Source organism: Rosa chinensis, chromosome 1 (genome assembly GCF_002994745.2).
Source record: "Rosa chinensis cultivar Old Blush chromosome 1, RchiOBHm-V2, whole genome shotgun sequence".
Taxonomy (NCBI): domain Eukaryota; kingdom Viridiplantae; phylum Streptophyta; class Magnoliopsida; order Rosales; family Rosaceae; genus Rosa; species Rosa chinensis.
Genome location: NC_037088.1, coordinates 5,858,377 through 5,928,633, shown reverse-complemented (window position 1 = coordinate 5,928,633; position 70,257 = coordinate 5,858,377). Strand labels below are relative to the sequence as shown.

The following is a 70,257-nucleotide window of genomic DNA, read 5'->3' as shown; positions in this document are numbered from 1 at the left end:
CATCAGGCAGAGTATCTGCTACATTCTGGAGCTCGATTATTCTTCAGACTATGTGGTATGGGGATCGAGATGAGACATAGTGGGGACAGACCATGACAATTCCTGTTGTTTCTGTTGAACATCTGTGTTCTTATCTCCCCCTAATGATGGGAAGACTGTCTCATCAAAGTGACAATCCTCAAATCTAGCGGTAAAGAGATCACCTGTCAAGAGTTCAATATAGCGGATAATAGTTGGAGATTGATAGCCAACATAGATGCCCATTCGTCATTGTGGACCCATCTTAGTACGCTGTGACGGCGTAATAGGCACATAAATGGCATACCCAAAAATGCGTAAGTGCGAGATATCAAGCTCGTACCCAGTCACTAGCAGTAACTCAGAGTAAGATTGGGTTGCAGCGGGTCGTAGATGAATTAGCGTTGCTACATGCAATATTGCATAACCCTAAGCATAAACAGGGAGATTGGTGCGCATAACCAATGTCCGTGTTATCATTTGTAGTCGTTTGATAGCGGCTTCTGCGAGACCATTTTGGGTATGAATATGGGGAACTGGATGCTCTACATCAACCCCCAATGACATGCAATAATCATCGAAAGTTTTCGATATAAACTCCCTAGCATTATCAAGTCGAATCGACTTAATAGGATGATCAGGGCAGTGAGCCCTTAGACGGATAATCTGGGCGAGGAGTTTAGCATAAGCAGCATTTCGAGTGAGCAACAACGCGACATGTGACCAGGGTGTCGACGCATCAACCAATACCATAAAGTATTTAAAAGGTCCGCATTATGGTTGAATTGGTCCATAGATATCCCCTTGGATTCTCTGTAAGAATGGAATGAGTATTTTGGGATTCTTTGCGTAGGACGGTCTAGGTCCTAATTTCCAGAAGGAACAGGCTTTGCAAAATGAGCTAGGGGCCTTAGAGGCAACCTGACAGGGTCCGCCTCGGATTCCACCCTGGAATCCGAAGTGGCCCTGCGGGACCCACTTTTAAAGAAGGTTTACTAAAAATTTCGGCATAACCTCCCTTAAAAATGGACAACCCAAAAACCTGTGGAAAACAAGTTTCACTTCTAATAATCCAACCACATACTCCTGGAGCCACCCTGCTCCCATAATTCCACCAACTCAAACTTAGAAATAATAATAGTGTATCAAATAATTCAAGTCTAAGAAACTCCAAGATTAAAGATACTACAATTCACCAAAGTTAGGTCGTGGACCTCAAATATAATTCCTTACAAGTCTGGGTCACAAATCCCATAGTATTCATCTAGGAACGTAAATTAACATAGAGTACAGTAGGCTAAACAGGTAACCTACAAAATGTGATGACGGAAGCGGATGCGGTCACTATGGCTCACTCCTAAACGCCGAGCAGCAACACTGTAAACTGGGCATTTGAAACTGAAGGGCCCAGGAGAAAAGTATTGAAAAACACGTTAGCGTGAGTGGACCAAAAATAAACAATTTTAAACAAAAGGAATTTTATACTTTCCCCATTTATTTCTCTATAAACTCCCGATGCATGCAATGTTTTAAGGAAAACAAAACAAGAGGAGTTCTGTACAAGAAGAACCGACTAGCCCTGCTAGTCACAAACTAAATGAAAAGATTGGAACTCCGGTACTTAAGAAAATAAGACCAGCCCCGCTGGTTAAACGGAAATCGAACTAGCCCCGCTAGTCAAAATAGTAAAGTGAGTAGGGGAAGACGATAGCCATACGAGTGAGCCTCCCAGGCTCGGGTGATAGCCTCCCAGGCTAAAGTACTCCCATTACTCCCGTAATATACCCTTACGCCACTAAGTGTAGCGATAGGATACTGGGCTTCAAAATTACTGTCACAGAGACAGTAACCAGCGCCACAAAGGCGGAGGGCTTCGGTGATCCCATCACCTCGCCACAAAGGCGGAAGATCAAAGCTAGCAATGATAAGTCACCCAAAGTATGGCAAAAGAAAATCCGAAAACCACAGTAAAATCATAAATACATAAGGCTTCCCCATCTCTTGCAAAAGAATTCCCATGACGTGTCCCACACGCCAAGATAAACTCAAATTCAAAAATAAATAAGAGAAAATAATCATAATCCAATGACGTGACCCCACACGCCATAAAATCTTCAAATAATCAAATATCCAAAACCATTTCCGAAAATAACCATATGCTCGAGAAAGTAATACGATAAACAAATTATCATCTCGGAAACAAATAAATAAATGCATGCATCATTCTTTAAAAATAAAAGTCCACTCACAGTATATGGTCAATCCTGACGTCGCTCGGTATTTTCCTCGTACGAAGACTCCTCTCGTCCTGTACGAATAGCACTCGTAAAAGTATATTTACAGGACGGAAATTAACTTTACGATAATTAAAAATTGAAATTCAAAACGTCCCCCTTCAAAATCCAACTTCTCAATTCACATCGAATCCATCCGTAATTCTCCAATAATATTCATTCATCGATATATAAATTCTAAAGTGAATTCGAAAGAAATTCGGCGATCGAATTCACGTAAATCGATAATTAACCATTTATACTCAATTCGTAATTCCTCCAATTGCCACCAAACTTCATGTATAACATTCTACCATCAATAAAGGATTTATGGAGCCAAAATAGTAAATAAAACGCAACTCTACGCGCCACCACGCGCCCCCCATAGTGGCCCCGCGTGGGGCCCACGCGCCACTGGCAACCACCACCAATGGCCACCAAATTTTGGCAGCACCACCTACTCAACAGACCCAACCTCTTTCTCAACTACAACAAGTTCCAATTTTACCTGGAAGAGCTCCAATTTAGCCGGTGAAAAATTTCCAGAAAAAATTCAAGAACCCTAGGATCGGGTTTTGATCGATTCGACCTCCACACTGCAAATCGTGGCTCAAGGATAGGGGCGAAACGATCCTTGGCAAAAACCGTGCCTTCGACAGTGGTTTGGCGGCCGGAAACGGCCGGAAATCGACGTAACCTCCGTTTGGCTAAAATGAATTTCACAGCTAAATTTCGAGCTCCTCCGGTCGAGCCACCGCAAAACACCACCCCAGGCGTGACAAGGGAGAGAAGGCGAGCCTGCTGGTGTCTGGGTTCAGTCGTGGGTCGGCCGGAAACAGAAGAATTCGAAGGAGAACGAAATCGGGCCGAAGAGGAAGGAGTCGGGGGAGAGGAGAGAGAGAGAGAGTTACCGTGGGTTTCCAAAAATGGAAACCTATAGTAGTAACTTTCCATATATATATATATATATATTTTTTTATTACCATGAACAGTAACTTCCACATTTTAAGCTATAACTTTCACATACGAACTCCGATTTAAGTGTACCACATGTCCACGGACTCGGTTTAACGTCCCCTACAACTTACGTGAAGGAAATTTTCTCAAATTGTTAACCCATAAAAAGTCAACTTCTCGCCCCTCCCCCCCCTAAAAGGTAAAACTATAACCGTAAATGGTAAAACATACAGTAATTCTTGTAACACAGTAAAAGGGGTAAATCGGATGTGGGGTGTAACACAACCAATGAGGATTTTGGTTGGGGCTGAGCGTCTGTAGCGCTATTAGAAGCAAAATGTGTGACTACATCACCCATCATGGTGTTGGAACCATGGAAAGTGGCATCCATGGTGTCATGACATGGGGAGAATCATCCATGGCGTCATGACCATGGGGAGGAGCATCCATGGCATCACGACCATGGTTGGCGCCATTTATGGTGTTGTTACAAGGGACTTGGGCAGCCTTACGGTGTCCCAAGACAGTTGCAGCGCTAGAGGCAGCGGTTGTTGCAGTCTTACTAATTAGTCCGGGAATCAATTTTCGATTCTTGCTTCTTCTCACTCTGAAGAATAGATGTCCGTGTGAAGTCTTTAGTATACGGAGCATCATATCACAACTAGGATGTCCTAGTCCGTCATGCCAAAGCCAGTATGTGTCGGAATCCAAGAGATCTTTTCTTATTACATTATTGGATTTAATTGGTCGAATTGTAGTGACATAAAGTCCACAAGATTGACACATAAGCTTCTCTAAGATGCACTTTTAGAGGTAATGCAAATGAACTCTTTTCCGTTCTCAGTATGGTTTCCGCATGGAATCCGTTGGCTCTAATATATTTGAAGCTCAATAAGGTTCGATTTGTCTTAGGAGCGTAGAGAGATTCTGGGACTTTAATCAAGGTGCCATTTAGCAATAGAAATTGGGCCATTCCATGTCCTTGAACTAAACCTGATGGCCCAGCCATCATAGTCACAGAGGAATATGTAGGCAACATCTCTAAGAATAATTGCCTATGGCGTAGAATGGTGTGCGTAGTCACACTATCCGCAAGACATTATAACTCTCCAGAATTCATTCCTAAAAGAAAAGCTCGTAATTAAAAAAATGAGTCATAAAGAAAAGAACTCAACTTTTATTAATAAGCCAACATGATTACATCATTGTCTCTTTCACTAGAGAAAATCTAATCCAAAAACTAGTTAATGCAAAAACAATGGTAGTCGTCTAACTTCTTTCGGTAATTCCAAAGCAAATGTGACTAGGTGAGTAGAGAGATATCGGTGGAGCAAGGCTCTCTTAAGTATGACTAATCTCAAAACCTTCTTAGACATCACATTTTTATTGAGTACGCCTACTTTGAAGAAAGATTAAACCATTGGCATCTACTACAAAAATAATATGGCAATTGCCTACAACTCTTGGAAAATAAAAAGACTTAATCATAATCGCCAGTTTATGGGTCTTGATCCTTGAAGTCTTCCACCCTTAGATCGAGATCGCCATCTTGATCTTCTTGTTCCATGTAATTTGCCTCCCTTGCTTCACGATACATCTTGTATCCGTTTGCAACATTCTGGGATGCTGTACACGCCCTTGCCCAATGTCCTGGTAGTCCACACCTAAGGCAAGCATCTTTATGGTCAGGTTCCCTTGATCGAGGCTCTTTTGAAGCGCTTTGGGGACGATTCCTTTCTTTGGTGGTGTCACCACCATAACCGGAGGCTTGGCCTCTCTCTCTCTTCACATGTTTACCACCACGGTTCCGTGTACGCCTATTTTGGCGGTTTCCTTCCTCTGTAGGGAGAGAATATGGACCAGAACGTCCAGAATTATCCCTATCCTTAGGGTTTCGCTCATTGCGCCCTCCCTTAGGGGCGCAACTATAATTAGACTCCGGAATTGACTTGGCTCCCACGGGTCTAGAGTATAGTTGTTCACAAGTATGTTATCATGTTTTTCAGCCACGTTCATGGCACCAATAAGCTCATGAAATCTTGTGATGTGTCTAGCATTGACATCAATCGATAGTTCTTGGCTACCATCAATGCAGAGACGGGGAAGATAGAGAGAGTGTTCTCGATCAACATCGTATCAATTGATTTCTGCCCACAAAATTCCATCAAAGACTTGATACGAAGTGCTTCCAAATTGTAGTCAAGTACAGACTTGAAATCACAGAAGTGGAGGCTATGCCATCTCACTTCTAAGTCTGGAAGCAGGGAGTCACGAGCGTTGCCAAAACTCTGCTCGAGTTCTACCCATAGTTTTCTTGGGTCTTCCTCATTGAGGTACTCATTCTGGAGCGCGTCATTCATGTGCCTTGTCATGAGAATGATGGTTTTAACTTCATTCGCCTATCTTGTAGCTCTATTTACTTCAAAAGAATTAGCTTGTTGAGGAGTAAGCACGTCCTGACTTAGCTCTTGGATCGCACTCAGGATCCCATCAGCCTTAAGATGCTGGCGCACATCACGGACCCACTTGTTGTATCCTGCGCCTGTTGTCTCTAGTGGAGTGAATCTTGACTTGGCTCTTGGATCGTACTTAGGATCCCATCAGCCTTAAGATGTGGGCGCACATCATGGACCCACTTGTGATATCCTGCACCTGTTGTCTCTAGTGGAGCGAAGCTAAACTTGTTCACGTTGCTCATCCTGAAAAACAACAAGAAAATAGGGTTAGTTTCAGAGCGAAAAAGGCTACCACTAAAACATTAAAAATTTCTGAGGGTAGTCGCTTCCAAGAAATTAGGAATTTCCGAGCGTAATCACTTCTAAGAAATTTGATTCCAAGAGGGGTTGGATTAGATAGAAACAGTGATGTATGTGGTCGATCGTTTTTCTTCTTAACAAACTCTAAGTTTAGAGAACTCTACAAGCTCCAAACTTGGAGTCAGCACGAACCCCCACAGTTTGGCTTTTGGTCTACCCTATGAAGAAGAAATGGAGGTAGAAGAAAGGGAGGTTGCAAGTCCTTGAGAAAAAGAAGAGAAAAGAATAAAAACGGGAACTTTTAGAAAAGTTTACCTTGAAAAGTTGCTGGAAATCTTGACCGAAAAAGTTGTCGAAGATGGCCGGAAAAAGGTCTCCTGGATCAGGTGGCCGGAGCTAGGCTGGGTTGTGCGGGGCTGCTGCAGGGGTGTGCGGAGGCTGTGCGAGGCTGGCAGGAAATCTGTGGGAAGGTGCTGCGCAGGGGTAGGCAGATGCTCGGCAGGTGTCGGCAGGAGCTATGCAGGGCTCTCGGCAGATGTCGACAGGTGCAGGCACAAGGGTGCGCATGTCTCTGCAGATGCGTGCAGGGCTGTCGGTAGGGGCTCAACAGCTCTCGGCAGGTGCTTGCAGGGCTGTCGGCAGGGGCTTGGCAGCTCTTAGCAGGTACTTGTAGGGCTGTCGACAGGGGCTCGGCAGCTCTCAACATGTGCTTGTAGGGGGCAGGCATAAGGCAAGGGCAGGTCTGAATTTTCTGACGGCCAGTTCAGGTGGATTCCTGGCGGTTCCGTCGCCGGTTTTGGGTTCCTTGAGGCTAAGGCTTCAATATGTGAGGTGGTGGATGTTGAGATTTGAAGGCTATGCAATTAGGGTTTTCAGGGTTAGGGCTTTGTGCTGATAACGTGTTTTAGAGAAACCGGAATTGAGAGAAAATCGCTGCATATATTCATGGATAATAGAGGCCTCTTTATATAGAGAATTACAATACATAGAATCTGAATTATACAAGGAAAGGTATCATACATTGGATAGGAATACCTAGATTATTCTAATTAAACCCTATTACCACTAGGTCAAGTAACCTAGGGTTTGGGCCAGACACAAAATAGGGATTTACTTGAACAGCCTTCAGATTTGGTTTTGAGGAGTAAAATCCACGCTCCTTAATTTGTAATTTATACTCTCTATTTCCTTCTTCAGTTATAATTCTCATAAAAACTAAAATTTAAGTTAGTAAAGACAAAATTTAAGTTATTAAAAAAAAACATGAAGTGTGGATTGTAAAATGAAGAGTGGATTTCACTCCCCTTAATTTGGTGTTGTTTTGGTCCTATCATCCTGACATATATAGGCCAAGTCTTGCTTGTTATTTAGGCATCTATTCGTGGTTTTTTCCAAGCTTCTTGGTTAGGATTTTTATACTTTGGGTCTTTAAATACAAGCGGTGCAGTGGTTATAAATTTAAGGGAAAATGATCATTTACCTCATTTCTGTGACATTTGACCCCATTTACCCAAACACTCTAAGAGATTGCCCACTTAATCATCAGTTTTCTTTTTTAAACCCCAATTACCCAACTTTTTCAACATGTGGCTGTTTTATTCATTTTTGTGGACGCTTTTGCCCCTCTATAACTGAATAAGTTTCGTTTTGAAATCGTAACAGAAACGTGATTTATGGAGCGAAGCTCTCCGATTTTAGTGAGAGAGGTTCGTCTGTATATGTAGAGAGAGAAGCTCTCCGGGTTTGAGTGTGGAGCTCTATCATTTTAGAGAGAGAGAGAGAGAGGAACTGTGCGATTTATATAGGCAGGGGAGAGAAGCGTTCTGGTCCTGGTTGTCGAAGATTTACGGCGATTTTGGTATGTGAACCTCCTGCGATTTATATTTAGAGCTGGTGGTAGTAGTTTTGCGATTCATATAGAGAAGAACTTTGCTGTGATTTTCACATGGATCGTGATCCAGATGCTCTTTGTGTTCCTCCACTGAGGTTTGCTTTTGTTTCTTTACCTCTATCTAATCCGGTTGGCTTTTAGCTCTGTTTAATATGTTTGATTTTAGGATTTTTTTTGTACGAATTGTTGTCTTATTTTCGAACTGAATTTTCAGTATCAGTGCTTCCAGGTGTTTGTTTTGGATATGAATTATTTTTGTAATTTTGGTTTTGAACTTCCAGGTGTTTTTGAGTGCATTGTGTTAGTTTTGAGTTTCTGTATTATTTTGGTGTTTCTTTCGGTGAATTCATGTTTGGATTTTGTGGTTGAGCTAGTACCCGGAGTGTTGCGGTAGTTCTGAGTGCATTCTAGTGGGAGGCAGTAATATTTCTAGTGGGGGCCAATAATGTTGTTCAACGATATTTTAGTATCTATAATTGTTGCTTACTGATAATCTTGGGAGGCAGTAATATTTCTAGTGGGTGCCAATAATTTTGTTCAACGATACATTGCAATTTATTACGTCTTACAAATTTTGTATGGCTGTTTTGACTATATTACTGGGGACCAGTAATCGGTATATTGGGGGCCAGTATTCAGTTTACTGGGGGGCAGTAATATGTGTTTTAGGTTTTAATAATAGATTCGGCTACTGTGTTTTCTTCGCAGGTCTATGGCTGATCCTCTGGTTGCTAGGTGCCTTTACTCTGGCAAAGGTTATATGATTCCTTTGAATCAATGCATGGACTACTCTGAGTTGTATGAAGACATTTTCCGTACATTCCAGTTTTTCCCAACTGATAATGTTGAGCTTCAGTATTCAGTCCCAGGTTGTGAAGTCTGTTTTCTGCGTAATGATCGTGATTTCCAGATGCTGTTTTGCTCTGCCAGGATACATAGGCTAGAGTGTGTCGATATTTCAGTTTTAAAGGTTGGGGGAGGTTTTAGGAGAAACGGTTCGGTGGATAGTGGTTCGGAAGTTATTGATGAAGATGATTATTTGGGTGATGCATTCAGGACTGAAGTTCACAAGACGTATTTGTCTGATGAGTGGAGTTCTTATATCCATAATGTCGGGGATAAGTTTCATGGCGCTGTTGAGCTTCGTGAAAAGCTCAGGAAGTATGCAATTGCAGTTGGTTTCGAGTTTGTATTCCTGAGAAATGATCTGGACTGTATTCATGCAGTCTGTGCAAATGTTGGAACGGAAGGTTGTGATTGGCATCTTCGTTCTTTTTCATCATCTGCCAATGGTTGCATGTATATCACAGAGTTGAATAATACTCACACTTGCAAGGGTGTAGTTAGGACTCAAAAACACAAGCTTTTGGGGTCCAAGCTTGTCAAGACTTGCATTGCTTCTGATGTTAGTTTTAATCTTTCATTGAAGCCAAGGGAGATTATGAGCAAGTTTAAATCAACATATGGGTTTGATATTTCATACAAGGTTGCCTTGAAAGCAAAGCATCGGGCCAAGGAAGCGATTTATGGTTCTGATGCAGACACGTTCAGCAAGTTATCTTGGTATAAGGAATCTGTTTTGCAGAGTAACCCCGGCTCTTCTTTTGTGTTGGAGGTTGAACCATCTTCAAATCGTTTTCAGAGGCTTTTCGTAGCTTACGGAGGTTGTGTAGAAGGCTTCCAATTCTGTTTGCCAGTGTTGTATGTTGATGGAACGTTTGGTAAAAGCATTTACAAGGGGCAGATTCTGTCTGCAACTGGAAGGAATGGGAATCAAGGTAACTGAATTGTTTATTCCACCCCCCATAAATTTATTCTTGTCCCCCAGTAATATTGGCCTTTGTTATAGTTTCATCTGTGAACTTAATATTTCTTGTTTTAGTTTCTTTCATTGTGATATATATCATTTTTACATTGCTGTGCGACGTTGTGACATTGTACTACCGTGCAATAACAACATTATTGACCCCCAGTAGACTGATTTTACTGTGATCTGTTTTATGCAGGTTTCTATCCTCTAGCTATATGTTTTTGTGATTCAGAGACAGATGCAAACTAGACATTCTTTTTCAAACATTTGAAGAGTCTGCTTGAACCTCAAGGGAGAGTTATCACATTTATTAGTGATCGGGGTGTTGGATTGTTGAGCGCTTTCGATAAGGTTTTTGCTGGTAATCCTCATCTGTTTTGTTACAAGCACTTGGTGGCAAACCTTGCCAGTAAATATAGGGGTAAAGGTAATTCAAAACTGATAGAAGATGTAAAGCAGAAGTTTTTCAAGGTCGCATATTCGTTTACACAGAAGGAATACCGTTTCAATTTGCGGTTGCTTAGAGCAGCTGGAGGTGCCGATATTATTGACCCTTTTCTTTCTGAATTGCCTGTGGAAAATTGGTGTCGTGCATTTTATACTAGCTGCCGATATGGAATTATGGCTAATGGGATTGCTGAATCATTTAACTCTTGGATTGCAATTGAGCGTTTGATGCCAGTCTACTGTATGCTTGACCAGACAAGAATTAAACAAATGGAGATGGCGGGTAAAAGGAGGGAAGAAGCAGAACGTTGGACCACAGAACTAACTCCCAAAATGGAGGAAAGGTTGAAGGTGCAGATGGAGAAATCTCGTCGTTTCAGTGTCCATTATTCAAGTCCTGGAGTTTATGAGGTTCGATCTGACTTTTCATATGTTGTCAACATTTCCGATCATGCGTGTTCATATGTTAAATGGCAGATCAATTGTTTTCCCTGTCCTCACGGCCTTGCTGCATTACAAGCTGCCTCTGAAAATGTATATGATTATATTGATAAGTACTTTCATGTTGGTATGTTCAAGAAGAGCTACAGTTTTCCTATCCATCCGATAACCAATGTTGATATGTCTTCTTCGGATTCTGCCTCTGAATGTATATTACCTCCCCTTGCGAAGAGGCCCCCCGGGAGGCCTAGGGTGAAGCGGTTCAAGTTGGCTGGAGAGGTTGAAAAGAAGCTGATTCGTTGTGGTCGTTGTGGAAAAATGGGCACTCATAACAAGTTGAGCTGCACTGAACCTCTCGTTCAGCAGTAGTAAATGTTTCTGTAGAGAGTTTTTAGGGTTTGACATGTCTAGTGGGGGGCAGTAATTGGTTTATTGGGGGACAGTAATTGTTTATATTCATACGCAGATTAACATTTTTATCTCACATGTCAGATTCTTACTGTTGTGATGATAAAAATTGCATCTACATAGCACAAGTTCAATTTTCCAACAGGATTAGTGATTATTGTGTGGCAATACTGGGGGGCAGTAATTGGATTATTGGGTGCCAGTGATTGTTTTTATTCAGGCTGAAATAACCTTTGTCATATTCACATGTCATATTCTTATTGTTGGGATGATTGAAGTATAAAATTTCATCTACATATCACAAGTTTAATTCTCCAACAGGTTTAATGCTTATTGGGTGTCAATACTGGGGGGCAGTAATTGGTTTACAGGGGGCCAGTAATTGATAGTATTCAGGCTCAAATAAACATTTTTCCCCTTCGCATGTCAGATTCTTATGTTTTGGGATGATTAAAATTGCATCGACGTAACACAAGTTCAATTTTCCATCAGGGTTATTGCTTATTGGGTGACAATACTGGGGGCCAGTAATTGGGTTATTGGGGGGCAGTAATGTGATTACTTGGACATATATGGTAGTAGCATGTCTAATTTGGAGCATTTTTTGTAAAGCGCCTGTTTCTAATTGAAGTCAGCATCAGTATACTATATCATCTAATAATGCAGTTCATTTCAACATAGTTTGAAGATTAGACTAGTACGATAACTGTACAACCCCTACTCTTCGGATATGAAAACTACATGTATAAATATGTAATATCTAATCTCATGCCTCACTTTCTTCCCAATACTAGGTGCATGAACCTCTCAAGCAGTCTTTTTCTCATGTTGTCCCCACCTTCCTTGGTTGGTTCTACGTCGTTTACAATGCTCTCCATGTAATGAAGCATAAAGGGACCGCAATCACCACTGTAAAGAAGAAAAAATTAGACATGTTTAGTAATGTACGCAGCAACGACAAATGTTATACAAGTATTATGACAAATAATCAGCTTCAATGTACTTACGATGATGGGTTCTGTTGCGGGCAGTCAAAGTCTTCATAGAGTTCATAGTCTGTCTCCGCAACGTTATTCTGTAAGATCCAGTTCCTGGTTTGTTTTTCTTCCTCGGTCATTGCTTCTTCAACAATAATCAGGTTTTCGTTATCATCTTCGCCTTTGCATTTTTCTCGTGTGACATTGGGATCTTGGCTTTCTCCCGGCATTCTCATCTTAGTCAAGTTCACAGTATGTATGAACTTCTTTATGTGCTTTACCTGTTTTTAGCAGATATAGAATTTTAATTCCACAAAAGCATGCCAACAGTATTTAAAAGATAAAACTGAATTTGAGAGATTACTACATACCACTCTAGCTGCATTCAGGTGGTACTTCTCCTCATTGTTTAATTCATCTACTGGTGGCCTCAATGAATTCATATGGCTGATTCTCCTTTTTTCATTGTTGATTACCAGTAATGTGTAGTGCATGCTTGTGATGTGGTGAATTGGTAATAGCACCTTTTTGAAACGGAAGACGGACCATAGGGGTTCATAAATCATAGTCTCGACTCCACACTCAAAAGGCCGAGTGTCCTCTTCCTGTTCTTTCGTCTGTTCATACTTTATGGCATAATACTGTAAACAGAACGTAACCAAGTTAATTCAATTTAACAATAAAACTTATCATTGAATCTAGTTCAAATTTTGCTTATTCAGTGGGGGTAGTAGACATATTACTGGGGTGCAATAATATGACGAAGAGCCACCAATAGGCCGACAAAGAACAGTTTATTTTTCATTCATTATGAAATTCATATACAGAACATCTTCAAAACACAAAATTATATAATACTTATTGCCACGAAGTGGACCATAAACGATCTACTGCCCCCCAGTAGATAGATTACTGCCCCCCAGTAACCACAAAGGGTACTCCATAATTCAGCATGTTACTCAATGTGGCTTCCCAATAAACACATAACTCAATAGATTTGGTTTATGCTACTTACGGAGGCGTCTACTGTGAGGAATCCCACTTGCGAATTTTGCTTTTCTGCATCAGACTTCAGCAAGTCAATGTAAACGGCGATCACCTGCAAAATTCAGTAGGTGGACTATGCATCAAAACTTTATAAGTAACAAGACAAATGAAAATTGCAATAATTGATGAGATTACTGGAGGGCAGTAATCAGTAAACTGGGTTGCAGTAGATTATTGAATGGAGCCACTGGGCAGTAATCTATCTACTGGGGGGCAGTAGATAGTTGAATCAATCCACTCATTGAAAGACTTACGTCAGTTTCAATGTCCCCCTCCTGGATTATTACTCTTAGGTCGTGCTTCGTTATCCGGCGTAGAAGATCACTGCTCATCCAGTACTCGGTCCTATTGAAACAGAAACATTAGATTCCAACACATATTTTATGAGTATGTAAACCGGAAATTAAATTGTTACACCAATTTTAAACCACAATGTGTACTTACGTGTCTTTCTGAGCAACGTTGAAGAAGTCTCGATAATACCTTGCCACTGCAGGATCCAATGTCTTCCATGTTTGCTTATCGCATTTGACTCCCTTAAGCTTTATCTTGTTGTGAAATTTTCCATGGGCTTGCGGCATGATTCCTGCCTTCTTAGGTGCAGCTCGCTTTGTCATTTTTGCCTCTTCCGGAGTGTCGTACTCCCACTCCTCCTCTCTAGCTTTCTTGGCCCCCCTCCGGTATGTCTTAACGTTTTTCACTATCGAATGTATCTCCGGAGTTTTCTTCGTTTGTTCCTCATCGGCATGTGTCCCTTCCTTCTTTTTTTCCTTTCCAACTAATTGCATCACTTCTGTCTCAGCAATGTTCCTTATAATGTGGTCAAGCTGGGCATCTTCATCTTCATTACCATGTTGTTGCTGCCCCATAGGAAAACGGCTTTCATTATCTTCAACAGGTACATCCTGTGCGATAGGAAACGCTGACGTCACCGTGTCCGTCGACTTTCCCGCACTGGCTGCATGATGGGTTTCCTCTCCGACGCTGGGTCCAAAGTTTGGATTTTCATCCTCAACTTCATCATGGTGGACCACACCTTGCTTGAAAGGAACTATCTCAAGTTGGGTTTGAGGTCGGGGGACCTCTACTTTCTCCCTTTCCAGCCGTATGTACAACGCCCTGATGAGGTTATTTTTGGCCCGCTTTTCAATTTCCAACTCCCGAATTCTCTCATCGGCAACCCTCAGTTTTCCCCATAAATCCTTGTTCTGTGCAGTCAGGTCCTCATTTGCTTTGGCTAGCCTTGCTAACTTTACCTCCATTTCTTTTGTGGGCTTTGTATCACTAATGGCTTCCTCCATCTCCCTAATCAGTTCCTTGATATTCCCCGTCAGCCTTTCATTTTGTTGCTCTTCTGCTTGGCTTGCCAGTGGTACCTGCCAACAGAATATAACCATAACCATCAAATTATGGGTCCCAAATAATGTGTTTACTGGGGGCCAGTAACAATATTATTGCCCCCCAGTAGACTGCCATAAAAGCACATATCTACATGTAAACAATTCAATGATTTAAAATTTGACCAACAAACATCAGTAATTCGCTTCATGGACTATGCTTAACGTATCTATTACCGGCCTATTACTGGATTCACATATTACTGGGTCCCAGTAATGTATTTATTACCCCACAATTAGTACTGCCCTCCACTAGACAAGGTCAATATACTATCTACTGCCCCCCACTAGCCCGGAACAACCATCACAATTTGCCCCCCACATTCCACCGCATCACAAGTTTCACGGTTTATAGCAGTTATTCACAGTCAAAATAACAATTAATGTACAAAATCACACAAAAAGAATGTCAATAAACTGTCTACTGCCCCCCACTAGACACAGTAAGAAGCTCAGTTGTGCCACTCACCCAGTTGTCAAAGCTTGGTGTGTCCTGCACCTCATCACCCAGCTCGATGTCTTCCAGTCTAATTTTTGCAGACCATGGTCCCGCTTTTATCAGATTCTGATACATTTAACAAGTAAGTAATGTGTAGTCAACATTGAAAATAAGGTATAAATATATAATGTTTTTGTAATTTTCTTACCACGGCTAAGTTCTCGTTCATGTACAACTGCTCCAGGCTAAAAATTTCCTTTATTGACCATCAGATGAATCGTGGAGTCTCATTCTGCCTTCCAGGAATCCAGGTCTTTGCCTTGGTTTTCTCAAGGAACCAGTAATAGATGAGAAGAAGGCATCCATTCAAAACAGATGGACTGTTCCTCCTATATTTTGTAACCCTTCCATCAAGAAGTTCAGGATTAATCTTGGCCAATTGTACATGTTAATGGTCTCAATCCGTTCACATATCGCGACCATATCCCATGTGATCTGAGCACCGGTTCGGGTGAAGAAGAATGTGCCGAATAGATATGTCATCATTAGCACGGCTATCTTCCTGGCATCTTTCTCTTCTGCCGGCTTTGTCAACTCATCTATCAATGTCGACTCCACCCTTGTTCTGAGGACAGCCTGCGTCTTTAAAGGGCTGCCAAATATTGGAGAGTCTTCCATCTCTTCCCTTACCACCCTCCTGTTCACATTGAACACTTCTCCTTCAGCCGGGAGGTGAAACAAAGCCATGACATCCTCCTCCGTTATTTCCATAACAATATCACCAAACTTCCACTTGTTGTCGGTACGGTCGAAGTGCCTTAGGAGTATCTCCAGGTCCGCTTCATGTTTGTGCAGCTGGATCTCTGTTATCTTGTCCTGCCAGAAAGGCTCCATCATTTCACCAAAGTTGGTGCCCATCAAAATCTCTTTCGTTCGGTCTGGTATTCTGTCTTTGTGTCCGTTGACCATCCTCCAGAACTCACTAAGCGTGCACTTCTGTTGCTTCCACTCAATCTTTGCTTTCTTTGTCTCTGTTTTCTCCTCCTTTTTAGCCTCCTTTTTCATTTGCTTCTTCGCTTTCTTCTTTGGTTTTCCTTTTTGGTTGTTTTCTTGTTTTAATTACAAACCTTTTCGTTGTCTGTTCACCCTCTGATTCTGATTCTTCTTCAGACGATCGTCCTGAATCTTCTTTAACTTCTTCTTCAGCGGATCCTTCGTCAGAAATATGTGCTGCCTGTTGTCGCTTCCTCTTTCTTATTTCGACAAACTTTTTTTGCAGTGTTTGGTTAAACGTGGTCTCAGTACAGTTATCGGAACTCTGTGAATTCCGGTCATCTTCCTCTGAGTCACTGATCAATTTGAATTTGGGTCTACCCATCCTGCACCGAAAATGAAACCACAATGATCAATCCAAAATAGCTAATAGAAGGGTTCTGACTACAGAAACCCTATTATTGAGGGGCAGTAATGTGTCTACTGCCATCCACTAAGCCATCAAAACTAGGACAAGTTTTTTGGATTCACAGTGTAATGCACTATAGAACAAAGAAAACCAAAAATGATCATTATATAATCAACAAAAGATGATGACTGTGTCCTAAGAGAAACATTATTGGTTGGCACTAACTAGTCTACTGCCCACCAGTAGACCATAAAACATTACACCGCATCCCATGTTTCACGGTTTTTAGCAGTTATTCACACTCAAAACAACAATTAATTTACAAAACCCCACATCAGGATGGTCAATAAACTGTCTACTGTCCCCCACTAGACTGCCAAACACCTCACATTTTGCATCAAAAATTCCACCGCATTCTATGTTTCGCGTTTTATAGAAGTTATTCACACTCAAAACAACACTTAATGTCCAAAAATCACGCATCAGGATGGTCAATATACTGTCTACTGCCCCCCACTAGACTGCCAAACACCTCACATTTTGCATCAAAAATTCCACCGCATTCTATGTTTCGCGTTTTATAGAAGTTATTCACACTCAAAACAGCACTTAATGTCCAAAAACCAACACATCAGGATGGTCAATATACTGTCTACTGCCCCCCACTAGACTGCTAAACACCTCACATTTTGCATCAAAAATTCCACCGCATCCTATGTTTCGCGGTCTATAGAAGTTATTCACACTCAAAACAAAAACTAATGTCCCAAAATCACGCACTAGGATGGTAAATATACTGTCTACTGCCCCCCACTAAACTGCAACATACACCATAACTTGAATCAATAATCGACTACTGCAGTTTGACACAAAATTCAACTTGGAATAGCATATTTCTTTCCGCCAATGAATCAATCAGTGATAATTGGCCCCCAGTACGTACTCTACTGGGGGGCACTAATGTTTCTAATTTTAGGGGGCCTCCCCAATACGATTCAGATCCTACCTCATTTCATCTAAAATAAATGTTTTGAAGTACTGATTAAGATTCGAATCATATTTTCACAGTTATGAACTAGAAACCCTATATTTCACCGTTTTCACAAATATATGCAAACTCGTTCGAGAAATTTCACAGAAATGTCACCAAAATGTAACTTCAATCTACTTTAAACGAAAGATTTTGTAATAGGTCCCCCAGAAATCAATCTAAAACTGGATAACGGAGTCGTAATAGGTTTTTACTTGTTTCGATATCTTCCAAGCCGGAAAACACTAGAAACACAACTGCCGGACCTTGAAACGTCGTCGCCGTATAACGGTGAGAATACAGGTCAGAGACACAGAGAGAGAGAGAGAGAGAGTTAGAGAGGGAGTGAGGCAGAGAGAGAGAGAATCGGGTATGGAAGGAGGAAGAGATTTGAAACGGTTTGACGTTTGATTGGGATTGGTAACTGACGAGTCGTGCGGTGTTAGAATTGGTAACTGACGAGTGGCACTACCGTAATAATGTTTGTTTCCAGAACCTATATGAGTCTTGAACCTATAGAATTGGGTAAGTGGGCACAATTAGATGAAGGTGGAGTGGTTGGGCATATATTGGTCTAAAAATGTGTAACTGGTCACAACCCCTAAATTTAATTTGCAGCCCAAATTTATTGAAACAAGTTTTTGGGTTCGTGCTTGATGTTTTGCTTTAGTGCTATAACTGGTAGTAGGTGCGACATAAGTAGTGATTCGTTTTGTTTTGTGTCACAATGTGGTGGACCATTAAGTTTAACTACGTTTTATAAGTAAATGATCGCCTTATGTTTCCACACAAAAATTAGAAACAGGAGAAGCATCTACTGCACTCAAAGAAAGATTTTCCATGCCTAATATTCATGCGAATATATTGACAAAAAAAAAAAAAACATGCAAATCATATAAATCTCAACACTACGAATAGAGTTTACAAGCATATGATGAGATATGGTCTATAATTTGTGCACGTAACAACCAAGGTTGTTTGTTTGTTTGTTTGTAGGGTAGGTGTAATCTACCTTTCAATTCCACTAAAAAAAAAACAAAAAATTCTAATGACAAAGTTGAAACATAAGCCTTTCATTCACGTGTGACGTAGTATGAAAAATTAATAATGCAAAGTATTTCGTAATTAAGCATGTATATAATATATGCAATTATCACTTATTTTAGAGTAAAATTGAGTCATTTTTTAACTAATAGCTTTGTGAGCTTTTAGTTATAATAAACATCAAATTCATGCCAAAGCAAAGCATGCCTGTTATTTAATTTGCTTCAATTCTTAATTGTTAATCGTAACTAAACCAACCACTTTCCCATAATCCCATTGGTATATATATGCAGCCTTTCACGGCCAAAAATGTCTAGGAGAAGTTGCCTGAAGTCCTAAACATGACAGCCACCAAAAAGTTTTCAAAGACACACACACACATATACAGATCCTATCTAGAGCGGAGTTCCGCTTTGAAATTACGGAGTGAACTTCGAGTTTTTGGTAACTTTTATGTCACATATCCACATCTCGACCGTTCAGTTTTTAGGTACTAGTGTATAGATCGTCTCTGCAAATTTTCAGCTCAATTGATGATCATTAAGGCATTGATACCTGCCTTAAAGCTAGTACGGTTTAGGTTGGACAGATTCAGTACGTCGATTGGTTTAAGCGAGTTAGATACCTTAACGATAATCAATTTGGCTAAAAATTTGCACAGATGATCTATACACTAGTACCTAAAAACTGAACGGTCGAGATGTAGATATACAACCTAAAAGTGACCAAAAACTCGAAGTTCACTATGTAATTTCAAAGCGGATCTCCGCTCTGGATAAAATGATATAGATCCTATCCAAAGGGAACTTCCGCTTTGAAATTACAGAGTGAACTTCGAGTTTTTGGTAACTTTTAGGTCGCATATCCACATATCGACCGTTCAGTTTTTAAGTACTAGTGTATAGATCGTCTCTGCAAATTTTCAGCCAAATTGATTACCGTTAAGGCATTGATACCTGCCTTAAAGCTAGTATGGTTCAGGTTGGACAGATTCAGTGCGTCGATTGGTTTGAGCGAGTTAGATATCTTAACGATCATCAATTTGGATGAAAATTTGCAGAGATGATCTATACACTAGTACCTAAAAACTGAATGGTCGAGATGTAGATATGCGACCTAAAAGTGACCAAAAACTCGAAGTTCACTATGTAATTTCAAAGCGGATCTCCGCTCTAGATAAAAAAAAAAAAAAAAAAATATATATATATATATATATATATATATATATATATATAGATATATCATGACAATTAGATACGATATAATGTTAGTATCGATATGGAATATTTGGATTTGGTGTAGTGTACGTAACATGGGATGTACCATGAATATTACAAGAATACTTGTTTTAAGCCTGGCCTTGGTCCTTAGGTTTAGGACTACAAGCTCCAACAGTATTTTTCTTAGTTTGGTTTTAGGGATATAAGATATGTGGAGTTTATTCAATTGTCACGGTTTTATATATATATATATATATATATATATATATATATATATATATATAAAGAGAAATGTGAAGAATTTCCAAAAATAATACACTGCAGCCTTATTTGTACAGCTGGATCTTTCTAGGGAATTCTATATTTTGTTAAAATCTGCTGCAGGTCTCTTGGTTAGGTGCGTGGTAATGACCTCTAACATAGTTTCTTGGTCTTTCCTAACATTGCTGGGAGACTTGCTCTAGTATCCCCCTCGATCAAGTGAATGGAGGAATATGAACAAGAATCATGTTGCATAAAACTTAGAACGATCTTTGGTGATAAGCTTAGTGAATATGTCATCAGCTGGTTTGAAGCTAGAACCACTAGTTCTCTGATATAGTGGTAGTCTCTGATATAGTGGTAGTCTAGAACAAGAATCTTGTCGAATGATGAACATGGTCTGAAGCAATGGCATGCAACAGCTAGCGCTGACGTTGTTACACCAAATGCTAGAAAGATTGAAGTGAAAGTCTCTTAGCAATTTGCATATATATATCCAAAATAGACTTTAATTTAGGCTAATTAATTTCATTTTACCTACTTGACCTTTATATCTTAAATCAGTTATGCTCCTACACTTTTAGTTTTATTACATATATCCTTGTGCTTTTCCATGCAGTCAATATTTTCCTAGCTTTTCCATCAATTAGAAAAAGTGGTTCTAATGGGCTTTCTAATAGAAAGATGATTTACTAGTGTATGATGCAAAAATATATTGTAAATGACGAAAATTTTAAAATATATTACACAGTAGTTGACAAAAAAGCTAAGGGTTAGACAAAATTGACTGAAATTGGTAAGCATAGGAACATGCATGATGAAATTTGAAGTGCAGTGAGACAAGTGGTTTAGGATTTAAAGATTAAGAAGGTAACATGAAATTTGCTTTTTAAGATTTAACAACCACATAGCAAAGCTTTGTACTCGGATTTTTTTTTTTATCACATTAGAGAGGTATCAAACTCCCAACCTAGCCAATTTCCAACCTCCCTTACCACTTAGGTTAACCCTAATAGCAAGGTTGTTAATGAAACTTAAAACCAAGAAATATGTGATAACCTCATGTAGACTGTCTATCAATAAGACAGCATGCCCAACCAATATCAGAGTAGCCTTGAAGCACAAAGTAGGCGATGAGTGACTGTCGCCTTGTGATATTGGAGTACTTTTTTACAAATAATTAGTTTGGACCCTTAACATAATATAAATAGTAACCTTTTAATATGTGCGCTCCGCATATGTCAATTGACTTTTGTTTGTATAAAATAAGGAAAATAAAATAAAAAAATTGAAACCACGTTTAAATAGTGTGTTTCCCACTTGTTTTTTTAATAGTCTAACAAGAATTAAGCGATATCAGTTCCACTGTAGCAGTCTGAGAGGGGTGACAAAACAACCACATAGCCTTGAAAGGGACCACTACAACCCGGAACCCACCGCCTTTCCCATATAACCTATATTTAAGGGAACTTCTCCATATCTCGTAAATGTGTTGTAATTTTTTATTATTTTTAATTAATTTATTATTGTATCATGATTTTTTTTTATTAAATAGCCCATGATTATATGAGGGTATTATTGACATTTCAAAAATTTAACTATAAAGAAGGAAATTGACTTAATATATAAGATACTAAGAACCTGCCCGTATTTCTAGCGGGTGATATTGTGATATTAATGAAAAATAGGTCAGCTAAAAAGATTGTATGTGGTTTGTTTTTTCAGACATAGAATAGTGGTGTTTGGTTACTTTTTTGATTTTATGCTTTTGTGTATTTATATTTTATTGACTTAATTTGATAACTATGTTATGTAAGCATATTATTGGCACTTCAAAATTTGATGAAGCCATTTGACACCAAAAGAGCACCTCCATTTAGTGATAGAGATACTAGAAACAGCTCACACTTTATGGATGTGGATGTGGATGTGGATGTGGCAAAATGGTAGTTACCCACCTGAAAGTAGGTGGTTAGTTTTTGAAATTAATAAACTTCGTTTGTTAATTATTTATTTAAGTTTGACTATTCTATTTCTATTAGTTTAGTATATATTATATTATTATTGACCCATTTTGTTAGCCTAACTGGATGTAAAATAAAACAAATAGTTTTAGACTATAGGTTAATTTAAAATAATATTTAATATATGAAGAATATTATGGAAAATAATAAAATAATAAATGAAAATAAAAATTCAGAAAAATAAGAAAATTGTCAAGAATATCTTCTCATCCCACATTCTGTAGATATAACTTCTCAATTCCATTATCTCCGTAATACTTCTCGATCACACTATCTCTAGATAATAGATATAACTCCCTCTATCATATGTATCACTTCCTACTTTTTTCTTTCAAAAAGTAAAAATAAAAATAAAATTGTTTCACACATGCGGTCATAAGACGTGTGTGTGTGAAGTAATTTAATTTTTTAGGGTATAAAAGTACCAAAGAAAAAAAAAAGTAATTCAACAGTGTAAACGGTAAATTAGTTATGGAGAGGTTGGGACCTAAAAATAATTCAACATGGCTGGGAGTGGAAGTGAAAAAGTGATTACAACTACCCTGAAAACAAAAAAATGGTTAGTTAGTTTTGGAAGTTTAATTAGTTGGTTACGTTGAACAAGACTTGAACTAACACGCTCATATTTAATTGACCAAAGTTTACCACAAAATCAAAGGGCGAGTTGAGCAAGAAGACCCTGAATGCTTGTTACAAACCCAGTTAGTTAAGATTTCTGTTCTTTGAAGCATTTTTAATCCCTTTTTTTTTTCCTTTCTTTGTGAATGTGTTGAAAGAGAAACATAAAGAAAGGAGAAAACTCATCAAATTTGGGGTAATAAGGGATCAAATAAAGCTCTCCAGCTTACGATGGCCAAAACGACATTCAATATCATGTATGGAAACAAAACCTCTTTCAATGTGTGTTATAACAAAACAGAGACCCGAAACACCGGGCTATGGAGTGCAGAAAACCCCTTTGTATCATCTCTCCCAATGCTCATCATCCAACTGCTCGCTGTCTTGTTGCTCGGTCACATTCTTGCCTACATCCTCAAACCCTTGCGCCAACCACGCATTGTTTCTAATATTCTTGTGAGTCCCAGTAATATTCTTATTTTTCTCCATCCTTGTTACTCTATATAGTAAAATGCATCATACTCTAGCTAGCTCATGAAATACGTTCCACTATTCCATCGAACAAAATACGTTCCACTATCTTTTGCACCATTAGATGTGCGTTCTCATCTGATTTAATGGTGGAAAAAGTAAGGGCATGTATGCTAGAAGATTTGTTTTAAGATGATGCTATTTGCCTTTTCATTTGTCTACATGCGATTGATTGCTAGAGCATGGATGCATTATTTGGATGCAGGCTGGCGTTCTATTAGGTCCATCTTTCTTTGCTATCACGAGAATCGTGGGAGTTTCCATACTTCCTTTCGATAGCATAATGACCTTGGAGACTCTGGCAAACTTGGGGCTCGTGTTCCACATTTTCCTCATTGGGTTAGAGTTTGAATTCAGACCAGTAGTACGTGCAGGGACAAAGGCTCTCAGCATTGCCCTCGCCGGCGTGGTCTTTGCCATCCCCGCCGGGTGGGCATTGCATACCTATGTACTCTTCCGCGACTTTGAAACCGTGAAAGCCAAAAGCAATATGAAAAATGTAGCGTACGGCCCTATCTTCTGGGGCATTGTCCTCTCCAGCACCAACTTCGCTGATATCACCCAAATTCTTGCCGACTTCAAGCTTCTCCACTCGGAGGTGGGACGACTAGCCTTATCTGGTGCCATTATCTCCGATGTGGCGTCATGGTTTCTTTTTCTTGTGGTAATGGCCATACTCGGTTATGGTAAATTGTACACGGTGTTGTTAACGTTAGGCTTCATTGCATACAGTATTTTTTTACTTCGGCCAGCTCTCGCCTGGGTAATGCGCCACACCACCAAGGAAGACGGCTATAGTGATGTCCAAATATGCTTCATTCTGTTTGGGATTGTATTAAGTGGATTAATAACCGATGCCTGCGGTGGACACTCCATCGTCGGACCTTTCATGTTGGGAGCAATTATGCCCAGGGGGGTACACTTCAAACAAATGTTTGCAGATCGTGTTGGAAAATTTGTGGAAAGCCTGATGATGCCCCTCTTTTACTTGGTCATTGGGGCGAGATTCCATTCTTTTTGGCTACTCGGTGATCTAAATAACAATCTGCAAGCTGAATCTACCGTGCCTCAGCTTGTTGGGGTGATCATCCTGGCTTTCACAGCTAAGATTGTCGGCACTTTCATCGCTGCTGTACTCAACAAAATGACACCTCGCGATAGTTTAGTTCTGGGAATCCTTATGAACACTAAAGGCTTATTGGCACTCCTTATACTCACCTCTGCTCGTGACCTAAAGGTGTGACTACTTTTAATTAATTAACAGTTGCTTATGGAGTCACATGTACAATTACTTACAAAATCTGAAATGCTGAAATGCAAGGCTATAAAATATATATATACACATTTTTTCTTTGTGAAACTAAAAGTTGATGAGTTATCTTCATTGAACAGGCTTTGGACACCCAAACATATGGAGTAATGTTGGTTGCAATTTGGGCAATGACGGTTCCCGTTGGACCCTTCCTAGCCCTCATTTGCAAGTCCACCAAGAGTTCTACACAATATAAACAGAGAAGCATACAAAGTGTAGGAGTTGAAACAGAGCTTCGAATCCTTGCATGCACCCATACTGCGAGCAACGCATCAGGCATCATAAGCCTCATTGACGCTTCCAATCCATCCAGTAAATCCCCAATTCATGTCTTTGCTGTCAAACTGGTGGAACTTACCGACCATAATGCTGCTATGCTCATCGTGCATGATTCTTGCAACAAAACTGGAGCAGATGGCAACGACGACTTGAGCTCCAATGCATTTCAGAACTATGCAAGGCAAAGAGAAAATGTCTCCGTTCAATCACTCACCGCAGTGTCTGCCTACGCCACTATGCACGAGGATATATGCAACATGGCTGACGAGAAGCACGTCAACTTCATAATCCTCCCGTTCCGTATGCCAACTACTATTGATGGAGTCCCAGATGATCGTTATGATCCTCTTCTCACGGAAATTAGTAAGAAGGTCATGGAAAATGCAAAGTGCTCTGTAGGTCTTTTGGTGGATTGTGGGCTTGTCACATTCCACAACGCTTCTTTGGAGTCCCAAAACTTCGTCATGTTTTTCATTGGAGGGCCAGATGATCGAGAGGCATTAGCGTACGCATGGAGGATGGCTAGGCATCCTAGGGTGAACTTAAAAGTTATACGGTTCACCCTCAGTAAAGAGGCATGGGAGGTGAGTTATCATCACGATGGTGATGAGGAATACAAGACAAATGAAAACATTAGGCAGCAGAAACAACTAGACGACGCATGCATAGATGAGTTCAAACTTGAGTCCATGAATGAACCCTCCTTAGTTCTATGTGAGAAGCTGGTGAATAATTTGGAAGACATTATCAATATAGTAAGCACCATGGAAGGTCAATATCAGCTGTACATAGTGGGAAGAGGTCATGATGGTTGCTCCCCAATAACAGCACCGTTGTTCGAATGCAACAAGACCAATAAGCTCGGAACTTGGGGGGAAACATTGGCATCTTCAAGCGTCATGGGAAGTACATCCCTTCTTATAATACAGCAGGGTGCCTCTGTGGATGAATTAGATGAGATAATGGGATCTGACGGGAAACATTTTGGGGATACAACTCGGCAACCTCCCGTAAAAGACGCCGAAGATTCCTTGCTTAGAACTTCATCAGTAAACTAGTCGGAAGTAGCAAACTAAATCAGAAGCATATATGTGTATATACAATTATAAGCACATAATACAGGTTAGATGTCTTTTTGGAATTTGGAGTTTGGAGGATATATTTCGGTTTGGAAAACACTGAAAGGGTTTAGCAGATTAGAAATTCAGGGTTTGGAGAAGAATTGGGGGGTTGGACGTTGGATGAATAGATATTAATTGCTTACTTGTTGTATATGACGTTAGTAATTAGTTCTTGTATCACCAACACCATTTCAATCCAAAAATCTCACTGCTCAAATCCAATCTATATCCAATGAGACGACTGCATTTCAAATTTACTACCCAACTGTGAGGAAGAAAAATAGTGTGGCCGTCACTTTTTTGATTTTATTTTTTAAACTCGAAACGAGAACTTATTGATAATGTGATAGCGATAAAGGAACCTAGCGCAGCTGTAAGGCTTCTTGAACATACTCAGAATCAATTGGCAACAGGTTTGCTACGTAGGGGCCCGTCAACATAAGCATTCTGCATATAACACACTTATACACCAGACCACTCATAAACACAGAAAATTAACCATATACAGAGCAAGATAAAATAAATGAATTCTCATACTCAAATCTAGTTGGTACTGAAAAATGAATGAGCAAACAAACCCAAAAAGCTTTGGAACTAGCGATGGCAAGAATACCAAGCTGGGAGGGTGCTCTCCAGCCACCCTCAACCAGAGAGGGGGGGGGGGGGGGGGGTTGGGTTGGGGGCTGTGGGTAACCCAATGAGTATTTTTGCCATGCCAAAAGTGGGCAAGGGTGGTGGAATGCATCCAAACCGGCAATGGATAGCTGCATACCTTAATCACACACATCTGTCTCAATATGGTGAAAAATAATATTTAGATGGGAAACCAATGAAATAAATAGTAGACGCACAAAGCCAGGGCACTATTCAACAGACTCGGTCTGCAACCCACAAGCTGTAGACCTTTACTTGATACTGAAAAGGTGGACCAAAATTTTCATAATCATAACTTACTAACATAATAACAGAGTGGAAAGAAAAAGCTTGTAATGCTGGTGAAAACAGAAAGATCACCATTTATCTATACTAAAGACAGGAAGAATTACACAGTGGACAATTTGTCTACTAAAGAAAAAACCTAGAACCTAACAGCATAAACACCAACTTCCTATAATGATTTTCAAGTGCAACAAAATTTTACATATATTTTTACCTCTCCGAAGAAGCGAACTTGATACTTAGCATGATGACTAATCTCAAATGGTTTAAGAAACTGACTAAGATCTATACAAGCCATTCACCAATGGTTTGTGCTCGAACCCCCTTTCAGTACCTACCTCACAATTGACAGTAGGATCCAGTTTCTAGTCTGGGTCCGGAAAGTGGGTGAGGGTATCAAAAATAAAAAATTAACATAAGACGTTCAAGCCATACATATCATGTATACCCTCTATAGCATCTAAGTCCAACAAAATTTATAAACATCTTGTGTTACTTCTTTGCTCACTTCCTCACGTAGAAAAGATCTATTCCATACATTAACAAGAGTTTTCATGTTCTTTCCTACTGAATTACTATCATTATCCTTATCAAAAAACAAAAATATTACCATCAGTACTATTTTTTTATTTTAGGTCATTTCTCCAACCCATACATTTTTCTGGACCCTTAGTCTTGTTAAAATGATTCTAAAAAGTCAGACAGCACTATGTACGGCAACATCTTTGAAAAGGATTACTACCCAGTGAGCTATGTATTTGACAAATTAACTACTCAAACAAAAGACAGATCTGAATTTTCAATTGTTCTAGAGCAACTCACTTGGCAAAAGAAAAAAACAAGAAAAAATTAGAAAGAAACTAGTAAGACTTTCAAAACAGAAAAGCTTTTCACTCCCCATACTGAAGATAAGCATTGGCCATGAGTCCACGAGAAAGCAGATAACTTAATACTATCACATTATTTAACTTCAGAGCAGATCACCTTTTATAACACATCCCTTTATAGTTACTACAGTTGGTCGTTCTCTGTATATAACTGCATGTAAGAAATAAACTCTCTCTCGTATGACAAGAAATGCATTTGTCTTAAATGATCCTAATTGAAATATATGCACAGAAGATATGAATAGTCTGAATCAAGCTAGCAATCACGTTTGTCCACAACGGTATCTCCTGCCCCTTGACAACATAGCTGGGCGGGAGATCCTGATTTTAATCAGCTAGCAGAGTAATCTACTCATATTTCCTACTATATTTCAGTATTACTTTGTATTTCTGATGCTTAAACAGTTGAGAGAACAGAACTAAGTCCTTACGTCTTACGAGCATGTGGTAAATGCCACACCTTGTCAATCAGAACAAACACGAAATACAAAAGATAAACATATGATCAATGCAATTTGATTCAAAAACCAATTCATAATGCAATACTATCAGACAACAAAAAACAAGGAGTGATAATTAGCCGTAAACTAAACAGAAAAATTACGACACAGCACACAATTCAGAGCAAGTATTTAAACATCAAGCTAAGTAGAAGTTACCATAAAATTAAATTTCCAATCCTCGAACCGGGCATAATTTTCACCAGATACAAAAAAAAAAACAGTAGCCATTCCAATATCGAAACCATAAACAAAGTACAACAATAAGAAACATTCTTCTGACAACCACTCGATTTTACCTCTATCACTCATACAGCCTTGGAATTCGCCTTGGCCCCGCCTTTCGTCTCCGCCGGCGCGGAGCAACAGCCGCCCTCATGGTGGTGGTGATGGTGATGATGGCCATGATGCGCATGACCATGCCCCGCATGCGCCTTCTTCCCCTTCAACTCCTTCCTCATATCATAAGCATCTTCACCATCAGCATAATACTTAGCCTCCACATCATGAATCTTATACCCCAGAGTCTCCGTGTACAAGTTGAACGCCGCGCGGTTGCTCTTCCTGACGTGAAGCGAGACGTACTCGGCGGCGAAGACCTGCTCCATGGCGTTTTGGGCGGCGCTCATGAGCTTGGTGGCGAGGCCGAGTTTGCGGTGGGTGCGGAGGACGGCGAGGGAGGTGATGTGGCCGTGGCACTCGTTGCTCTCCTCCTCCATCTTGGCCAAGACGTAGCCGACGATGCGGCCGTTGTAGTCTTCGGCGACGTAGAGCAACTGCGGCCACGAGAGGATGTGGTAGAGGTAGTACTTCATCTGGTAGTTTTCCGGGAGGCAGAAGAGGTTGCAGGCTTGCATGGCCAGCAGGTCGTCCATTGTGGCCTTGCGTATGCACACCATTTCTGCAAAGCTAGCTTTCTTGAGTTAGGGTTAGGGTTTTGGGAGATTGATTTGATTTGGATTTGGATTTGGGGACGAAGAAGCGCTTTGCGAGTTTGTGGGTGAGGTCAGGAAGGGGCGTCGGGGTTTATTTTGCTACTCTATCTGTTTTGCTTGGGCTGAATAATGGGCCTCCTTATTTACGGGTTTCTTTTTTACAAAAGCCCAGAAAAATTAAGTACAAAAAAGAGGTTCTAGTTTTAGGGAATTGGAAATTGGAAGAAAATGATCTGTACTTTCATTGATAATAGAAATCTTTATATATAGAGGATCACAAACATAAAATCGTAGCCTTACAAGGAAATATAATCCTACAATGATCCTAGATATCTGTAAGACTAACTCTATTAAGAATTGGACATGTCCTTATGATTTGAACCATACACATAAATTAAATGTCCTTAAATAGTTCTTTTAATTTTACCCTAGCCTAATGATGAAACAAAAACAAAATATTAACATGTGTGCTACAATATATTATAGCCCTTGCTAGCCTTACTCAAGTATCCTCATTCCGACAGAGAAGCAAACTTCTTGGCCGATGCCATAGCCAAGACTGGACATTGTTCCCAAGCCCAGACAATTCCTCTCTCTGCTAGCCAGGCCTTCCTTTTAGATAGTTTAGGTGTTGGGTGTTGTAGAAGTTTCGCTTTGTAATTCCTTTTGCTTATCGAAAAACTTACAATTAGTCTTAACAAGGTTGTACAGATCAATGATCGGAACGTCATGCCTGCTCTCATCCTTGAAGAACATTTCCAGCTTCCTCAACTCATTGAACGCTCGCATATCTATCAAAATCGAGTCATGGTGAGGATACAACTAATACAGCCAGACCAGGGGGAAAATGCATTAATCATGATCAAAAGAGTTGGCTCAAGATAAGAGAATATAGTCAACCAAGGCTCTTCAGAATCATTGTAGAGAACTCAGAACATACATTTAGGAAAATTGCTTACCAAGTCTAGAATGCAACCACAAGGATTATCAAGGGGTCTTCCAACCACCAATATATAATTCAAACTAGTCCATATTATAACAATGTCTCATTAATATATACAATTGCAACAGAAGAATGAAAAAAAAAAATTCAAATAGAGAGACATTTGAATTCAAATAGAAAAAATCCAGTCACAATTCTTCAAAGACACAAGACCAAGTTCACAAACGGTATAAAGATATAACAGCATATTAAACAAAAAGATAAATCCCTAGAAATCCTTTTATGATGAAATCTCAATTCAGAAAATTTCCTCAACTTACAACAAAGTGTACACTTATCACTCCTTATTACGATACCAAAACAAAAGAAAAGAGTATTCATACTTCTGTCAAACAGACACATGAATCAAAATAAATAAAGAAATAAAGCTTCAGACTCATGTGTTGGTGCATACCTCAGCTTCGCAACAAATGATTTCTCAGCTTCCTCTATGTGGTCCTGCAACAAAAATCAATGAATCACCAAAAAATTCAAAATCTCAAAAAATCCTCAATTCTCAAATCCAACCACAAAATTAAATCTCCAAGCTTGCTTACCAAAAACAAACCTATAATCCAGGATATCGAAACCGAATTGTAATTTGCTAAGCTCGAAGCCCATAACATAGCTGCTAACTCTAGGATCTCTGTCCAGCAAATTGAGGTCACTGGCTCGTATGGGCTGTCCAAGGTGGTCGGAATTCAGGGCTCGACCCACCATTCGCGAACAGAACAGAGGAGTGAGGGAGAGAGCCTCGAGATTCGGAGCTTGAAGAGCATCTGAGTCGAGTATTTGAGAGCGTGTCTGAGATTGTTCGCGTCCTGAGAAAAATTGAAATAAAAAAATTAGGTTTTCAGAGATTGAAGAATCTTATGAGTCTAATAGAAATAGGATTAGAAAATGGGAGTGAAACCTTGCGAGAGGAAGGCTCAGCTAAGAGAATAACCAGTGAAAGAGAGAAGGAAACGATGGACTGATAGAGCTGAAGGACTTGAAATTGAAGAGACTGATGACAAATTAAAGCGAGATGGTCTTTATTTTGCCGAACCCAAACCAACGCCAATCTCTTCAGCACAATTTGGGGATGTAGCAAAAAACATAATCCCAATTTTTCAGAAAGAGATGGAGGAGAGAAAAAGTGAATTAGGGGCACCGCAGACAATTTTAGGCGGAGGAGGATGGTGAAGAACAGCAATCTAAATCTAATTGAGAGAGAGAGAGGGTTCAAAAACTAAGAGAGGTCGAGATGCCTTCTGTTGAGAGAGGCTAGCTAGGTTTTGTTTTCTTTCTTTTCCCTTTTGGACACGATGTGGCATGGCAGTTAGATCAATTAAGCTTCAATTTGTCTCAAGTTTCTCCAACAACAGATAAATAAAGGATCGTTGTGTGAGTGTATGATGACAAGGCAGGTTGGGAGGGAAAATTTGCCTACATAGGTTTCATCAAATTCAAACTTTGTCGCACTATGCAACGTCTTGCTGATTGCTTCCATGCTCAGACAACAGAACTATGACAATCTGTTGTACAAATTTGTGCATCTTGCACTAGGTGTACCTAGAGGATTTCTCAAATTTCATACAACATTTCTTATACAACATATATCAAAAAAACTGTTGTGTGGATGGTTCAAATTGAGCTCAATCTGGGAGGGAATTATGTGCTCATTTCCCTTCATCTAGACCTTACATTCATACAACGGAAACCTCTTAACTCAGTTGTGCAATATCTTCCTAAAAAAAGAGTTTTCAATTTGCTTACAGTCACACAACAGAAACATATTTGTATCATTGTATGATAGAGTTCGTGTTAACACGCAACAACAAATTTTAGTTCTATTGTGTGATGAGTGTTGTATGTTTCGATTTTTGTAGTAGTGCATTTTAACGTCGCGGAGACGAACCATTTTAACGTCACGGGGACGAACCATTTTAACGTCTCGGAGACTCACTTGTTTAATGTCGCAGGGACACTCGGTATGCCGCCTCCGAAGATGGCACAAAACTGAAAATCATGTTAGCAATCAAATGCAATAACAAGATATTTATGATAAACTTTACATAATGCGATAAATCTTATCTCGAGCAATTTTCCTTTTCCTCATTGTATAAACAAGCTTTTCCTTTTCTCATTCAACCCCATTAAATGCCTTACTTTGAGTTTGGCTACAACTCCGTCGAAACGATGTTGCCCCCAATCTAGGCTTTTGTAGCGCCTTGATCTCTAACTTGACTAATATGAATGGCTGAAAAATTGAACCCAAGCTATAAACTAACATCAAATTCTGCCACTGCTGCAATATTATAGAGTCAATGCACGTTAATCTCAGGCTTCTTAATTATCAATCCAAAACAGTATGATATAATTCAACGTACGTACACACATGGGTTAGAAAAAACTGGAAGACTAAATAAGACTCATTTTCTAATGCTACCATTGATCATAGGTCATTCAAATATTTAATTTACCATCCCATAAAGCAGTACGTGGCTAATCACTACGTGAATCACCAGTATATAGATATACACTAGGCAAAAGGCCCGCGCGTTGCTGCGGGTATACTATTGATATCGGTGAATTTACATCGAACCTACGTTATAGATATATAACATACAGTAAAACTATATTATACAATGTTGTACTTGGCCAGATTTCAAAATTATACTCATCCCCTGACCAACTGAACAGCAGTTTTGAGTCGGTTTTGGTCTAAAACTTGCTTTGTCAGGTCGTCCATTTATTGCCTATCCCATTGCTTTTCATGCACCAACTCTTGAATTATAGCCTTAGAATGATCCGTTTTGGTGCTTTTACCAATGATATGTTAGATGCATGCTGTTCTTCAAGATTCCAGATACGATTGAGTACTTGTAATTCTCTAGATGTGTAAAGACCCCAATTTGACTCGCCCTTCCTTCCCTTATATGGTGCGACCTACAAAGATCAAAGGGTATCTGAGATTTCAATCTACCAAAAGGAGATATTGGGTAAATTAGCTTGTGAGTCTATGCAAGTCAATTCTGCACCGCCTTCTCAATCGTCAACTCTTGGTATGAACACGATTAAAAAGTCACATTCAATAGACTACAAAAAGAAAGGGAAAAAAAAAAAAAAAAGAATACCTGCAGCTCAATCAATGTTTCACGCTTACGATCTTGCTTAGCTGGATCGATAGAATCAATGATCTCGCAACAAACGTTCAACCTACTGATAAACAGATTCTGCTTCTGTGGATTTGAAACCTCTTTGAGAGACAGATATTACCTCTGCTCCAGCTGAAATGCTTGCTGGGAAAACAACTGAAGACACCCGTTTGACAACATTTAATTTGCTTGCAAGAGAACTGTTTGAAAACCATGTAGCTTGAGTGTTTTTAGGATGATGCTGATGATACTTGATGCTTCTTCAGCTTTTGGCAACAGCCGCATTGAGTGACGGTCTGAATTTGGGCAGATGAATTATTGGAAACAAATCAGAAAACAAAGCAATTGTAAACATTGGTTAGAATGTAAAAACAAAAGACTACATCAAGTTTTTTCCATGTAGTTTATTTCTCAAGTTCGGGATTTTCATAAGTTGTGGTAATGGAAGGAAAGAGAATGAAACTAAATAGTTGGGCACACAATACTCTGATTATGTGCACGAATTTGCCAAGATGACATTGGTGCACAGATATGTCAAGCTTTTGTCTTTTGTGAGACAAAAGCTAAAGTAGAAAAACATTAAGCGACGCAATAAAAGATGAGGGCAACTGAAGTCTTCATTGAATGTGTGGAGTTTCCTATTTTTATTTGTTACAACAGTGTTTCCAAATTTTTTCAGTCACAAATCAATTTTGTGTAACTATAAAGAACTAAACTATGACAAATGTTCAAGTTGAAGTAAGCCAAACATCAGACCAGAAGAAAACTCACCTCCATTCTCCTTGCGCTGCGATCCTTCCTTGCAAATTTTAGGCTAGCTTCTTCAAGAGGCCCATTGGATTGCCATCCGAGTCACACCACATGGGTTTCTTTTTGTGAATCTCATTATACTTTTCATTAACTACAAAAAATCCAAGTAATAACCTCTTCGACATTCCCAGATTGGACACGTCTTTAGAATCAATAGTCCAATGAGCTATTCTTCTTTCTAAAATATTTTACTTTTATATCTGCAGGTTTCGCATACTTTTTTTGGCATTTTCCAGTTGCACCTATGTGAAACATAAATGATTAAGGTAAGCAGTCAAACAAAACAGATTGAGAACCTACTAAGGCTTGTAAGCAAGCTACCATATTAAATGAATATCTAAGAGCATCAAAGGAGAGTTCTACCTGCAACCCCTTTTTGTAAAATCCTTCAGTGTAGACCCTCTTTGAGTCTTTTCAGCTGGAGACCCAAATGCAACACACAGAACCATCAGTATTGCAGTTTTACCACCTACACAGAACAAACCCATGTAAGGCAATAATCTTACACCATCTAAAGAGTAATTTATAGTTATGAATGAAATTATGTTTTTATTGGTATTATATTGTATAAGTTGAATTCAAGCATGTTGCTGAGATAGTTATTGGTTTGAAGAGTTATTAGAAGCTAGAAGTTATCTTCATGATAATACAAATTGAAACAAAAAAGAGTTCGGAAATAAATTTACGAATTTCCTTACAAACCACATCAATTCTTGCAGATTATTTTGTAGCCGCATGAAAGTCTAGCCGTTTAATCATTTGTAGCCGTTTAATCATTTGTAGCCGTATGAAAGTCTGTCCGTGTGTGTGTTTGTTGTAGGAAATTGAAAGTGAAATCAAATGATATAGGAACGATTAAACCTTACCAAGATTTTTCTGATATTCAAACAACACACGCACACACGGATATACTTTTACAATAGCCAATGATCAAGTTCCTATTCCTGAAATTCATACATAACTATACCATGTATTTTGATATAACCTATGATTGATTTGTTTGTTGTAGGGAATTGAAAGTGAAATCAAACGATATAGGAACGATTAAACCTTACCAAGACTTTTCTGATATTCATTCCGATGCGTAAGGCTGAGGTCGGTTATGAGCAATCTTTGACAGCCATGGAGCGTTCTGGAATTGATTAGATGCCGACCTTTTTGCTTATATAGGTCGGACTGCAGGGCAAAACGGTAATCTCATACTGGATCCCTCTTTATTACTGTTTGGCTGACTGCAAAATCTAGAATTATCGGGAATCCTCATCTTCTTTTCATTGGCTTTCCAGATGGTTGTTTTGCTGATATCACCTTGATTGATTTTGAGAGAACATTAACATTAATGGTGAGTGCATTTGTGATTGCAGCATTAAACAGAGCACATTTATTCTTGTTCTTATCAGTAAATTGAGACATAGTGAATAACGTAGTGTAACAAAAGCATTGCAAACTGTATTAATGTAGTGTAATATGTTATGAAATTTTTTACAATAATAATAAAACAATTAAAAAAATTTGTTAGTATTTCTAAGTTTGATAATATTTTAGTCTATAGATTTCGTAGCACATCTTTATAAACTATATTTTTAGTATAATGATTTGGTATATCATTATTATTATTTATTAAAATTTTTAATCCACTTCTTGATGTTACTCTTGAAAGTGCTACATATAATTGTCCATGACTAAAAACTGGTTCCGGCAGATATACACCAACTTGATTCAATGATTGACCCTGACTTTTATTAATAGTCATAGCATAACATGGTCTTATTGGAAATTTCCGTCTCTTAAAAATAAATGGCCATCTGTTTTCAGATGCAGTAAGATCAATTCTCGGTATAAAAAATTTTTGACCAGCATTGTTTCCTGTTAAAATTTTTGTTTCTATCAATCTATCAAATAATTTTGTTATTATCAATCTTGTACCATTACACAAACCAGATGTTTGATTTAAATTTCTTAACAACATAATAGGCATTCCAATTTTCAAAATTAATTCATGTGATGGTAATCCATTGAATTCAAGTTTATTCAAAAATTCTATTGGATATAAAGGATTAATGTTCTCATTATTTCCAGAATTTAATATAATACTATCAGCGCTTAAATAAGTTTTTTTATTACCTGGTAATAAATTTATAACATAATTATTTATCTCTTGAACTGTGGTATTTCGTGGTGTAATAATTGCTCGTTCTCGTAAATAATTAAAATTATCATAATTAGTATAAAAATTTGGATAAGTAGCAAGAAAAACTGCTTGTATTGGATTTGTATATGTATGAATAAGCAAATCATTTGGAATTTCAATCCAAGATGCATCTATATCATTTTCATCGATAATTGAACATATATTACCTTCTCCAATTTGCAATAACCAATTTGAAAATGTTAAAATATTTAACTTTTCTTCGTCAGTCATATTTTTTTTTGACAATCTCATATTCTCTGTTAAATGAAATATTTTAAATGAAGACCATATGTATGAACTATTCAATGAAACTTCAACTACTTGTTCTTTACTGCCTCCTGTAACAACTGGTAAAATTTGTCTAAAATCCCCACCTAATAATATTGGTTTGCCGCCAAATGGTTTCTCTGATTTCATATTAGCATTATCTGATAAAATATCACGTAAAGATTTATCTAATGCTTCGAAGCAATATTTATTACACATTGGAGCTTCATCCCAAATGATTAATTCTGTTTTATCAATTAATTTTGCGAGTTGAGTTCCCTTTTTTATTGGACATATTGATAAATTATTAATTGTCAAAGGTATCTTGAATCGGGAATGAGCGGTTCTACCATTCGGAAGTAATAACGAAGCAATTCCAGATGAAGCGACTGCTAAAACAATTTTGCCTTCAGATCTTAATTTAGCAATTATCGTATGCCATAAAAATGTTTTACCAGTTCCTCCATAACCATGAACAAAAAATGTATTACATGTTTTTTGTTCTATTCCTTTGATAACTTCATCATAAACAATTTTTTGACATGTGTTTAATTGAGCTATTAAATTAGTATGTTCACGTTTTAATTCAAAACAATCATAATTGAGTTCTTCTTTTAACAATCTGTTATTTAACTCTAGTATTTTTTCTGTATCAGGCATTGGTAATCGATGATCTTTTAGTGAACTTGATGATTTGTTAAATATTTGTTCTAATTCAAATAGTAATTGATTTTTCAATTCTGATTCTGATAAAGTAAGATTTAAATTTCCAACTTCAAGTCGAGCTTTGTGTAAAATATCATCACACATATATGACCAATATTTATCTAATAATATTTCAGGGTTTACAACATCGCAGAACAATATTATTGTACTAAAAAGCTGACGAAATTCAAAAGCTGTAGCTGTATGTGAAGAGTCCGTTAATGCTTCAATCCATTCTTTGTCATCACCTAATAAACCTAAAACTTGGCAAGCTTCTTGATAAGAAGTATATGTAATACCATTAATTGTTTTTATTGAATCATAACTACGACAACCTTTTTGTATATTTAATAACATTCTCATAAAATATAATTCACCGCATGTAGGATGTACATATGCTATTCGACCAATAGTTTGACATTGTTTCCTTGGTGTCCAACATTTTTTATGGTCATCCCAAACAAATTTACTTGGAAATTCTGCATAAGTTAATTTAGATGCATCTGGATAAATTGAATTTGCTTTGAACCACGCAGTAAGCATAGTATCTTCTGTACTTTTTTGTTTGATAATTGATTGAACAGATTGATATTCATTAAAAACGATCTTTTGCTCTAAAGGTAGATGAATATGCAAGTGTTGAACAGCTGGATGTCGAGAATGAATTGGATATTCAAATAATCTCCATACAGATTCATGAGGAGTTAGATAACGACAATTAAGATAAGTTGCAATTTCATCATTTCCATTTTCAGATAATAGAAGTCGTGCTCGGTCTGGACCTTTATTGATATATTTAAACAAATATTTAATTAGCATAGATTGAGAGCATAATTCAACATTAATATGAGCATTATATCTCAATAATAAATTTGAATTATAAGGTACAACAAAATTATTTCCAACACGTACATTATTTTTTACTGTAAATTTAGTACAATCATCACGACGTCTATATATTGGGGATCCATTTGTTTCAAATATAGTATTTGTATTATATGGCTTCGGAAAAAATTTTGAACATTTTCCATTTCTCATGCAAGGAGATTTTGAATTTATTTCTCCGCAAGGTCCGTGAATCATAAATTCGCTAACCATATCAAAAAGCCTTGGATTAACCTTTTTATCTGGTAATTCTGCTGAAATAATAAAGTCTATATCAACTGCTGTATAACATTTATAATCTTTTTGTAACCAAAATAGCATATGAGCATGAGGGAGTCCTCTCTTTTGAAATTCTATAGTATGAACATCTGCTTCAATCTGTCCAAAAGGTTCTCCAGATTTGATGTAATTGATCATATTTTGTAATTTTATTCTAAATATTCTTGAAATTATATCAGGTCTATCTTCAGCTTTATACTTTGGTATCTTTTTAAGGTATCTTTCTATTTCAGGCCATTTGACATTGCAAGTAAATGTTATAAATAAATCAGGATTACCATATTGTCTACAAATTGCCATAGCATCTTGATAATTATTAATTATATGTCTAGGACTTCCAGTATGAGAGCTTGGTAAAATTATTCTTTGTCCTAAATCATAACCTCTCTTAACTCCTTTTGAAGCTGCGGTATAAATATCTTTAAATATTTCAGTTCGAAATTTTTCTTGGTTTTTTCTAATCCAATTTAAACGATCTTCTTCGACAGTTGCATATGCGTCAACTAAATATTGTTGAAATAACCGTCCACCTTTTAATAAAGTACTATTTTCATTAGAAATTTCTATCTTGAATTTGATAAGTAATAAAAGCTCGCATTGACATTCTTTCTCTCTTTTTTTCAGAATCACTTGCATTTTGTTGCAATAATAAATTTATTTTATAACCATCTTCACCATAAGGAAAAAGTATTGGATACTGTAATGACATATATTTTGGATGTATTCTTGAAACACGTTGCATTTGTCCACTATTGGATTCGATAATTACATCTTTATTTGAATTGAATTCTCCAATATCACCAACAACTAACCCACTAATTTCATCACTTATTGGCTGTTCATATTGTTTACTATCAGTAGGTTGACGATTAAGTATGCTCATACTTAATGAGGGTAAACAATCGTTTTCATATTTATCTCTCATTGTTCGAAATTCTTTTACTAACTCATTATTTTCATCAAACATCTTAATAAGACCTTCAACAATATCTGCCTTAATATGTGAATTAGCATGGGTAGGATCAATAGCCTTTATACGATTTGATACCTCATTTTTTGTGTCATATACATATAATTGAGCATATTTAGGACATTCTCCGTTAGAAGGTAATATAGAACCCATTAAATGATGTATTTGACCGCTTATTTTAAAAACATAAGGACCTGATCCAGTATTGATTTTTTTATCAATTGTTGCTCCCATAGATGTAAAGGAGAACATTGAATTGTAAACTCTAATATTCTCTCTAAAATGTTTACTTTCTGAACCATTATTAGGATCTAATAATTTTTCCAAAAAATATGGCGTTGGTTTCGATTGTTCAAGCTTGATTTGTCCCTTTTTACAACAGCTTGTATAGATAAGCGGTGCATTGGACGATGATTGTTTAATGGCTTCTCCAAACCAAAAACATGCATTGCAATGATTACATGCATGAATATTATCGCCTGAATCTTCATACTGGACAATCAATCCTGCAACAATAATTCCATTTTTTATTAACAATTATTATAACTATTGTTTTCTGAAAACAACAACTGAAGTTTAACACAAAATACCTTCTCTATTCTTTTGATATGATGCCTGACCATATGCATGTGAGCATCGACCTGAACGTAAAATTGCACAAAAATCAGTTACATTATCCATAAAAATTAGTTACATTATTCTTAGTTGATGGTTAATTGCAAAAGATAAACCTGTGACTATATCAGTTTGTACAAATTTACATGAATTGGTTTCCTTGAAATGCTCCGACTCTCCTGCAATACAAACCAAAACAGTTTAATGATAGTCAAAAATCATAAACAATGGCCTACAGGTTCTTACTCCACTGAATCAACTGAAAATTAGAAAACAGAAATGATACACTATAAAATTTAAAAGATTGGAAAGCCAATGTCAGCTATGCTACTAACTAAACCACAAAAATACAAAAGCCAATTAATGACTCACATGTACTCTTTTTGAGTCCCAAGAACAACAGAAATACAAAGAAGAAATAAAAAATAATAATAAAAAAAAAAAAAAAAAAAAAGCATTAACACCTAGCCATTGTCAACAGCTTTATCAAACAATCTCTGTAGCTCACACATTGTCATTTAACAACCATGAAACATTCCATGTCTAGGTTGCAGTTTAATACTAAGAAATAGAAACATTTAATAAGGGCACCAAATTACATACCTGTCATAGATAAACACAATCAACTCGTTCATATTTCAGCACTCACACATTTTATAACTCTCAAGTAACTTCCTCCACTAATTTCTAAACCAAACATCACAGAAACAAATACAAACCAACACATATGCTCTAAATTAAAGAACCACAATACATAGTGGTTTTAGAACCCTTGTTCCACCAAGCAAACAGCCCCTAATAATCAAGCAAAGCCTTCAAACTCTAATAGATGAAGAGAAAACGAAGACCAACCACATAGAAATTTCAAATCGCCATTGCTAATCTTCAAAACTTTATTATGTGGCAGCCATTAAGCTCAATCCAATTTCAACAAATAACTTCACCAATACTAACTCAAAAAATTCACAGCAACAAATACCCACCCCACATACAAAGTTGCCCGAAAAGTTTCCATCTTCACTTAAATTTCAATATGGCAATCAAAACCCAATTTCCACAATAAATAAACCAAATATCCAGCCATAAACAGAAATTGATTTATACCTTGAGCAGCATTTTCATCATTATCTCTCAATTGCATCTCATTCTGACATTCATTAGATCCTCCAGCATTGTCTGGATCAAGCACTGTAACCAACAACGAAACAATATTTACACTTGCAGACACAATTCAAACAATATGACTTAATATATTTACACTTGCAGACACAATTCTTTTTCTTCACACTACGTATAAACGTCAATGCTTAAGAAAGCATAAAACCTCTACTCACTTGCTTTCAATCTCTTTGATCTGACATGACTACATTCAGATTTTCCTTGATCAACTCGATCACCTGTAGATTGTTCTAAGAACCTCTTTATCCCTCTCTTGGCATTCTTAGCTGCCATCTCTGTATTTACACATATAATCCAATTAAAATGTGGAAGAAACAACTATTAACACTTAATTAACAGATCCAGCTAGTTATACATACATCTACTCTGTACCTTTTTAGATTCAAAGAGGCGTGTCTTCTTTTATATTCTTCTTTGGCTCAACTTTGATAGAGACTGCAAATACAAACAGATCAATTTCAGTGTATGATTAATAGTTTAATATAAATACTCATAGAGGTTTACCCAATTCTTACTGTTCTAGATTTCGATTCCCTCGCCGAGGTCGGTTGATTATGGAGCTCGATTTCGATAGAGGCTTCCTGAGAAGGATGGATCACTTTCCTTCTTTATATATAGCAGAAGGAATTATAAATCGAAAATTGCAAAGAAAATATCTTGCACCACTGTTTTTGATTTTTATCTCTGAGGTCGGTTGGTTATAAGACTGGATTTTGATAGAGACTTCCAGAAAAACATGAGGTCGGTTTCAACTGTGGTTATCTATGTTGCTTCAATAGAGATTTCTGGAAAAGAAAGAAGTCGGTTCCAACCCGTAATTAAAAACAAAAAGGAGGGTAAAAGCGTCATTCAATTGGGGCTCGAATGAACAGTGAACCGAGCTTTAGGGCTCGAATGAACAGTGAACCGAGCTTTAGATATATGTATAATTGCCAAAAGAGAGAATGAGAATTGGCCTAGACTGCAACAAGTCGGTTAAAACTGTTCGGCCCAAGTCTAAACTGTATCCCATCCGAGCAAGTCATGATTACATTATCTGTTGGAATGCATAATTTAAAAATTCCAATCACGCACCATAAATGCTTTGCAGTCTTTGATTACAAGTCATCATGCCACTATACAACCAGGGAAGAATGAAATTCCACAATAATGAGTAACATTAAACCTGGAAGCCAGCATTAAACAAAAGTGAAAGTCCAAAGTTAAGCCGCCAAAATTTCTCCTAACCGAAGTTTGCAGAAAATCCAGAAATCCAATCCACATCACTATTTTGAAGCAACCCTCCAGCTGCTATACTTGTAGAAGTAGTCAGTCTAGAACCATCAACATTCAAATTAGCAGATACATTCAAATACTTTAAGGTAAAGCAATTTACCAAGCAACAATACTCAGCTCTATATGCCCTTCTTTTGCAATGTCATCTTAAGTTCTGGAAACTTCGTTCTTCTAGTTATGTTTATGATTCTAGATGAGGAACTAGATAATAATTTTGCTGTAACATGAGTTTCAAGTTACATCCATCCACCTATATCCAAGTTATCAAATATTTTTAATCAAAAAAAGTCTACAGATATTGTTATCTTGAATGACTAAAAGGATTGCATACGCTGGACAGGAGGTAATTCATCAAAAATATTGAATTATTTAGTCTTTTAAAACCAAACATTTCATAAAGATATGGAACAAAATAACAAACGAATAGTATTTGCATAATACATCATAATTTTTTCAATGCCTATTGTACAATGTATAGTTGCAAGAAATGTTTACATCGTTGAATCTCTAAAACAGATTGCATATTGGGCATCTAATCAAGAATGCCTGGTGTTGGAAAGCAACAAAATGAACATCCTGCTTAACCCCAGGTGTTGTAAAGTACCAAACTGGTAAACCATCTTTCTCTGAGACTGGAGTTTTGCTCCAGGTGCTTGATTTCAAGCTGCAGATATTGACGATATTGAGATGCTAACAAAAAGAGTAGCCTCTCTTGGTTAGTTGAACTTCCACGTTCTGATGTACTTATTATTGTGTGTGGTGATAACCTTCTTCATCCCGACCGCTAAGCAAGTGATGGGAGGTCGACTGCTTCTAGGAATGCTATCAATTGAAGCATTTTGCGAAAGCCTTCGTCCTGTCATTCTTTGGATGGTGCCACTTCCAACTACGTTTTGATGAGAACTTGAACTTGAACTTGACAATAAGTTGCCTTCCAAAACAAACCTTGAAACTACTTCACCTGTGTTCTGATTCAGTATACGTAGCACACCATCTATTCCACCAACCACCAAGCTTGATGCATCATTTCTCAGGTGTTGCATTGAATATACCACATTTGGACTCACTCGTGTCTCCCATAAACATCTTCTTGTCCTACATTACATAAAAAAAATGGTAAAAAAAAGTTCAACCAATGACAATATAATTATATCATCTGCTACTGTCGAAAGAAAAACTCAAGGGTGGAGAAGGAGACAACCAAATGCAAGTTCACATCATTACGATAGCAACTGAAGTCAAATAATTAACATACCTGAGGTCCCAACAAAATACATATCCAGCAGTGGATCCAGCGAACAGCAGGTGAGATGAGGGGTTGAAACACATAGTCGTTATGCCTGTCATGAAAAATTGAAACTCAATTTAAGCTCTCTCAGGATTATAATTTCCTACCACTCCCAGAAAGAGGATTCCAAAAACAAACTAGTATGTTATAGAGTATATCATGAGTGCCAACATTTTAAAACAACTGCAATGAACATTTCTCTTTCCCATGCATTCAATAAGGATAAAAGAGGCAAAAGATAAAATAAAATAAAATAAATGACAAGAATACATTACAGAGTAAGAAACCAATTATGATACACTACAATCATGGGTGTTAGTTTGACCCCATTTCAACGATTTGGTTTCCAAAGAGTTCTGGGGAATCCCACAACCCAAAAGCCGGGAATGTAAATTGGAACATTAAACATAGTATAATTAGGGGATAGCCTTTATAAGTAGGCGTTATTGTCAAAGGGGAGACTTGGCATATATGTAACTTCCTGAAGTCTTGTTTTCTCTATTTTTGCATTTTCTGTAACACTCTTCTCTATTCTCTCTCTTTTCTAATCTTTCTCTACATCACTCATTGTCCTGCATCACTAAGTCATCAGAGTTACCGCCTACCACTGAGGATAAAAGGGCTAACGAAAAAACTACAGGGTGGAGGCTAAAGAATAACAACTGATGACATATGTTGCAAGGCCACACATGGACAAAAGTATTTATACACAGTACCGCTGATGAGGATAAGCCAATAACTCGATAGAAACTCATTTGTTTACAGAAAACAAAATTTCCAAGGATGTTGAGGCTATATAAGAAAGGAAAGAGAAGCAAATATTTCTCATGACTTATATGAGACGACCATAGTTAGAGGCCCCATAGAGCAGGCATAGAATGTAACCTGTGGAATGTGTCAGTCTTAATTCTGCAACCCGCTGATCAGATAAAAGATTAGACACCGTGATACTGCCAAGAGAAGAACCGCTAAGTATCAACTGATCATCACTCAAACACAAGCATGTCACTGGACCAGCATGCATTCTGCAATCAAGAATCAAAACCTGTGAGCAGTATAAAATGCACATTTCAGCAGCAATCAGGACTTGGGACAAAACACATTCATTGAATTTAGTAGTGCCAGACAAATGTTTTCTAAAGTATATTTGATTTCCCACTTGATCAAGAATTTTATGTGTCTGTTGAGACTTAAGTTCATGTCTAGAAGTCAAACACTAGTTTCCTAGGTCATATACAAGAAATTTCTCCAAAAGTCATATCACAAGTCACCTCCAGTATTCTTGACTGTAACAAAGAAACATCTTTCAACAAGAAGAGGAAAAAGTCTTAGAGTACATACTTAACGATTTGAGAACATTGTTGACTGTACATGTCAAATACACGAGCTGTCCCATCCACACAGCCAACCACAGCATCAGGATCGCAGTAACTTTTTACAGAGGAAATAATTAGTGCATGCCAAAAGCAAACCTCCAAACAGATATCAAAATCCATTGCCAAACAAATATAATTGAATGACCAAATGAAAAAGCATCTTGGATAGCATTTAAATTCAAAATCAATACAGTTCACTTGTATAAGAATAGTAGGATACAGTCAATCAAAATTATATTTTAGAAGAACCAAAAGATATTAAGAGAAGCTTGTGTCTGCTACATGCTTAAAGAAAGCAAAATACTAAAATCTTAAGTTTTACGTTATTCATCCATACCACGCATATTGTTTTTCTCATTAAGCAACATATGCTAGCACTTACATGCCCAACAAGGCAACAATAGATAGTGAGAGTACTTAATAATTTATCGACATACCGCATGCATAAGCCCTTTGGAAAGGTGCCCTCACGCGAGGGGAATATACTTCTTATCCCATTCCGCCTCCATATGCATATACGACTGCCAACCAAACCAACAATCTATAAAAAAAAAAAAAAAAAAAGTGGTGCATACAGAAATAAGATAGTTTCCTTTAATAGAAGACAACCATATACTTTTAATCAAATAATTAATCAAATGTACTATCTAGTCAGAGTAAAGACTAAAGGTCAAGTAATTATACCATTCCATCATCCATGTCATTCTAAAATGAAAATGGGAGGAAAAGGGAAGGTGAATATGACATATGCTATTTACATGTATAAGGAAGCTAGACAAATGCATGTAAGTATAATCAAAGTAGTATTTTGAGTTACCTTGCTCTCATCAAAATCAAAGTCAACTAAAGGGACTTTGTCTGGAATGGGATATTCTCCCACACATTTATAGCTTTCCAATGACCAAAGGCGCATAACCTAGCATAATGGTCATGCCAAAAGTCAGACAAATTACAATGAAGAGAAATCTCATGAGAGGATTACCAGAAAGCTAATAGCATCCAACAAGTTCTGGTGTTTAGTAACAAAAACTATGAAGAGAAGAAAGAGTTGGTCTAGCAAAGAAAGGTCTGTTGATAAAACTCATTCAGTTTGGGTATGGCATTGTTATTACAACCCTGAAATGTAGTCACATACTAATACCTACAACTTGAATACTACTGTAGCAACTCAATAATTCTTAAGCATATCCATTTATAATTTGCAACATGTATGTTTCTTACCACAAGAACATCCAGAAACATAGTATACAGTTGAAGTATCATCACAGCAGAAATGCATGAAGGAATTGTGAAGTAGGAACATATGAATAGTCCTTAATCCTTCTGCCGATCAGGAGTCGGAAGCTTTTGATTTTAGATAGCACAAGTTACGGAACTTGTAAATATATTTTTATATATAGGCTAGTTTGGTAAGCTGTGCACAGGGGAAATTACCTTATCACCAATGCCAGTAAGAAGCAAACCCATCTTCTTTCGGCACTGATCAACCCTAATAGAAAGCAAGGTTAGGAAAATGATATCATCTGCATATGTGCCTTCTTAGAAGCACAGAGCCTAATACAGCAGAAATGTAGCTTGAGAATTTGTTTGATGTGTCAGGCTCAGAGATGTGTGATACCAAATATTTAGATTTTACACAGTTCCTACTCTAAAAGTGTCATTAAATTTGAAATATTAGGCATGAAATGTCCAGAGGTTTAACAGCCATTACAACATGGATTAACATAAAACTGATTCATATCCCATACTAATACACCCTTCCCTTGCTTCAATTAATGCTCTAAACATAACCATTTTGGTGGCAGTGAATGTGAATGATTCCAACTATCTTCCGTATTGCCAACAAAAAAGAAGTGTTTTGTTCAGAGTAAGAATTTTTTTTGGTAGTTCTTTTCAGCAACCAAAAACACAAAAAACTCTATATTTCTCGGTATCAAACGGATCACTCCTTGTTGGTCTCATCACCGCCCCTCTCTCTGGACCAATCATAGCATTGGTTGTTGGTCTGAAGTTATAAACATGTTGCAAATGCCACATTCATCCGATTCAAACTTAAGTCCTTCCAACTCTTATGAATTACTCATCTTCACTGTGAGCTTCATCATCTGATCTTAACACCTATCCTTCTCTCCTAATTTTTATGCATTCACTAAGTACACCAAGCTTGCCTCCCATTTCCTATACCTATGGCGCAAGTCACCACTTGAACGTCATTCAATTTACCGCTAGCTGAGACAACCGATATCTGTAGCAGTTGTTATGCTCCAATTTTCTATTAATGACTTCGAGTTTCTGGTCATTTCTACACTATCCACTCGATTCTTCCTCAACTCTGACTGTCTAGAAACTTCACACCTTTGATTCACCCCCTAAATTGTTGAGGTTATGTACTCTGCTTTGACACCTTAAACTTCCCATTTCCCATTTATGGTGTCTTACTCATTAAATTCAGAACAAAAGAAACCAGCGGAATTCAAAGACAGAACTACAAGACTTAAAATTAACCACAACAACTCGGACAAAAGTAAAGAAAGAAATGTGACTGTAAAGACAAAAGGCAGTACCCAACGGAGTGAGCTCTCCAGTGATCAACCTGAACCCGACCTTGCTGTAAAGCCAGTCTATGATGCCGCAGAGCCATCTCCTCCAAATAAACATTCAAAGATTTCTCTGGGCACCCACTGGACCTATTCTCAGAACCCACGAGACCCATCTGCCACTTCTTGTAGTAAAGCGCTTCTAGCAACTTTGACTTGTTGATAATACCACTCCTGCATTAAAAATAAACAAAAACCCACTTCGCATTTACCTTAGTGTTTCCGAATGAAGAAGAAAAGATAGTTGGGAAGTGTAGGCAAGTACCAGGTTTTGCAGACGACGGAACAACGTGCGAGGTCGAAGAAGTCGAGAAAAGAGAAGATGATACAGAGGATGTCGTGGTCGAGAGATTGGATTCTGGCCGGAGCTCTTGAACTTCTGGTTGGCCTCTTCTTGGGATCCATCTCCGCCGGGAAGCTAGCGAGCTGAAACGTGTTTTGATGATGTAGCAAGGAAGGACAGCCTAGTCTGGTTTTTACTGTCCACATTTGTTTCACAAATTATTATTATTATTATTATTATTTTGAGTAAATTCTTTATTTATTTTGGTTACAATAGGAGTCCAAATATGCCCAAAGCAAACAGAACAAACTCAATTAAACAGTAGAGCAATTTATTGGGGTTAAATCCCAATATATTTTTGGTAGTTAGAGGGAAGGAAATGTTTTGACATGATCTCTCAGCATGAATTCGTTTCTAATTCCTAGGAAGTTTTTGAAAAACCGTGTGATCTTGATTAAAAAAACTAAACTAAACATCAGAACAGATGTTGGGTCTTGAAACTTCATCAATATCAACAAGGTAAGCTTGGGAAGCATGCACATGAGGGTCTTCTGAGATGATGAGGCCAAGATCATGCTTAATATTATTTTTGACTAAAGCATCGGCTGTCATGTTGCACTCATGAAATATATAAGTGAGGTTGGTGTATACAAGAGCATCAACAATTTAAGAACCAAGAGGGTGTAAAGAGATATTAAACCTTTGCATCAATTAAACCAGGATGGTTGAGTTAGACTCAATCTTAAGGTTAAGGATGCGACAATTAGAAACCAAGAGTTTGAAGCCAAAAAAATTAAGAAACTGTTATTACTACACCTTGAAATTGCTAAGAATATTATCAAAAAAAAAAAAAAGGTTAGGACTTAGTGAGTACTTCTTTTTGTAATATGTCTGCTAATTGCTTTTTAATTGAACATTATTAAGAGAAATGAATTTATTTCTTGATTACATATATCTGAGTGATACATACGACCGTCTTGATGATTTGAGATTTGAAATAAGTTGTGTCTGCTCGTAGCTCAAGTAGAGAAAAACCTCTCTTGTAATTAAGAAAAAGAACTTCAGGATTTACAGGAGTATCATCACATGGGAAGTGCATTCAACATTTGTACAACCACACTCATTTTAGGTCTTTGCTTGGGGTCGTACTTGAGACAGCTAAGAGCAATCCTAAAATACTCTATAACACTAGCTTCGTTTAATTTCTGCCTCAAAATCCTTGAGTCCACTAAATCCATGTGCATGTTTTTGGCAACAAGCTTCTTGGCACATTGAGGAAGCCGTAACCTGAAGGAAGGATGGATGTCCATGGAACTCGGAGGCTTCCCAGATGCTATCTCCAACATCAAAACTCCGAAGCTGTACACATCGCCTTTCAATGTCGCCCACGATGCCCTATCGAATAAATACTCCGGTGGCCTATACCAGAGAGAACCAGCATTGATATAGGTTGACAAGTGCGTCTCTGAGGGTTCCAGCATTCGAGCCAGCCCGAAATCAGTAAGATGAGCCTCAAAATTAGAGTCTAATAACACATGGCCGGCCTTTATATCCCTGTGAATGACTGGTCTTTGCAATCCATGCAAATATTTAAGAGCATCAGCAACACCCTTCACAATCTTCATTCTTGTTTCCCAAGGCAATGCCATCGGATCCCGGACTCCCCGCTGTCCATGCAGCCACTCGTGGAGACTACCATTCTCGATGAACTCATAAACAAGAAACCTGCCGGAACTGGACATGCAACGTCCTAGAAGCTTGACAAGATTGGGATGGCGGAGCTTCCCTAATGTTTTTATTTCAGCATGAATATACGAGAACCCTCCAAATGCATTTGAGTCCAAATATTTCAAAGCCACAGTAGAGCCATTGGAGAGCTCAGCCTTGTATATCGGACCGAATCCGCCTACACAGATAATGGAGTTTGGAGAGAAGTTGTTGATGGCCTTGGCCAGCTCCTGCCTGGAGAAGAATGTAAGAGACATGTTTGGTGCAGTACTCTTCACCCACCAAAGCAGAGGGAGGCATGTCCAAGTGCAATAATGATCCTAAAATAGTAGCCATTGGCCAACATCAGGACAAAAATGCGGCGATAAACTCAATACGAGTTATGCAAACAAGAAGGCAGCTCTAGAGATAAACAGATTAGTATGATGACGAAAAATTCTAGTGATTAATGCCATTAGCCAGTGGACCTATTGCAAGAACCATATCTACCACTGCTTCCTTGTAGTAAATTAAAGTGACTTGTTACAATCGTCCTCCTTCGGTGAAATAACAAAAACCTTTTACACATGAGAATTCCAGGAAAGATAAGATATGCAAAAGATGATGCGAAGTGGGAGTCAAATAATAGCTGCATAAACGTTTCATTTATCATACACGTGTAAGGGAGGAGCTGCATAATCGCTACGGATAGAAACCTGTCGCAATCCAAGAATAACAAGAAAGAAATGGATGACGACGGAGGATAAGGACATGTCATTTTAGGATATAGGTGCTCCCAATCCATTTGCATAGGAAACTTCACATGCAGACACTCTTGTACGCTACGAGGATTTGAGGATTGCAAGTGAGAATGAAATTCTTCAGCGAAAAGACCAAAAATGAGACTGCGATTTGGAGCTCATATGCTGATATTGCTTGATATTTTAGTCAGCTTAAGTTTCGACATCTTAGATATATTAAACGTTTCATCATAAACATATGTAAGAGAGGAGCTGCATAATCGCTACAGATAGAGACCTGCCGCAATCCAAGAATAACAAGAAAGAAATAGACGAGGACGGAGGATGAGGGCATGTCATTTTTTTTTTTTTTGGGATACAAGGACATGTCGATCATTTTAGGATAGGTGCTCCCAATCCATTTGCATAGGAAACTTCACATGCAGACGCTTGTACACTACAAGGATTTGAGGATTACAAATGAGAATGAAATTCTTCAGCGAACAGACCAAGAATAAGACTGCGGTTTGGAGCTCTTATGCTGATATTGCTGGATATTTTAGTCAGCTTAAGGTTCGACATCTTAGATACAGTAAATTCATAGGGCATAGCTAAGGAGAAAGAAAGATACGAACAGAAACCACAAGGAAAGAGAAGCCATGATTAAGTAATTTAAAAACATAGAAATCCTGACTGGCATGGATGCAGAAGCAAAAGTCGTATTAAATATTCAAGTCTGTATAGTATTTGTGTACCATGTGTGAGTCTGCATAGGTTTTGTGTACCATGTTAAATATATGCAGAAGCAAAAGTCATGTTAACTCCTGACTTGCTCACTTCTAATATTCCAAATACTCAGAAAGAGAAAAAGAAAAGAAAAAAAATCAGCATTAGGCATAAGACGAAGCTAGAATTAAAGATCAGCAAGTGCAGCTAGCAAAAGCCAATCAGTAGGGGACCAAGAAAATCCAGGAACCTATCCACCACTGCAAATGAAACAAGAGAACAGGGGGTTGAAGGGAGGGAGGGAGTACAGCAAACTGGAAAACCAGGATCTAAGAGAGACACCCATGCTAAAATATAATAAACCAAATACATCATCAATAAGCCAAGAACCAATCAGTTACTATTCCAACACAATGCCTATAGAAATAAATATCCCTGATTTTGCAAACCAAAACAGAAAAGTGGATTAGCAATGATCGATCAGTAAAACCAGCCAGAAGTGTAGAGGCAGACTACTGCAATCTGGAAGAAAAGGGAGCACCAGCAGCACCATGAATGAGTTGGAGAAGAAATGAAACTAAAGCACTAGCGAAGCGCAGAAAATGAGCTACTAAGAAAGGACAACAACTTAAGAAATAACGCAAGCCTAAACTAAATTCCTGCTAGAGGAACCGAGGCCCAGGCTTCAATATAAGCACAAAAGCTGCCAACTGCAGTGCAGAGAGAGTGAATGTTTGAAGAGAACCAGCTCCAGCAAGGAACTAGGCAAAAAAACTTCAACTCCAGCTAGAAGAACCAAACCAGCTCCAGCAGGGAAATAGGCAAACAAACTTTATTTATTTATTTATTTGGTAAGTAAGGGGTCAAAAAGACCCAGAAACAAAGAACCAGACTTAAAAAAACTAGCTAGCTTGGCCTGTCATCAGGCCTAACAGAGATTCTTCTTTGCCGGGTTACTCCATCAAGATCATCAAGATAAGCAGAAGAGGCATGAATAGGAGGACCATCAAACTCAATTATCCCATAAGCATGATTGATGCTCTCCTTAGCAAGGCAATCTGCAACCATATTACTTTCTCTGTAAATGTGCTTTAGGGAGAAGCAATGGAAGCTTCTAATCAAATTTTTGCAGCAACAAATAAGCAATCCCATGGGATGAAGAGCAACGTCAGTATGAGAGATCAACTTCGCTAGAATTGCAGAATCCATTTCTACTTCAATACTCAGTAATGTGACATTTAAGAGCTTGTTGAAGACCATAATATAGGCTCCAAGATTCAGCATCTAAAACTTCACCGCCCAAGTTTATCTGAAAACCCTTGATCCATAATCCATTAGAACATCTGATAACCCCTCCAGCACCAATCTTTCCAGAATGTCCATTTCTACTACCATCAATGTTTAGTTTATAGGTTCCATGAGGAGGTTTCATCCAATTTAGAAAGATAAGACAATTAGATTTGTTCAAGTCAGATTTCAACTGAGCATTATTCCATTCAGAGATAGCAGCATTAATGACCATACCTGGATAATTTGGTTTTCAAAAGTGAGCCTCAAAAATATAGGCCAACATAAAAGAACCAAACCATCAGGCAAACAAACTTTAGCTAGGCAAACAAACTTTAACTCTAGCTAGAAGAACCAAACCATCAGGCAGAACCACATAAAATATGCCTAGAGAAGAAGGAATAGGCCAACATTAGATCCAAACTGACTATTTCAGAAGCATACATCATCCTGAAATAAAGACACAATTGTGAAAGGAGTGGCATCCATCTAATGGAGTGAAAAATAAGAACATTTCCTAGGGAATGTTCAACCTTTTTAACTGTACTCATTATATGGAAGCAACAAAAGTGCATCGAAGATATTATTGCAATTCATAGAGTCATCAAATGCCAAAGAGGCTCACATATAAAATAAGGCTATAAAATTTTGAGCATTGCAAGGCAGAGAAAATTACATTTCAGACAATTCATAGAAGACATGAATCAATCAGAATACGAAGTTGGTTGCTATAATGTTAATGAAGTCTACTATTGAAATGAAATTGCAGTTTATAACTTACGAACAATATTATTTTAGTTTACGTCATATTGACAGATTAACTATGAAGCACATATAGGCATGCTTCACGTGGCAGTGACTACTCGCCATCCTTAACAGCGTCACAGGAGAGGAACAAACCCATTGCTAATATACTGACTATTGACACCGTAGAAGAAGAAAAAGTTAGCACTTTTTAAGTTTCTATTTTTACTTATCTTTATACCAGAAATGTCAAATGCAAGACATTGCAGACATACAACTAACTAAAGGGGTTTAATGGGATATAGATTTTTAAGAACCTAAATGAGATATTCAAGGTATGGGCAACCATAATACACAGCCAGCTGGAAGAAATTAGAGAATTTAGTCTTGTAAGTACCCAATGAAATGGAAGATCCACATCACAGAACCTGAACCTAAATGTTCAAAAGGCAATAGAAGGGTGGAGCACTCCAAATGATATGGATGAGCCTCTACTGCCCCTAGAAACTTGCAAGAACTCTGATATAGATTTATATAATGATATAGAATTATATCATGTGTTTCTCCTAGAGTGACATTATTCTCCACATGCATGGCCTCTCAAACTGAAGTTTATAGCACTGCTTCTGCATAGAGGAATTCAAAATTTAATACCTCCAATGAATGAAGAGTTCCAACAATTAACATACATCACGTCCAAAAAAACAATTAACATACATAACAGAATGCACGTTGATTAGCTTTACAAAAACTAAAATGATTATATATAAAATCCGAAATAATAAACTATAAACTCTTCTTAAAAGCAAAAAAGACTAATTATCACATACAGTACAATATCCAAAAGTTTTCTTTGTTTTCAAAATAGAATATCTTATAACTATGTAACCAGAAAAGAGTCGGGAAGATAAATGTTCGTAATGCTATCGCCATATTTTTTCTAGTAAGTTCAAAATACGACAGCTGACATATTTTTCATGATGCTATAGGAAATTGCTGTTGCGCTGGCTCAAGCAACTAACCTAAGAACAAAGCCTTTCCGGAAATCTTTGAGCCAAGATCTATAAGAGTTTACTGGTAAACCTGATGAGACAAGAGCTTTGTTGTTAGTGGTGGTCAACTGTGATTTTACACTTTTACAAGTTGTTCATTAGTCAAGGTCTTAATGTTATAAAGGCCTTCAGCCAAAGTTTTAATTAAGTTTCCGGCCTGATATATCTCTATATTTTATTAAGGTCGTACTACATATAGTGCTGTTCTGATGCAGTATAGAACTAGACCCATTAGTTTTCAGTGCTTGAAAAAGAAATGTTATACAATAATCAATAAGAATATTAGGAGCTTTGAGAATGTAAACCATTGAATCATGTACATTCTTATTGATTCCCTCCTAAACCATTGAATATTAGGAGAATGTAATCAATAATCATCATTTGACAAATAAATCATGTACATAATTGTTTACTTTTACACCAAAATATTAGTGCATAACAACTGACAAGTACCTGAAAGTAAACGAAATGTAAGAGATCCTTCAACATTTTAGCTCATAAAATCATGTCATTATCAATCTCAATGCAGGGGATATGTGCTATCTTGGACCAATCTTCTCTATCCCTCTGGCAGCTTTGTTTTAACAAAGGACATTTGCGGATGCAAAGATATGAAAGAGGTGTCAGCCCCTCTTCAGGTAAGCACTGGAGCTTACGACAGTGGCTGATTTCCAATTTTTCAAGAGCTGTGAGTTTTTGAAGCCCTTTATCAAGTGATGTTAGATTTGGAAGTCCACAGATGGAGAGAGAGGTAAGAGAGGTAGGCAGCAGCCCCTCTTCTGGAAAGCACTGCACATCAGCCCGCTTTCCACCCATGATACTCAAACATCTGAGAGAAACAAGATTTTTCAGCTTCCATTGCACTCTCTGTGTGACAAGTTTGTTGCAATCCCAAATGTAGAGTGAACTCAAATTGGAGGGCAAACCCCCATCAGGAAACAACTCAAGTTCTGGACATCCAGATATTTCTAAGTACTGAAGAGATAGAAGTTTGTCCATCAGTTCAGGAAGCGACCTCAAATTCATACAATCTGTTACCTTAAACTGGGTCAGGTTGGGTGTTGGCAACCCTCTATCAGGGAATGAAACCAAACTAGGACAATCCCAGATTTCCAAGAAACTCAGAGCCAAGAGCTCATGGTCTGGTTCACCCGAAAAAGAAAGTGATTTTAGACCTTTGCAGCTCCGAATTTTGAGATTGTTCAAGTTTGGGAACAGTTCCAATGGAAAGGACTCTAAAGAATCGCAACTACTCCATATGGCCAAGCTTTCAAGGGAAGCATAGTAGTGGTCAACAGGTATCTCTAACCTCCCACAGTTCTCAATTTCAATGGCTTTCAGTGTAGCAGGTAATCCATCCTTAGGAAATGACACCAGAGAAGAACAGTCAGAGATAAATAACTCCTGAAGACAAGGATTTGTTTCCTTCACATGACCAGGTATAGACTCCAGGACATGGCATCCTTCAATTCTGAGCCAGTGCAGTTCAGAAGGCAATTCTTTTAACTGCAACCCATCACAATATCCAAACTTCAAATCACGGATAGATGGAGCCCTTGGAAGGGAGGCCACCAGCTGCTGGCATTTGAAAATCCATAGTGTTGTCAGAGATGGAAGATAGTCGGGTAACCCTCCTGTTAGTTTGGGACAACGTTGTAGATAAAGCTCCTGAAGGCAAGGGAAAGCACCACCAACATTGTCACCTCCAAAACAGGACCACTCCTGCCACTCAAACATATCCTCTAACTTCAAAATTTCTAGGGATTTAAACGGCTTATTTACTGCACAATCACCATAAAACTCAGCACCAACCTTCCCTACCCCATCCAACCCAGAGATACAAAGCTTTTTAAGAGACGGTAACTGCCCAAGTGGTGGCAAGAAGCAGCAATCTTTACAGTCTTTAAGACATAAAGATACCATATTGGAGAAGGAATGGTCTCCTAGCCAATCTGGAAATCTAGTACCCCCAAAATATTCAATTTTGAGTTCTTTCAAACTCACATGAGGTTTAAGACTTTCAAGTACATTCCTTTCATACTGTGAATCATCAGCATGACCAGCCCATTTCAAGACTAGCTCATCAAGGTACTTCTTAGCCTTCATATTCGCCTCCACAGCATACACATCATGGGTTACATTTTGTAGTCCTGAAATAGATAGTGTTCCGCGAAGTTGCTGGAGCTCTCTCAACTCCTTGATGTTGCGTCCACTATTTTTGCCAAGAACAAAATCAGTTAATGTCTGTAGGTTCTTCATTTTACTCATCTGTAATGGCATCTCTTTTAACTTGGTATGACTAATGTCCAGATGACGCAAGTTGACTAGTCTTCCCATGTTTGTTGGCAACTCAGTAAGAGAGAAACAGCATGACAGTATCAGTGTTTTCAATTGGTATAAGGTACTTACGCTCTCAGGTAACCTCTGAATTGCAGTGTGAGAGAGATCCAAATGCCGCAGATGCTTCAAATTTCCCACTGATTCAGGCAACTCGCTGAGTTTGTACTGCGATAGAGAGAGAACTCGCAAGCAGCGTAGCCTTGGTAAAAGATCATGGGTTACCTTGTTAGACAAATGAAAGCGTCCATACGGTGCTTGAAATTTGAGTGGTAGGAAAGTGCGTAAGCCCTTAGCTTCATACAACATCTTAAATTTCTTGAAGTCATCATGTGCAGTTCTAGAAAATGACAAATGACGAGTCCTTCTTACCAGTTTATCTGAGACACCATCCTCCAACCGAAGACAAAATTCTCCAGAGACATATTTAGCCAAATCATTAACAAGGTCATGCATGACAAAAAGTGATTGATTTGTACTAGATTGCTGAAAAAGCGACCTTGATATTAGATCATGGAAATACTCTTCTCCCACTTCTTCCATCCTCTTCTTTCTTTTGGGTTGTTCTAAAAGATCTGCAGCCATCCACAACAGGACCAATTCGTTCCTTCCAAACTCATAGTCTTTGGGGAATATTGAACAATAAGAAAAACACTGCTTCAAATGTGATGGGAGATGGTCATAACTCAACCTTAGAGCTGGCAGAATGTTATGAGTTTCTTCAGACGAATCCCAAATCTCACTAGTAAGTATCTTATGCCAATCATCAGGATCTAGTCTTGATCGCAGGAGACCCCCAAGCATTTTTGCAGCTAATGCAAGCCCTTTGCACTTTTTGACAATTTCCCTCCCCATTTCTTCTAGGACTGGTTGTTCTCTTGACTCTACATTGTTAAAGGCATGCTTTGCAAACAACAGCCAACAATCTTCATCACTCAATTGTCTCAGACGATGAGATGGAACAGTGCCCATGATCAATGCAACATTTTCACTGCGAGTTGTCACAACAATCTTACTCCCATGAATCCCAGACAAGAAAGGTTTCTTCAAGTCGTCCCAATCAATGTAGTTCTCATTCCAAACATCATCTAGAACAAGCAGAAACTTCTTAGCCATCAGTTCATCTTTCAATTTAACTTGAAGCAAATTAAGATCAGTGATACCACAAGGCGCCGAAGTGATTGTCTCGAAAATTGTTTTAGTTATCCTCAACACATCAAATTCTTCCGAAACACACACCCATGCCTTGAGGTCAAAGTATCCCTTCACTTCATCATCATTGTACACAAGCTGAGCAAGGGTGGTTTTTCCAATTCCACCCATACCCACTATGGGAATCACACAAATCTTATTGCCACAAACATCCATACCATCTGAAAGCAACAACCTCACAATGACCTCTCTGTCCTCATCCCTACCATACACACTAGACTCCTCCACCAAAGAAGTTGCAGGCAATCTTCTTACTGCTACATCTTTAATACCCTCTTTCAATCCAAGAACATACTTCTTCTTAGCAATAAACTCTAGCCTTTCAACAACTTCCTCTATCTTGGGCTCCAACCATTCATCCAATGCATTCATTAAATACAATTTGACATCTTTTACCTGAATTCCGCCGCTGCTTCCGGATTCAGATTCCTCTTGAAGCTCTTTCTCCAAAGCTTCAGAGCTGAAGTCAGCCATGAGGTCCTCGGCATCATAGACAGCAGCTCTAAGCTCATCAAGCCATTCTTTCACAGCATGATTGGTTATCTGCTTGTCCTCGGCATCACTGAGCACGGAATTGACAGAAAGCAGAGTGATTTCTAGCTTTCTGAGAAGTCCAGCGTTGAGCTTGTTGCCGCGGATGAAGTCAACGACTTGACGAGAAGCCAATCTATCGAACAAGACCTGAAGGGAAGCAGAGAGGAAAGCTCCACCCACTACGCCAGCCATGTTATCTACCCTGCAGAACTTGAAGGATGATCAACTAACTACAAGCCTGCAACATCCCCTTGTTTGCTTCAGGGGTTTAGACTATAGTGCCCTGCAACAAAACAAATGGTGCTTCTTTGGAAAGCAGTTCACTAGTTTGTGGACAGAGGAATTCTTGCACAGGGGCCGCCGCACCACGTGGTGGTGCGGCCTCCAATTAGAAGAGATAAATTTTTTCTTTTTTTCTGAAACTGTCTTATGTTTTTAATGTTCAAAATACCCCTACTTGGGCACTGATTGGGCCGCCGCACTGCCACGTTGTGCGGGTGCAGTACGGAAGTCTCTCTCTTGTGCACATCGCATTGTACGAGTCACAATGTTTGAATTTTTTTTGAAATTATCAAAATATTTATAATTTATCTTTATTAATCTTGGATTTCAATTACTAATATTTGTAAACATATTTATTGATAGTCCATTTCTTTGAAATTATCAAAAGGGGCTGTGACCACTTACCCAATTTCAGCTTAAAAATTGCCCATTTACTCTACTAAGAGTTTTTTAACCTCATTTACCCAATCCAACAACTATTGACAGTTTTGCCCCCATTAATCAAATTGAAACTCATCGTCTCTCTCCTCTCATAATCTCTCTCTCTCTCTCTCTCTCTCTCTCTCTCTCTCTCTCTCTCTCTCTCTCTCTCTCTCTCTCTCTCTCTCTCTCTCTCTCCAGCCGGACGGCCAGATGTCGAGCGACGACGCCAAGGTGCGGCAAGTTGCAAGCGGTCTGAGTCTGATTTCCTCCGGGGCGTAGGTCATTGCTGAGAATACCGGAGGTTGTCGCTGAGATCGCCAGTGATCTGAGGAGGTCCCTTGATGCCGTCTAGTCCGGGATGATGATCTGGAGACGTCGAGAGATGGTGGCTGTGACGGTGGAGAGCGCCGGCTTGGGGCACCTGCAGGCCTGGAGGAGGCCGGTACGGACGAGCAAGCAGGGGTGTTGCTGCGTCGGGGCTGGGACCGGTCGGAGATGGGCTGCAGGTGAGCGACTGGAGAAGACAAAGGTTGTTCGGCCGGAATCGTGCCCGAATCGGGCTGGAGGAGCGTGGGTGGTCGGAGAAAAATTCAGATGGTTTTTTTTTTTCTGATTTTAATGGGAAGAGATGCGAGAATGGGGAAGGAAAAAAAAACTACTGCATCATGGATGAGACAAAGGATTCTCTCTGTGGGATGATGCATTCTCTCTATTGGAGTTTGAGAGAATGCGATGCAAGGAAGACGAAGAAGAGTTGATTTTGATTTTGGCTTCTAGCTCTGAGTTTTTGAAGTGGATTGTGATGAGGGTTTATTGGATGGTCTGTGAATAAATTTGGAATAAATTGAAGCGGTGTTAGTGTTTGGATCAATGAGGTTTGATTTTTGTTGGTATTTGCATGCTTAATTGAGGGGCAATAATGTTTCTACTGGGGCAATAATCACATTATTGGGTGGCAATAATCATATTATTAGGGGACAGTAATGTTTTTATTGGGAAACAATAATAAGATTAATTGGGGGGGAGGGGGGGGCAATAATAAGATTATTTATTTGGATAAACCTACTAAAACATTCAAAATTAAATACATCTTCATTTTTCACTAATTATTGATCCCCAATAAACTTGTTATTGAGGAGCAATAATATGTTTATTGGGGGGCAATAATATGATTACTGTGTATTATTGGGGGTAATAAAATTAGACGCCGGAATCTGGTCACCGGTCCGGTAGCCGGATTCTAGATTCCGGTCGCCGGATTCCGTCACCGGAGTCCGCGGTCGGCCACTGGTCACCGGAGTCCGGCAAGGTCTCCTATCACTTCTCTCTCTAAGTGACAAAGAAGGAGGGGGCAAAATTGTCCCAAAAATAAATAAAAAAGAATTAAAAAAAACTTAATTGGGTAATAGGGAAATAATCTGTTAGGCCTCGTTTGGTTCACGGAAGGGAAATCAATTCCCTTGTCTTTCCTATGGAGGTGGTAAATCAAAATTCCTGTCAGCTTTCCTTTTCTGTGTTTGGTAAAGTAGGGGGAAAGTATTCAGGAAAGACCATTTGATTTCCTTTCCTGTGTTTGATTGGTGAAGGAAAGGAAAGTAAAAATATGTTTAAGTTTCAATAATACCCTTGTATTTTGAAATAAAAACAACATTTGGATGTTGCACAATAGTAGGCTTCCTGATGGCTCATTTGGATGTGATTTGGTGCAAATATGTAAGGAAACTCTATGTATAAAAGAAAACAGAGCTAAATGTCTTTTACACCATTCATGGTAGCATAAATGTTTGGAAAGAGCAAGAATTATACATTAAGAAAACAATAAACACTAGGCAATTTGATATAAATATCACAAAACAAACAAGATAGAAGAATCAAGACTGAATCAACTCATAGGCCTTTCGTACAGCAATTAACACAGTAGATGAACAAAAATATCACTTTTGTTATGAACCCAAATAACATTGATTGATCAATACAACTAATAATATTTTAGTACTTCTCAAAAACATAATGTTGCTAGTTAAAAGCACCAGTAATCTACAAGACTCCTTCATATCACAAAGCAAACATGTTTCTATAAACAAGGATCATATATATAATGCAACATGCATAAGAAATTAATATTAGTTCAGCTTTTTATCAGTATTCATAAAGAAACAAGAAGTTAATATACAAACTTAGATTCATAAGGCTTAACCAAAAGAGAGATCAGATATTATGTCTGGAAGTTTATTATTTTTAATTCCACTATTATAGGAGAATATTATGCAGAAAATAGTACAATATTAAGTTCAACAAGTGGGATTGTATTCACTTACAGCAAGTAAGGCACTTAAAAACTCAACTCTTTTACAAATCTTTCCATAACACAGCAAGTTAGGCAATCAATATTAGAATCAGGGTTATTATTGTCCAAAATTGCAGTCATAAATGCTGGGAAAGAAGAGGGGAAAATCAATCCCATGGGTCTTGAGTGGAAAGACCTTCCCCACTATTTTCCCCTCCGTCAGGAAAGTGCTTCCAGATTTTGTGGTTACCAAACAAAGGAAAGGAAAGACTTTCCTTTCCTAATGCCTCAAATCCATGAACCAAACATGGCCTTAGAGTGTTTGGGTAAGTGGGCAATCTCTTAGAGTGTTTGGGTAAGTGGGCAATTTTTAAGCTAAAATTGGGTAAATGATCATTTCCCTTTATCAAAATATTTATAATTTATCTTCATTAATCTTGGATTTCAATTACTAATATTTGTAAGCATATTTATTGATAGTTCAATTGATAGACAATACTTGGTTTGATATTTTTGCGAGATATTGAAATTTTAAATCTTTATCTAAATACGTATTGATATAGAAAAAGTCGATAGAATATCTCCTCACCTTTTTTTTTTTGGATTTTTGTTCATTTACCCCATTTTTAGAGATTTTTTTTCTCACTTACCCCATTAAGTTTTTTTAATTCCCCCTTACTCAAAACACTCTAATGTAGTTGGATGACATATTTGTTTGACTTGTTTGATTACAACATAATTTCCAAGAATATCAAACCAAAGAGGGAGGAGCGAAACTTTTGAAACCTAGGTTACCGCCTAGTTTCTTGGGTTTCTGTATAGACCGCACGGCCGAGAGGGAGAAGACTTTCAGTCTTCTTACGACCATGAACATCCTGATTTGGAATTGCCAAGGTATAGTGAATCCAAGGACTCGCCATGCTCTCAAACTTCTCATCCAAAAGCACCAGGTGCACGTTGTTTTTCTTAGTGAAACCCATTGCACCAAAGAACAGCACCAATCCCTCCCTAAGGCTGTGGGGCTACAAAACATTGCTCATTTTGATCGGGTTGGGCGATCTGGTGGTCTGGCTCTTCTATGGGATGATTCTATATCTGTTTCGGTACGAACGGTGACTACTTTTTCATTGATACTGATATGAAGGGTCCATTTGATGTGCAGTGGCACTTCACAGGTTTTTATGGACATCCAGAAACGGGTCAGGACCGTTTATCTTGGGATCTCCTTCGTTCTTTGGCCAGACGTTCGTTGGAGAAGTGGGTGGTGGCAGGTGATTTTAATGAGATCCTAGGGTTAGGGGAGAAATTTGGAGGACTGATTCGGAGTCTACAACAAATGGATGCCTTTCGTCAAGTCTTTTTGGACTGCAATCTCACAGATTTAGGGGCAGCATGGGGACTCTGTACTTGGAGTGACACACACACAAAGGAATGTCTTGACAGGGGAGTATCTACACCTGCATGGCTGTCAGAGTTTGGATTCTCTAGAGTTATTAATCTGCATCCAAGCAAATCAGATCATGTGCCTTTACTGTTGGAAGTTCGGAAGGATCAATCGGTGCATTTTCGTGGTAGACGAAGGTTCTGGTTTGAAGAGATGTGGTGCTCTCATGAGTCATTTTCACAGGCGGTGGAGGAAGCTTGGGCTATACCACAAGATGGTGGTCCGATGGTGCAGTTATGCCGGAAAGTTAAAGACACGGGGAGCTTTCTTCTAGCCTGGGATTGGACTACTTTCAAGGGACGTAGGGAAGAGTTAGAGGTTGTTCGTAGGCAACTGGATGTGCTTCTTCAGAAACCATTTGATCTTGTTGATCAGACTGAAAAGCTTCGGTTGTCCCAAAAGTTGAATGAACTGATGATTATGGATGAAACATTCTGGAGACAAAGATTTAGGGCCATTTGGCTCAAGGAAGGGGACAAAAATTCTAAATTCTTCCACCGACGAGCCTCGAATTGCAAACAGAAAAAAAAAAATCAAAGGTTTGTTTGATGAGAATGGGGTATGGCAGGAAACTCCTGAAGGAATTGAAGCAGTGGTGATGAGGTACTTTTAACAAATCTTTGCCAGGCAAGTACCGGACCTAGAAGCTCAGGACCATGTTCTATTAACTCTGACCCCTAGAGTTACTGATAGTATGAATCAGACCTTGTTGGCGCCATATAGTGTTGATGAGGTGAAGCTTGCCCTATTTCAGATGCATCCATCTAAGGCACCTGGCCCGGAAGGTATGTCACCCTTCTTTTTCAAAAATATTGGGATTTGGTGGGAATGTAAGTTAGTAGAGCAGTTATCTCTTTCTTAACTACTAAAGAGATGCCTCATGATTTAAATTTCACTCATGTGGTGCTTATCCCAAAGGTGAAGGAAGTTCAACATATGTCTCAATTGTGTCTAATTGTGACAGGACTCGCCCCAGATTTCACCTTGAAATCTAAAGTGGCCATGCGGGGCCCGCCTTAGAAGAAATTCTACCAAAAATTTGGCGGAACTCCCTTTAAAAATGGACTACCCAAAAACCTGTAGAAGACAGTTACACTTCCAAAATAATCCACCCTTATTCTTCTGGAGCCACCATGCTCCCTATATCACAACATCTCCCATTTCACAAACAATTCTGAACTTAAGAATATTAATATCATGGGTTATCAGAGCAATCTAATGTACAGGCGTACAATATGATAAAATATAAGATAAAGGACCGATACTTTTATAATGCGGAAGCTATGACACCTATGCCTCAACCCCATGTACGCTCGACCTCAAGCTAAAGTGGCCTGCAAACTGGCCATTTAAAACCAAATGACCCAGGGGAAAACATTTAAAATCCGTTAGAGTGAGTGGACGAAAAATAAGTAATTTCAAACGAATAAATAAAATTTAATGCTTTCCCAAGTTATTCTCTAAAACCTCTCATGCAGTAACAATCTTGAAAATACTTTTAATCATCATCTTTACTGCAATCTTAATCCCGTAAAATAAAACATCTTGTAATCTCTTAAAATCTCCAATCCCTCATATAAGTAATCATATTTCAAATATCTTGTTAACAAAACCGACATGCACCGAGATTTCACAATACTTCCAACTCAATCCTTTTCAAGAAAACTCATTTGATGATTAGAAAGGAGTCTCATGCCATCTAGGAGGGACTGCCACGCAAATGACGCATCGGAAGGGACTGCCAACCGGAATAGGAGGCAGTGGGTAGAAGGGACTACCAACTAGCCACAGGTAGTTAGAAGGGACTGCCAACTGACTATCTCATGTCATCTGGAAGGGACTGCCAACCACGTGACGCATCGGAAGGGATTGCCAACAGGATTTAGGAGGCGGTGGTTAGAAGGGACTGCCGACTAACCACAAGTAGTTAGAAGGGACTGCCGACCAACTACCTCATGTCACCTGAAAGGGACTGCCTACCAGGTGACTCACCGGAAGGGACTGCCGACCGAGATGTAATCTGGAAGGGACTGCCGACTAGGTAATGTACGCATGTGCCGAAGATAGCCTCCTTGATAAACTGGAAACAACCTCTTCCAATTACTTGCTTTCGGAAAGAACTCGATATTCGAAATCATTAATTCTCACAATATTTTCTTAATCAATCACTTTCCGAAAATCATTTTCCAACTCAAAACTCATAAATAAATAGCTTGAAAATCTATTGAAAGCCCTCGGGAAGGAAATCCACTAATAATCCCGTAACTTATAGAGCATACTAAATCTCAAGAAATCAAGCTCATAAAATCATAACACTCAATAATTCAAATAATAAATTAAACCTCAATCGGAAAATAATAATATATTGCATGCACATTTAATTTAAAATAAATGTCCACTCACAGTACTATTTAGGCAATCACACATACGAGTTCCTTCATCGAGTAATAGCTCAGTATATCGCCCTGTATACAATTATAATTCGTGAATATCGATTCGGCAATTAAATACGATTCTAATATCTTATTCTCCTAAATCAAACTTCCAATTTCTTTTCCAATTTAATCCAACTTCACCCTTAATACCAACTCATTAGTTTAAAGGTTCTAGGGCATAACCGAGAGAAATCCGACGGCCGGATTCTTGTAATTCAATGATCGACAACATAAACTTCGGAATTACACAATCGATACAAAATTCCTTAACTTCACATACAGGCTCCACAACATTTATAAGATTTAATTGGGCTAAAACAGGAATTAAAAACCGCCTCCACGCGCCATCCACAGTGGCGGCGCATGGGGCCCACGCGCCTGTAGCCACCATCTCCGATGGTCACCAAATTTTGGCAGCATCACCTACTCAACAGTCCAAGCATTTTTCACAACTACAACAAGTTCCAATTTTACCTGTAAGTGATTGAAATTGGCCGGTGATTGAAAAACCCAAGAACCCTAGGATTTGAAATCGTCGATTCGACCTCCACACTGCAAATCGTGGCTCAAGGCTAGGGGCAAAATGATCCTTGGCAAAAACCGAACCTTCGACGCCGGTTTGGTGGCCGGAGACGGCCGGAATCGCAGAAAATCAATGAATGTTTAGATCAGCTACAGTGAACTTCACCGCTCAAAATCGATCTCCTCCGGCTGAATCACTACAAAACACCACCACATATGTGACAAGGAGGAAGAGGCGAGCTTGCCGGTGTCCAAATTCCGTCGTGGGTCGGCCGGAGAAGGAAGAAATCGGAGGAGGAAGAATTAGACCGAAGAGGAGAAAAGGGTCGGGGAAGAAGAGCGAGAAAACTGGGTAGGTTTCCAAAAATGGCAACTTACCACAGTAACTCTCTATATTTATAGAAAGTTACCGTGAACAGTAATTTTTATATTTTCGGCCATAACTTTCACATACAAATTCCGATTTAAGTGTACCACATGTCCACGGACTCAGTTTAACGTTCTCTACGACTTTCATGAAGGAAATTTTCTCAAATTTTGACTGGAACAAAAAATCATCTTTTAGGGCCACTAAAAGCACTAAAACGATAGTAAAAGTGAAAGTAAAGATCGTTCATCGTCCAAGTGACTAGTAAACCGGTGAATTCGGGTTCAGGACGTCACAAATTGCCCTATGCAATGTCACTTATAAGATAGCTTCAAAATTTTTAGCCAATCGGCTCAAATCTTTCCTCTCGGATATTATCTCCCCACAGTAGAGTGCATTTGTACCCGACAGGTTGATTTCAGATAATACTCTGGTTGTATCAGAGCTAGCTCATTATATGCATAAGTTGCGTAGAGGACAGGAAGGCTTTATGGCTCTTAAATTGGATAGTAGCAAGGCCAATGATCGATTGGAATGGGATTTCTTAAAGAAGATCATGATCTAGATGGGGTTTGATGTGTAGTGGGTGGAGCTGATAATGTTTTGTCTATCTACTGTTGGGTACTCTTTTCTTATAAATGGAGTTCCTAAAGGTTTTGTTACACCACATCATGGATTAAGATAGGGTGACTCAATTTCACCATATCTTTTTCTACTTTGTGCCGAAGGCCTTTCTGCTCTTATTTCTCATTCTGTAGCTACTGGACAATGGCAAGGGCTACGTGTGTGTGATGGTGCTCCTTCTGTTAGTCATCTCTTTTTTGCAGATGATAGCTAGTATGATATACTCTAATGCCTCTCCCCAGGATTGTTCCTTGATTCGCAATATTTTGAACATTTATGAAAGGGCATCAGGGTAGCAGATCAACCTATAGAAAAGTAATGTGGTTTTCAGTGGTAGTGTTCTTCCCCATATGAGATAATCTATGGCAGCTACTCTTGGTGTTCAGTTGGTAGAGAAACATGAGAAATACTTAGGGGTACCTACGGTTGTGGGACGTTCTAAGTATGACATATTCGCCTACATCAAAGATAACTTGTCTAAGAAACTTACCAGTTGGCGTTCAAATTGCTGAGTGCTGCTGGGCGTGAGATTCTCATAAAGGTGATTGCTCAGGCAATGCCTCTTTACACTATGAATTGTTATCTACTTCCTCAAATTTTAATTTAGGAACTTCATCAATTGTGCGCCCAATTTTGGTGGGGCAATTCTGATGAAAAGAGAGGTGTGCATTGGCATGCTTGGGATAAACTCTGTAAACCTAAAGCCTATGGAGGTATGGGCTTTCGACATTTATTTGCTTTCAACCTAGCCATGCTAGCAAAGCAGGGCTGGAGATTAATTCAAAATCCACTCTCGCTAACTTCTAAACTGTTGAAAGCAATTTATTTCCCTCATTGTAATTTTTGGGAAGCTGAGTTGGGGTCGTCTCCCTCATATGCATGGCATAGCATAATTCATGGTCGGGATATTTTGTGGGCTGCTATTCGACGGCATATAGGGGATGGCAGGTCCACTAGCATTTGGAATGATCCTTGGTTACTGAATGAGAATTTGCAGCCTTTCTATACTCCGAGGTTTCAACTAGTTTCTGACCTCTTATCGTCTCCGGGTACGTGGAACTTTCCTCTTCTTACTGAGTTGTTTCCTCCACATATTGTTCATCCACATATTGTTCAGAAAATTGTAGTACTACCTCTTAGTGCTCCGGTTCATAATGATCGTTGGATTTGTAGTGGTGACAAGAAAGGTGTCTTCACTGTTAAATCAGCATATCATGTGGCAAGGAGCAGAGTCTTGGAAGAGCTACCAGGGTCATCCAATCCTAGTGCCATGCTTTGGAAGCAACTCTGGAAAGCTTCGATCCCTGGTAAAGTTAAGATCTGTGTATGGAGAGCGGCCTCAAATACTTAGGGATGGCAATGGGGCGGGTTGGGGATGGGGATCACAATACCATCCCCATCCCCGGGGTCATTTTCTACCCCCATCCCTGCCCCAATCCCTAATAAAAATATATTGGGGATTCCCCGTCCCCATCCCCATTGGGGACTAAACCTCCAAACCCGCCCCAAATCCCCAATAAGAATTTAATAAATAAAATAATTTTTTCTCATATTGCCTTTTTTAAAATCAAAATCTACAACAAATAAATTTAAAATATGATTAAATTCATAAATCATAATTCAGTGAGTGCAAAAGTCAAAACACTATTAAAGTAAAAGTGTAGCCATTAATGTATATATTTGTTATTTATATTATAAAAAATAAATTAAAATATATATATAAGTTAACCATATGTATATATTATTAGGGCGGGTTTGGGGATGGAGATCACAATACCATTCCCGCCCCATCCCCAATCTTAGATAGCGGGGATTGGGGATCCCCACCCCCATTCCCCATTTGTCCCCGAATTCTCCCCCCATTAGGGGCGGGTATCCAATGAAGCTCCGCCCCACTGGAGATTTTTGCCATCCCTACAAATACTCTTCCCACGAGAAGTAGGCTTAGTGAACGTGGTATTGATTTAGATACCCAATGCCCTTTCTATGATGAAGAAGTCGAATCCCTCCTCCATGTCCTTCGTGACTGCAGCCATGCAGAATCGTTTCTTGAATTAGCTCATATTCAATCTTCAAATCAAGCAACAAGTATCATTGATTGGTTGGTCTCTTCTTTTTCCCAATCTTCCACTACTTTTGCTATGCTTTTGATGATTATTTGGGCTACATGGAGGAATCAGAATGCAAAAGTGTGGGATGGGGATGTTAAACTTGCCTCTAAAGTGGTACCCATTACTCTAGGTTGGTGGGAGGAATATAGGGCAGTTCCTGCTTCAACAAAGGTACCAAGACTGGTAAGGCATGAACTGTGGAAGAAGCCCCATGTGGGCTTGGTGAAACTTATTGTTGACGCTGCATTTGATAATGTTACAGGTTGTACTGGGGTGGGTGGGATCTTTCGAGATTCCAGGGGCTCTTGTCTAGGAGGATTCAGGCACTTTGTATCGGTCTCAAACTCAGCTAGGCATGGGGAGCTCCTTGCTTTGCTATATGGGGTCGAGCTGGTAGTTGCCCATCATTTTGTTCCCTTGATGGTGGAAACAGATTGTCAAGATTTGGTCACTGCAATTGGGAGCTCTAGCTTGAACTGGACTAATTTGGGTTTCTCGGTGCATGATCTTGAGGAGTTGTTAAAGGCTGCTTCCAATGCCCAGGTTTGTTATATGTTCACCGTAGTGCAAACAGGGTTGCTCATACCCTTGCTCAATAGGCCAAACATGGTTCTTTTTCATTGACTTCTTTCATTGTATCTCCTCCAAGTGTGGAGGAACTTATAATCTTGGAATGTAATGACATTTGACGTTAATGAAGTTAATTCATTCCCCTAAAAAAAAACACTCTAATGTAGTCTTCCTTTTTATTTATTTTTTTGTTTTTAGACTATTTTACTCTCACCCCATTATTACTTAGAGAGAGAGAGAGAGAGAGAGAGAGAGAGAGAGAAACCATAGGAGACTTCGCCGGAGCCCCGTCACCGGCCGCTAGATTCTGGTAACCAGTCGCCGAATTTCGGCTAACTTAAGCTGGATTTCGGTCACCTGCTGCCGCCCACCGGACTTTTCAGAAAACCTCGCCGGAGGTCTCCAAAGAAGTTGTCGGAGATCTCTTAGGTCGCCGGAAAGGTTTATTGGCCCCAATAGACATATATTGCCCTTTAATATGCGTTTATTCCCCCCCCCCGGGGCCCCGGTAGAACTTTTTGTCACCGGAATATGAACTAATCTTCTTAAAATTAGACAAATAAAACTTTGATTAAAGAAAAAAAACGAGGAGATTACATCAATTCAAAATGTCTATTGCCCACTAATAGGCCTTTAATAGACCTCTATTGCCCCTCAATAGACACTTTTTTTCTTCCCTTTTCTTTCTTTTTGGGCCTTTTGCCCCCATTTTCTCTCTGTCATCGAAAAAAAAAAAAAAAAAAAGATGAAACTGGTACAAAGTTCAACCGAAATGGCCTAACAATCTCTGCAACATTATTCTTTTTTGACAGGATACATAATTAAAGTAGTTTCTCAACAAAATACGCCACAACATATATATCAAATAGTGAATACTTGGATGGTGACTTGATACACATTTACGCAAGCGTACGTATCATTGTCAAGATAGGGAAATATTATGCCCAAAGTTTATCGTATCACGGGGATTAGTGGCTAACCCACAATCCTTGGGTAATCGGAAATAAAGACACTTAGCAAACAACAAAAAGAAAAAGAAAATAAATA

At 38.5% G+C, this 70,257-nt stretch overlaps 7 protein-coding genes and 3 long non-coding RNA genes across 16 annotated transcripts; 4 read left to right on the top strand and 6 right to left on the bottom strand.

The window, feature by feature from the left end:
* The first annotated feature begins 7,895 nt into the window (after nt 1-7,895).
* On the top strand, nt 7,896-9,350 carry LOC112199084. The gene is made up of 3 exons (XM_040518668.1): nt 7,896-7,990; nt 8,604-9,145; nt 9,325-9,350. Exons 1-3 carry the CDS (start codon nt 7,950-7,952, stop codon nt 9,348-9,350), a joined length of 609 nt encoding a protein of 202 aa, XP_040374602.1. The 5' UTR covers nt 7,896-7,949.
* A 125-nt stretch (nt 9,351-9,475) lies between these two features.
* Nucleotides 9,476-10,786, top strand: LOC112190221. Of its 2 annotated transcripts, XR_005808424.1 has the most exons (4): nt 9,476-9,673; nt 9,902-10,056; nt 10,311-10,563; nt 10,735-10,786. It is a non-coding gene; the product is annotated as an uncharacterized LOC112190221 (long non-coding RNA). The 2 variants fall into 2 exon arrangements; XR_005808412.1 differs by lacking the exon at nt 10,735-10,786 and having other exon boundaries at nt 10,311-10,601.
* Nucleotides 10,787-22,691: 11,905 nt separating this feature from the next.
* Nucleotides 22,692-25,640, top strand: LOC112199066 (cation/H(+) antiporter 15). The gene is made up of 3 exons (XM_040518666.1): nt 22,692-22,916; nt 23,197-24,228; nt 24,384-25,640. Exons 1-3 carry the CDS (start codon nt 22,692-22,694, stop codon nt 25,638-25,640), a joined length of 2,514 nt encoding a protein of 837 aa, XP_040374600.1.
* Nucleotides 25,641-28,155: 2,515 nt separating this feature from the next.
* Nucleotides 28,156-29,047, bottom strand: LOC112182177 (N-terminal acetyltransferase A complex catalytic subunit NAA10). Its single transcript, XM_024320625.2, has one exon. The coding sequence runs from the start codon at nt 28,926-28,928 to the stop codon at nt 28,338-28,340; it is 591 nt and encodes a 196-aa protein (XP_024176393.1). The 5' UTR covers nt 28,929-29,047; the 3' UTR covers nt 28,156-28,337.
* A 3,371-nt stretch (nt 29,048-32,418) lies between these two features.
* LOC112189240 lies at nt 32,419-35,073 on the bottom strand. Of its 2 annotated transcripts, none has more exons than XR_002931793.2 (5): nt 34,952-35,073; nt 34,260-34,365; nt 33,858-34,138; nt 33,066-33,382; nt 32,419-32,877 (listed from the first exon to the last, which is right to left on the bottom strand). It is a non-coding gene; the product is annotated as an uncharacterized LOC112189240 (long non-coding RNA). The 2 variants fall into 2 exon arrangements; XR_005805167.1 differs by having other exon boundaries at nt 32,467-32,877; nt 34,599-35,004.
* On the top strand, nt 34,947-38,668 carry LOC121051110. The gene is made up of 3 exons (XR_005805168.1): nt 34,947-35,087; nt 35,183-35,238; nt 37,680-38,668. It is a non-coding gene; the product is annotated as an uncharacterized LOC121051110 (long non-coding RNA).
* A 93-nt stretch (nt 38,669-38,761) lies between these two features.
* Nucleotides 38,762-41,832, bottom strand: LOC112199062. 4 transcript variants are annotated; one of them, XM_024340124.2, is made up of 7 exons: nt 41,492-41,832; nt 41,360-41,422; nt 41,143-41,262; nt 40,913-40,996; nt 39,925-39,987; nt 39,784-39,834; nt 38,762-39,699 (listed from the first exon to the last, which is right to left on the bottom strand). In XM_024340124.2, exons 3-7 carry the CDS (start codon nt 41,258-41,260, stop codon nt 38,777-38,779), a joined length of 1,239 nt encoding a protein of 412 aa, XP_024195892.1. In that variant the 5' UTR covers nt 41,261-41,262; nt 41,360-41,422; nt 41,492-41,832; the 3' UTR covers nt 38,762-38,776. The 4 variants fall into 4 exon arrangements, with proteins under 4 accessions (XP_024195892.1, XP_040369048.1, XP_040369047.1 ...); XM_040513114.1 differs by having other exon boundaries at nt 41,503-41,831; XM_040513113.1 differs by having other exon boundaries at nt 41,143-41,828.
* A 798-nt stretch (nt 41,833-42,630) lies between these two features.
* LOC112182220 (F-box/WD-40 repeat-containing protein At3g52030) lies at nt 42,631-47,997 on the bottom strand. Of its 2 annotated transcripts, XM_024320670.2 has the most exons (9): nt 47,789-47,995; nt 47,491-47,697; nt 46,361-46,415; nt 45,744-45,842; nt 45,364-45,467; nt 44,892-44,981; nt 44,436-44,575; nt 43,518-43,602; nt 42,631-43,357 (listed from the first exon to the last, which is right to left on the bottom strand). In XM_024320670.2, the coding sequence occupies exons 1-9, from the start codon at nt 47,926-47,928 to the stop codon at nt 42,979-42,981; spliced, it is 1,299 nt and encodes a 432-aa protein (XP_024176438.1). In that variant the 5' UTR covers nt 47,929-47,995; the 3' UTR covers nt 42,631-42,978. The 2 variants fall into 2 exon arrangements, with proteins under 2 accessions (XP_024176438.1, XP_040369046.1); XM_040513112.1 differs by lacking the exon at nt 44,892-44,981 and having other exon boundaries at nt 47,789-47,997.
* Nucleotides 47,998-48,888: 891 nt separating this feature from the next.
* Nucleotides 48,889-49,791, bottom strand: LOC112199052 (phytosulfokine receptor 2). The gene has a single exon (XM_024340120.1). The coding sequence runs from the start codon at nt 49,789-49,791 to the stop codon at nt 48,889-48,891; it is 903 nt and encodes a 300-aa protein (XP_024195888.1).
* Nucleotides 49,792-54,399: 4,608 nt separating this feature from the next.
* LOC112198056 (putative disease resistance RPP13-like protein 1) lies at nt 54,400-58,522 on the bottom strand. The gene has a single exon (XM_024339075.2). It carries the CDS (start codon nt 58,335-58,337, stop codon nt 54,558-54,560), a length of 3,780 nt encoding a protein of 1,259 aa, XP_024194843.1. The 5' UTR covers nt 58,338-58,522; the 3' UTR covers nt 54,400-54,557.
* Between the last annotated feature and the right edge of the window lie 11,735 nt (nt 58,523-70,257).

What these genes read in the sequence shown, in the direction of transcription:
- LOC112182177 (XM_024320625.2), bottom strand. Translation starts at nt 28,928, where the DNA reads ATGGTGTGCATACGCAAGGCCACAATGGACGACCTGCTGGCCATGCAA.
- LOC112199066 (XM_040518666.1), top strand. Translation starts at nt 22,692, where the DNA reads ATGGCCAAAACGACATTCAATATCATGTATGGAAACAAAACCTCTTTC. An exon ending in GCATTGTTTCTAATATTCTT is followed by an intron (nt 22,917 to 23,196) that starts GTGAGTCCCAGT and finishes ATTTGGATGCAG; the next exon opens with GCTGGCGTTCTATTAGGTCC. An exon ending in CCTCTGCTCGTGACCTAAAG is followed by an intron (nt 24,229 to 24,383) that starts GTGTGACTACTT and finishes TTCATTGAACAG; the next exon opens with GCTTTGGACACCCAAACATA.
- LOC112198056 (XM_024339075.2), bottom strand. Translation starts at nt 58,337, where the DNA reads ATGGCTGGCGTAGTGGGTGGAGCTTTCCTCTCTGCTTCCCTTCAGGTC.
- LOC112199084 (XM_040518668.1), top strand. Translation starts at nt 7,950, where the DNA reads ATGGATCGTGATCCAGATGCTCTTTGTGTTCCTCCACTGAG. An exon ending in CTTTGTGTTCCTCCACTGAG is followed by an intron (nt 7,991 to 8,603) that starts GTTTGCTTTTGT and finishes TTTTCTTCGCAG; the next exon opens with GTCTATGGCTGATCCTCTGG. An exon ending in TGCAAATGTTGGAACGGAAG is followed by an intron (nt 9,146 to 9,324) that starts GTTGTGATTGGC and finishes CTTTCATTGAAG; the next exon opens with CCAAGGGAGATTATGAGCAA.
- LOC112182220 (XM_024320670.2), bottom strand. Translation starts at nt 47,928, where the DNA reads ATGGATCCCAAGAAGAGGCCAACCAGAAGTTCAAGAGCTCCGGCCAGA. An exon ending in TCCGTCGTCTGCAAAACCTG is followed by an intron (nt 47,698 to 47,788) that starts GTACTTGCCTAC and finishes TTTTTAATGCAG; the next exon opens with GAGTGGTATTATCAACAAGT. An exon ending in AAGACTGACACATTCCACAG is followed by an intron (nt 43,603 to 44,435) that starts GTTACATTCTAT and finishes TTTTCATGACAG; the next exon opens with GCATAACGACTATGTGTTTC.
- LOC112199052 (XM_024340120.1), bottom strand. Translation starts at nt 49,791, where the DNA reads ATGTCTCTTACATTCTTCTCCAGGCAGGAGCTGGCCAAGGCCATCAAC.
- LOC112199062 (XM_024340124.2), bottom strand. Translation starts at nt 41,260, where the DNA reads ATGGCAGCTAAGAATGCCAAGAGAGGGATAAAGAGGTTCTTAGAACAA. An exon ending in ACAAACTGATATAGTCACAG is followed by an intron (nt 39,835 to 39,924) that starts GTTTATCTTTTG and finishes TTTTACGTTCAG; the next exon opens with GTCGATGCTCACATGCATAT. An exon ending in ATATCAAAAGAATAGAGAAG is followed by an intron (nt 39,700 to 39,783) that starts GTATTTTGTGTT and finishes TTATTGTTGCAG; the next exon opens with GATTGATTGTCCAGTATGAA.